The sequence below is a fragment of the Aulonocara stuartgranti genome, assembly GCF_965226115.1.
Source record: "Aulonocara stuartgranti genome assembly, chromosome: 12".
Taxonomy (NCBI): domain Eukaryota; kingdom Metazoa; phylum Chordata; class Actinopteri; order Cichliformes; family Cichlidae; genus Aulonocara; species Aulonocara stuartgranti.
The window spans coordinates 2,937,793-2,998,740 of NC_138948.1; the positions used below are offsets into that span (position 1 = coordinate 2,937,793).

Genomic DNA, 60,948 nt, shown 5'->3' on the forward strand with positions numbered 1-60,948 from the left:
AAACTATGAAAAAACTAGATCTCCACTCATGAAATAATGTAAGATAAAAATAAGAGCATATTTAGCAACAAGTGCACTCACTCGGGTGAATTTAGTATTTGACATTAACCACTGTAAAATCATATAGATTCTGCAGTCTAAAACTTCAGAATAAAGTATTTTACCTAAACTTTTTAGTTATGCAGTTTAAAGTAATCTATATTCATCTTCCACTGAGCCTTGAAGTCCCTCAGTTCATCCACTGTCTGAATATATTTTAGGTCTCTTCCTCATAAGGTTAAACAGCATGTGGGTCTGGAGTGTGGGGCCTCCCTGCTGCTGCGGAGTCGGGGTGGTCTGCCTCCCCCCACCGCAGGGAAAAGGGTAACACCACCTGGGTCTGGGTGCAGTTCCCCCTCCAGGGGCAAGGGTACCTAGACCCGGTTTGTAGAGTACGCTTGGGGAGTGTGATCGTGTGTACAACGTCTCTTTATGTCTGTCTCCACGTTGGTTGAGTGTGGAGTAAGTGCATATGAGAGCATGAGGGTGGGAATGGATGTTTGTGTCTGTGTGTGCCTGTATGTCTGTGTCTATATGTCAGGTTGGGTGTCAGACGCCACCTCTCTGGGGACATCTCAGGCCCTCCAAGGTTTGGAGGCCTATCTCCACCCACCACCACTTCCCCTGCCAGTGGCGGACTCCCTCAGACATCGGTGCGTTGGTGGTTCTTTGTGTCCGGGGATGGGCGTCCAGGTACACACCGGCTCACTCCTTGGCGGCCGCTTATCGGGGCCTGGAGCCTGGGGCTCGCTCGAGCCACTTCGGAGGTGGGGTGCCCCCGGCCTCTCGGCCTGGGGCTCGGTCACTCAGGCACAGCTGGCTGCCGGCGGAGCTCACGGGCGCGTCACTGCAACCCCCCCCTGGCTTCTGCTCCACGGCTGCTGAGTGAGCCCTCATCTGGGACTCTCCTCAGCTCTTTCTGGAACAGTGGCGCGGCTGCCCCTCTGTTGGTCTTCCATGGTCTCTTGTGTTCTGGGGGCCTCTGGATGTCTGGAGTTTTGATCTCCTCCATACCTGCTTCATGCCCTGGAGGACGGGGCTGTGGCCCCCCCCACACAAACCAGAGCCAGGTAGCAGCAGTGGGCTTCCCACTGACTCCCTCTCCTGAGCCTGGATACTTGCAAAGGTATTCAAAAATGTCAGTAGACAAATAAAAACAACAACTCTTAGTAATTGTACATTTATTAACTTGTGTTCTTAAGAATTATCTTGTTGATAACACACATACATACTTTGTATTTTTTTAAGTTATCTCATTTCTTTCTGGCCTGCGAGGTGGGTGACTTTCCCCTGCAGGCCCATCTTCTCCAGAATTGTCCTGATCACACACAAAATATAAGAGACGAGAAAAAACCACGGCAACTATGATGATCCCTAAATCCAAAAGCTTTCACAGCAGAACACCAGAGGAACACCGTCTGGACATCACATTCGAGGACTCTTCTAATTTGGACAGCCTTCGTTGCGTCGCTGTGACATCATTGCCTCCAAATATGGCATTTGAAGCATCCTTCTCCTGAATTTGGACACAGCGTGGTTTTGCTTTCCCCTTGTCTTGTGTTTGATTGCTCCCACAGCTCTCCCCCTGTGTCCCAGTCCCTCGTTATCCCTCAGTGTATTTTAGCCCTGTGTTTCTCTCTGTCAGTGTTGCGTCGTCCCCTCACCATGTTGTGTCTCCTTCCGTTCTCCCTGAGATCTCTGTCTCTAGTTTCCAGGTTTCCCAGTGTTTTTGTTATTAGTTCCCAGTTTCTAGTTTGGTTTTTGCAAGTTCATTTTTGTGAAAAGCATGCAACTGCAATAAAACAGCCTCTTTACATTTATTCCTACGTTGACTGTTTTGCGTTAGGGTCCTACATCCTGCCTGCCACACAGCTGTACCGCGACAGTTTCTATACAGATGGGATGTGGGAATACAGGGAGAAATGCTGCATTTGTATCAAATATTGATTAAAATAATACAGTAAAGTGCTTCTTTGTACAAATGGGATATGGGAATACACTACAGCTTTATGATGCTCGGGGGAGAGGCTAATGTTGCGGGACAACCCAGAAAGAGTGGACGGTCTGATTTCTTTGTAAATTTCAGATGAAATACTGCTGTTTAAACAGCTGGAAGAATCTGACACTCTGCTTGTAGAGCTCAGCTCTGAATGTCGTGGCAGAAACAAACACCCAGAGCCTGTGCGGACAGAACATGATAACAACATATTGCTTTTACTGTATTCCCCTCCTGCTGTCATTGACAGCTGTCAGGCGCTGGTGGGTAAAGCCGTCATCTGTCAGGGCTCTGTGTGCGGGCAGGAGGAGAGCAGGACTCGAACACTGAGTAGTAACTCAAAAAAAACTCAGCTTTATTTGCTGGCAGAAAACAAAACATAAACTGAGCAATGGTACTGAACACGAAAACACACAGGCAGGGTGGTAATCAGGGAACGGGTAACAGGAGGGAGTCACAGCTGGGGGTGTGTCTCCCAGCTGTGTCTCCCTGACTAACGAGACAGGGGGAGCAAAGCTGCACACACTGACATAAGACATAGACCTTCACAATAAAACAGGAAACAAGAAAACACTAAACAAAGATGCAGACCCAACACAGAGAGACAGAAAATGACACATGGAACTGAACTATACATGAAACAACAAATCCTTAAATACAGATACACAGAAACATGAAACTAATAATAATCTATCATCATCATATCCATCACCACCACCACAAGAGACTGAGAAAACAATCCATAACACCAAGATAACTGAAACACAAAGACCAGAGAAACCTAAAGAATAATCCATCATTCAAAAATAAACCAAAACGTAACAACTCAAAAAGCTGGGTCAAAATCATCGCTGGATTCTCAGTGGCACAGAATCTTTAATACTCTGAGGCAGAAGGAAGTTGTTACCGTCAGACTGTTATGGGTGATTGAAGTGTAAAAGCTCACTGCTACCCCGCCCTGGCAGGAAGCTTTTTGACATGAGGAGAAGTGGGAGGGAAAAAATCCCTGATGTGATTTAAAAAAAAAAATGAAATCATTGCTCAGCAATTTAGTTTTAGTCTCTTATGAAAACTGCCCATTAGTTTCCCAGAGGCCGATGTTTTATGTCGCCTGTATTCCCTGAAAAGCAGACACAACCCTAAAATTTCCAATCAAGGGAATATTTATCTGTGCAACTGCAAAACTCTGCTTGCTGTAATTTTGATTATGCTGCGCTGCATGAAAGGTGGATGGCAACAGAAAGCCTACAGTCTATCTGTGACGCCTACAATAACAGTAGCTGGTAGCTCTGATGAGCTGTGGGTGTCATTTCGCTGGCATGATTCAGGTCCATATTCTGTATCCTGCTGTAAAGCGTACTCTGTGGCACAGACGGAACCGCAACGCTGCGTAGGTGTAGATGATGTTACTTCTCCTCTGCAGACACAGTGTATCTGAAGAAGAGCGAGAAGTAGTTCTGAACATGTTTATGTGAAGTTTCATAAATTGAGCATTACTTTTGGACATTTCCTTCATCACACGGTGCCACAGTGAGTAGCTCAACGTGTTTGATTTGGCAGATTTGGACGCCTGATGTAATGGTATTGGTGTCTCTGCTGGGATCAAGCCAGGGATCTTCTGCTTGTTAGATGAATGTGTAAACCACTACTCTCTCTCACTAGTTAATGAGTACTTTAACAGGCTTTAGAATACACAGGAACAATGTTTCCTTAATTTTGATCCAGAAAAACTTCTCTTGCCAATTGGTGCCGGTGATCGTGGTCCTGTCCGAGATGCCCTCTCACACAGTGCAGCACTTATTGGAGTTTTCTTCATCCACTCTTTCATTCATTCAGTGATGGCTTCTCTCCTTATGCCTCCGCTTCTTTTCCCTTTCATTTTTCCCAATGTGACATCATATTACAATTAGAGATGGCACGATACCACTTTTTTATGTCCGATACCGATACCGATATCATAAATTTGGATATCTGCCGATACCGATATGAATCCGATATAGTGTTTTTTAATCAACAAAACTGTTTTTTAAAATATCTTGCTGCATTTTGTATAAGTTCATACTCAAGTTTAAAACAACAACTACACTAAAGCTATTCTGTTATACCTGTATACAAAAAAAATATTTCATAGTTCAGCAATACTGATCAATCTAATAAACTTAGACCTACACCATCCTCCCTATTCTGGTATTTTAAAGAGTACTTAGCGTAAATATTAAGCAACCTAACTAATAGGGTTCCAACTCCCAGCAACAACAAAAATAAATAAATAAAAAATAGGGAACCACCCCTCACGCTCCACCTCATGATGCTTAATCGACGTAATCAACCTTAATTTGATGCAGTGTGGAAAAAAATGCACAGACATCAATTATTTTTCAAGAAATATTAAATACATTCAACATCTTTCTTCAACAAAATTGCAGACTGCACAGATGGTACCTTCCCAAAGGAAAAAGTACTATAGCTTACTAGGGTATATATATTAGACTTAATAGTCACTATATACAGTAATTGACTTCTATTCATTTTACATCAAATTAAAACTTTGGGTGTCAGATAATTATTTATTAAAAGCTCGACATTTTAAATGAGAATAAGAAAGAAAAGTCTGTCTTTGTGCCCCCTTTTCCCTGTTCATGCCCTATCGGCCCCCCTGGCTAAACTTTGCTAGATCCGCCCCTGCACAGTTACCAGCGTCAGCTACGTAGAAAAGGATCCTGGTGTAGAAAGTAATATTAAATAAATTCTAACAACAGCTGATCGAGCTTAAACGTGCTGCTGTTGTTCAGCCGCTGGTTTCCTCTTTCTGGTGCAAAGTGGGCCAAAAACAAACAAGAGAGACTCGCGACAGAAAAGCCGATCAGCTGATCAGTTTCACGATTGAAGTAGCAGCCGGAGAGCGAGAGGCAGTCGCTCGTTAAGCTTAACGCAGGAATGCTTTACAAACATTCAGAGATGGACTTACACACTTGCTTTACTTCTCTCGGGGATAACTTTGTCGGAGATGAAATGCCAGGTTGCTAGCAAAGCTCCAAATGCTATCCAGACCACCGACAGGTCCCGCATGCCACAGCCGCTCTATCACGTGATGCATACTGCTCCGACGTGCTAATGTTCTGAGGTGAGTTACGGCGTGTTGCAAGTTTTGTGAGGTGCTTTCGTGATATTTAATGGATCGGATTACATTTTTTATTTTTCTCCGATATCCGATCCAGTCATTTAGGTCAGTATCGGACCGATACGTAATATCGGATCGGTCCATCTCTAATTACAATCCTCCTCTTCTCATAATTCATCCAAAGACTCCCTCTGATCTTTTCACATAATGATCTTTGGGTGTTTGCTCTTTTCTAAAACTCATTAGTCAGTCTGATGAACCACATTTCTGCTGCACTGATGGTTTTTACACTTTTTTAAAAAAATGTCTGCACTTCACTTCCATGCATGAGGACTGGTGTAATGTATGCATCTAGAACTCTATCTTGTCTCAGAAGAAATTTGTTGGTTATTAAAATCTTGTCAGTGAAAGCCAGCTTTGCTGCTGCAATCCGAATCTTAATTTCATGCAACGATCTAGTGTCACTGCTCACAGTCTTACCCAAAAAACTGAACTTGTTGAGTTTTTGTAGTCTGATGTTACATGTTGGGTTGTCTTTTTGGACATGACCAGTGTCTCAGTTGTCTTCACATTCGGGAACAGTCCCACTTCTTCATTCTTCTCGTTTACGATGTTTTCTGGTCACGTTTTCTTCAGATGTTGACGTTGTCTGCATACCTCAGATTATTAATGCGAAAAACAGAAACATTTAAAATGCCACTTAATGCGAAGTTTGTATTTTATACTTCTGTAAAGAAACCAAGAAAGATGTTGCACATTTGTTTTGGGGTTTTTTGGGTTGTTTTTTTTTATTTAGGGTCACATTGAAAAATAATTGAGATTAGACCAGTGGTTTGCTGTTTGACAGGCGATCTGTCTCTTATTAATGCTACGTGGAACTTCTCAAGCTGAGAGGCCAGCAAATTCAGCTAATTTGTTTTTGCATACACATTATGGATGAACTTGTGGTGGAGTGGAGTGGAGTGGAGTGGAGACTGATGGGAGATTAGCATGCCACACGAGTTGCCACTGGCTCTGCTTTCACTGCTCTGAGATGAGTTGCGCTTTGTGTGAGAACACAACTATCTTTAGTATAAGATGAGCTTCTGTGATTTATCATCACAACAGATACACTTTCCCTTACTGAGCATCTTGGCTATTTTGAGAGAAGATGGGGTGCAGAGTGAAGAAACTTTGAATAACTCTGTTAGCAGATTAGCAAAGAACGCCTTGATGATTTAGAGGAGACGCGAGTTGAACGGGTGCAGGCTCAGCAGCTCGTTCACTGTCTCTGGTTGCCTCTCTGTAAAAGTTACTGCACTCCACTTCAGGATTAAAAACTTTTATTTGTTCTTGTTTAGATTTTTGTCTGTAGCACTTTCATGAAAGCAGAAGTCCCGAATGTTCTTTTTGTTTCTTTTCTTTTTTTTTGTAATATATCCCTGGGTCTTCTGAGGCAGCAAGATGGTGTGGATAAATTCAAGGACGGGAAGAAGGCAGGCAGTAATTTTCTGGGTGGAGAAATGACCTTCTAGTGCACTCCCCTGTCTGCTAAGGAACAGCCAGTCATCCCTGCAGGGCTGCAGTAATATAGCAGTATCCCAGTGAACAGTAGTAGATGGACACCAGTGGTTCCCCATTAAAGTTGGTCTGTCTGATGATGCTCTGAGCGTTTCTGATTACAAGAATGCGTTAGTGATCCACAATAGGCTGTAAACTATTTGCACACTTAGAAATCTGCAGTACACAGTTCCTATAAAGATTTTCTTCCTACTACAGTCGATGGTGACTTCTTCTGTTCAGAGGTGGATGTGTTCTCTGAACAGCATCTCTTCATCTCTATATATTTCCCCCCACACGGTAAGCCTCACTGCTGTGAAGTCAACACACAGCCCCCGTGGGGGGCCAGCACTGAAGGACAGTCCTCCAACACTGTTGGATGCGTTGATTTTCAGGCTGTTAACAAGGAGAGGTGATGCACCAAGCACTGTTTCAAGTAGACTGAAGAAAAACGTCCAAATGTTTTGAACAATGTAGCTCAATATAATCTTGGCAATTTTTAGGTTTGTTTGTTCGCACTATTAAAAATAGGTGGCTCGTTTTGTTATGAACAAGACATTGCTGTGTTTTTTAAACTTTGAATTGTAAACTTGAACTTTTTAAAATCATCACCAATGGTGTTTCACAGAGAAAATAAAGTTTTGAATGAGTGGTCGACCTGCATCCGTCCATCTTTGAAGTTTCCTCACATGGCCGAAATTGCAGTGGCTGCTTGTGATGATCTGCAAGATTAAATTAGGTTCAGTCTGGTGTATCCTCATTTATCTAAGAAATGTTAACTAAGCAGTGCATCATCTGTGAGTATGACATCAAAATATGCATCTGTAGAGTGATTCACATTACCTCAAGAAAATGTGGCCAGTATTTTTTGTATTATATTTGTATTTTTATAGAATCTTTTGCACCTGTATAGTTTTATTGGTGATGTTAGATGTTTTTCATGGACACTGAAACCTAATGAAACCTTTAGAAGCCTTGGATACAGCACATGAAAAAAATATAAAGAGTAACTGAAGTTAAGTTAAATTATGTGTATTGACAAATTCTTCTATACTTTATTTTATTTACTAGGTGCATTTCAAAATATTGTCAATAGTGCTTAATGGTACTTGAGACAACAATTTTTTCTTCCCTGAATTAAGTTGAAGTAGTTGCAGCAACTAACCAGAGGTTGAGGAGGTTGCACGCTCAACCTCTCGGTGACCACTTGGTTGCCAAAATTCCTACATTCAATTGCAAGGGAATTGCACGGGTCACCTAGTGGGAGGCAACCTCCAAGTCATTGTGCTCCAACTCAGACTGATTGCAATCTCTCTCAACAGACATAATTGCCATCAAATATCTAAAAACTCTTTATGTTCCATCTATGCTAAAGTCATCTGCAATGCATCTCTTTGTGGTTAGACTTCACTCAGCTGGTTGTATTCTGATAACGTTCCTGACACAGATGCAGGGCCGCCAAGCATCGTTTTCATATTTGAACTCATTCCTGCAGCAACGTTGTCACTATTTGTGAAGTCATTTCTTCCAGTCTCAGGTTCCGGCTGGATAATGATAATGGGAATTTCTGAATGTGCAGCTGGCAACAGATTTGCACGAGACGTTTGTACAATATTATCTTTATTCATGACCATTTGGATGTTTTGTTGCTCACAAAAACACAGATACACCCTCACACAGTCTGGGCATGTTGAAATATCCCTTGATTTAAAGAGGAAAAAAAGACAGAAAAGAAAAAAGCAGGACAGAAAAAAAAAAGCATACAGGGAGTGCAGAATTATTAGGCAAATGAGTATTTTGTCCACATCATCCTCTTCATGCATGTTGTCTTACTCCAAGCTGTATAGGCTCGAAAGCCTACTACCAATTAAGCATATTAGTTGATGTGCATCTCTGTAATGAGAAGGGGTGTGGTCTAATGACATCAACACCCTATATCAGGTGTGCATAATTATTAGGCAACGTCCTTTCCTTTGGCAAAATGGGTCAAAAGAAGGACTTGACAGGCTCAGAAAAGTCAAAAATAGTGAGATATCTTGCAGAGGGATGCAGCAGTCTCAAAATTGCAAAGCTTCTGAAGCGTGATCATCGAACAATCAAGCGTTTCATTCAAAATAGTCAACAGGGTCGCAAGAAGCGTGTGGAAAAACCAAGGCGCAAAATAACTGCCCATGAACTGAGAAAAGTCAAGCGTGCAGCTGCCAAGATGCCACTTGCCACCAGTTTGGCCATATTTCAGAGCTGCAACATCACTGGAGTGCCCAAAAGCACAAGGTGTGCAATACTCAGAGACATGGCCAAGGTAAGAAAGGCTGAAAGACGACCACCACTGAACAAGACACACAAGCTGAAACGTCAAGACTGGGCCAAGAAATATCTCAAGACTGGTTTTTCTAAGGTTTTATGGACTGATGAAATGAGAGTGAGTCTTGATGGGCCAGATGGATGGGCCCGTGGCTGGATTGGTAAAGGGCAGAGAGCTCCAGTCCCACTCAGACGCCAGCAAGGTGGAGGTGGAGTACTGGTTTGGGCTGGTATCATCAAAGATGAGCTTGTGGGGCCTTTTCGGGTTGAGGATGGAGTCAAGCTCAACTCCCAGTCCTACTGCCAGTTTCTGGAAGACACCTTCTTCAAGCAGTGGTACAGGAAGAAGTCTGCATCCTTCAAGAAAAACATGATTTTCATGCAGGACAATGCTCCATCACACGCGTCCAAGTACTCCACAGCGTGGCTGGCAAGAAAGGCTATAAAAGAAGAAAAACTAATGACATGGCCTCCTTGTTCACCTGATCTGAACCCCATTGAGAACCTGTGGTCCATCATCAAATGTGAGATTTACAAGGAGGGAAAACAGTACACCTCTCTGAACAGTGTCTGGGAGGCTGTGGTTGCTGCTGCACGCAATGTTGATGGTGAACAGATCAAAACACTGACAGAATCCATGGATGGCAGGCTTTTGAGTGTCCTTGCAAAGAAAGGTGGCTATATTGGTCGCTGATTTGTTTTTGTTTTGTTTTTGAATGTCAGAAATGTATATTTGTGAATGTGGAGATGTTATATTGGTTTCACTGGTAAAAATAAATAATTGAAATGGGTATATATTTGTTTTTTGTTAAGTTGCCTAATAATTATGCACAGTAATAGTCACCTGCACACACAGATATCCCCCTAAAATAGCTAAAACTAAAAACAAACTAAAAACTACTTCCACAAACATTCAGCTTTGATATTAATGAGTTTTTTGGGTTCATTGAGAACATGGTTGTTGTTCAATAATAAAATTATTCCTCAAAAATACAACTTGCCTAATAATTCTGCACTCCCTGTACACACAACCACCACTTTTCCCCACTGATTCAACACTAACACAATTAGGGTCCTTAAGGGAATATACACTCAGTGATCAGAACAATGAAACTACTGGTCTGTGAAGGAAGGTGTTTTCTGTCAATGTGGAATGAGCGCTGGAGATGGAGGGCTTTCACTTGGCACAGCTTTGGTTCATCTAATCATGGAAATGATTAGCTTGAGTCATGCCCTGCAGAATTTTTGCAAAAAGCAGCAAAACATCAGAGGCACATAATAAATTAAGAAAATGGGGCATGTGCTGAACATATAAAGCTGCCTTAGTTTCAACACATTAAGCAGTTTAATGCTAAGTAGACACTGAAAAGCCACTTTATCCTGTCATTATAAGAAGATAAACAAAGAATAGTTGTAGGAATGTTCAAGGAAATTAGTTTGCCATTAGACTCGGGAGCATATTAATGTTGAACTGTACTTCTGCTTTTGTGCACAGCCAGAATACTTATTGTCTCTGAACTCCCCTCGAGCCAGTGGTGCTTCAAGGTGGTACTAAGCAGAGACTCTATTGTTCTGGTCACTGAGTATATAAAACAGAGATGGAAGGCAAGTATCAGCTTTTGAAAGTAGAACAAAAAGAAATCAGAAAAGCATTAAACAGAGATTCTGTCCAAAATCACTCACTATTCCAGACTAGCTTAAAAAGCAGGAATGAGCTTAGTTGGGAAATTGCTTTCCGATATTCACTGGACACCATTTACACATTATTCTAAGGCAGTCACATAAATGAATTCATTTTTAATCATTTAACTACAAGAAAAATTAGAAGTCGTGACCATCTATAGATTTCAGGTCATGTTAATGAGTCATTTTAACATACTTGATAATTTTTGATCACTGTACATAGACATTAATTCTCACTAGACAGCTGGACGACATTAGAGGAAAAAAAGGGAGAATAGAAATTTGTAGACTAAAAGAGAAATAATGAACAATTTTGGACAAATATGCATCTTTTCTCAAAGACACTATCAAAAAATAGACCAGAGTAATCCTGTGTTTGTTTTTATAAATAAATAGTACTGCAGCGTGTGCGTCGTACAGTGGAGCAGCGTTCACAGACCTTGAAGACACATCTAGTTCCTTTCAGGATGGGATGAATTCAGAGCATATGCTTTGCACTCACAAAGTCTCACCATCCTTCTCGTCAGCAACAACAACACAGACTGTTCGTCTCAGTCTACATAGCTAAGCATTAAGCTACAAGTACGTCATATCACAGGTAGCAAATCATATGAGAACACAAAGTGGCTGCCATAAAGTCACTAGCAACCAGTTTGAGACCACGTTCAGACTGGTCTGCGTAAGAAGATGCTTCTCTTATTCATTATCTCCAATAAGGCAGTGCATAAGTCATCATGGGTTAGATTGCCATGTGTGCCACACCAGGTCAAAAATGCCCCCCCCCCTCCCTTTTTTTTCTTTTGTAAATGATGTCACTAGGCCACTTTATTAGATACACCTTGGAGTACTAGGCTGAACCTCATTTTGCCACAGGTCGGCATGAGGTGTTTAAACAAAGGTCAGCTGGCGATAATGGCCCCAAAGTGGACCAAGGAAATATCCTTCCCATCTTAATATTATGAATCCGAGTCGGACTCTTTCCCGATGGGTGATGGACTCTGGCAGGGCTGGTCTTTGTCACCAATTCTGTTGTACTCAAGGTGCAGCCAAGTGTCAGAAGGCTTTCACTTCGGTGGCCTCAGAATCTCATCTCTGCTTTTCGCAGATGATGTGGTTCTGTTGGCTTCATCGGGTGATGGCTTTCAGCTCGCACTGGAACGGTTCACGGCCGAGTGTGAAGCGGTGGAAATGAGAATCAGCACCTCCAAATCTGAGGCCATGGTCCTCAGCTGGAAAAGGGTGGAGTGCCCACTCTGGGTCAGGGATGAGTTCAAGCTCCAAGTGGAGGACTTTAAGTATCTCGAGGTCTTGTTCACGAGTGACGGGAGAAGGGAGCGGGAGACAGACGGTGCTGCAGCTGCAGTGATGCTGGCGTTGTACTGGTCCATGGTGGTAAAGAGAGAGCTGAGTGTAAAAGCAAATCTCTCAATTTACCATTCGACCTACGTCCCTACCCTCACCTATGGCCACGAAAGAACGAGATCGCGGATACAAGCGGTGGAAATGAGCTTCCTCCGAAGGGTGGACGGCCTCTCCCTTAGAGATAGTGTAAGGAGCTCAGACATCCGGGAGGGGCTCAGATTAGAGCCGCTGCTCCGCCACATCGAAAGGAGCCAGGTGAGGTGGATCAGGTCTGATAAGGATGCCTCCTGGGCACCTCGTGGGTGAGGTGTTCTGGACATGTCCCACCTGGAGGAGTCCCTGGGGCAGACCCCCCAAGGCTGGCCTGGGAACGCCTTGGTGTTCCGCCGGACAAGGTGGGCAGGGAGAGAGAGGTCTGGGGTTCTCTGCTTAGGCTGCTACCCCCGGAGAAGCAGATGGATGGCTCAGTCAGTCAATATTGGTGAGTTTGTAGCCTGGGTTTCCTGTTCTCAGCTGACAGAAGTGGCTCTGGTCTTCTGTTTCTGTAGCCCTTCTGCTTCCAGGGGGGGGGGTTGAAAAAGACCAGCCCATCTGGCACCAACAACCTTCAGTTGGTCACTCTGAACATGTCTGCACACCTGGATGCTTAGAAATCTCTGTTAATAAGCTGAACAGGTGTACCCAATAAAGTGTCTAAGATTTGTCGCAGGTCTGTCTGTTTTAATGTCATCAGGCTTTTTCAGAGGCACATCTGTTTAAATCTGGTCATTAAACTTCTGGTCTCCCTAATATATAACAAACGTGTCAAGAAATTGTTATTTTACCACTATTGGCATGAATTAGAGGCATTAAGACATTTCATTAGAAACTTGATTATAAACCTTGCCTAAATTTTGTGCTGACAATCACAGAGGTAATAGATAATCTGATGAATAGCCCTTCACAATTTAAAATAGGACACCGTTCGCTTCCTCGCCTTCAGTAAAAACCTACAATCTCCATTCTATTAAAAAAAGTCCACATTTGTGTCCCATTAAATAAACAATATTTACGAACACAAACACAAAAGAACACACATGCTACTACACAAAATAGTCACATGCAAGCTACACAAAGGTACCAAGAGATCACAAAAAGTATTTCACAGTAATTCATTGCAATGTGATTATTTTTTTTCACCACAGGCACCAAAAAGTACAAATTCATTACATTCAAAACTGGACCTTCACACATGTTTGTGCTAAATGTGTTTGCTGGAGTGTTGTGTACCTCAGCAGTGTTGTCGTGTTTAAGTTATTGTTGACGTCTTTGGCAGTAAAATCAAAACAGCTCACTGCTTGAATCAGAGAAAAGTGTAACGGCTACATAACAAAATGAGAAACGCACCAAAATGTGGAACCAATATCTATTTTTGGCTTAACTAATGGTACAACTAGTACTTTGAAGCTGAAAAACAAAAATATGTGAGTATTGTCTGATGTCTTGGTATTAATTATCAAATGCACCATCTGGATCTTGGTTCTGTTCATTTAATATTTACAGTGTTTATTTTTCTGCAGGTATTTTTGTTTGTTTGTGTAAGAAGTTAAACCAGGAACAGGAATGATGCTATAAAATGTGTTATTTGGACGCTGTAGCGAAACTTGTTCTTTATATTAGCATTAATATTTTTTAAAAAAAACAACCTTGTTGTGGCTGTGATGTATCCATGCTGTGGCTTGCTTGGATAAGAGAGGCTGGATTTGCTACATGCACTTTGGATCCAAGTTTAGATCTCGTAACTGCCCAGATTCCCCAGTCTTAACTTAAATTTTAAGCGCTCTTGAGCCACTCTTCAGTTCTTTATTTTTGCTTCCAAGAAGCCAGATTTTCTTCTCATTCTTTTAAAGCAAACCTTCTCCAGGCTTTCTGAAGGTCTTTCAAAGTTTTTCTTTGGACATTGACTGCTTTTTCACTCATTTCAATCCTCTGATTATTTTTAGAGCAATGCTTTTGTTGTTTTTTTAAGCCACTTAAATGACTCATAGGTCAGTATTAAGTGTAAAAACTGCACTTTAATCGAGGGATGAAATATCTGCAGCAGCTGAACAGTATCTAATGTCAGGTCCTTAGAAAGAGATGCATTTCTTCAGGACCTGAGATCCATCTGGCCCTCCATCCATATACTGTTCACTAGTCTCATCACAAATGGTCTCAGTGGACACGTTGGCTGCCAGGAAGCCATTTTTGAAGGGAAACAGTGGGAAAAGGCTAAGGTTATAGAAATTACACACAAATCAGTGGCAACAGGTCTGATGGCGTGATGAACCTAAACGGTATAACTGTGACGGTTTAGGAGCGTTGTCATGTTTGGGGCTGCATTTCAAGCAGTGGTGTTGGAGATCTTCTCAGAATTGATGAATTACGAGCACGGAAAATTGAACCACCATCTGAAAAGCACGTGGATTAGCAATCGCTACATTTTTCAGCATGACAGTGATCCCAAACACAGTGCCTATGCAGTAAAAGCATACCTGGATAGAAAAACGCACACTGGAACAATATATTAAAGCAGACTGGGAACGTCTTGACGGAGACCGGAATAAAAGGCAGGAACATTCAGAGAAGAGCTTTGAATGTCTTTGCGGGAGCCTGGAGAACTATTTAAAGAAATAACAAGAATAAATAAAGCTTGCCTTATACACTGTATTTCAGTTCATGCTGTCCATAAATCAGGACAACCTCAGCAAAATATGAAGAAATGAGTGGTGGCTCAAGACTCATGTAAATTTTTATTATTATTTCATGAGAATTCATATTTGAAGTACTGATTTGATTAAAGGACCAGTGGCACCCAATGCTCTAACTTAAAAAAAACACTCAGCTATACTGAGTATATGTTTCTTTGCCCACATTCACGCTGCATTTTTTTTCTCTCTACAGTGAATTATGAATTCTTTCGGCATGTATAATCAATATGGCACAAAGTTGAATTTGAGTAGCAGTATGAAGTGAAGAAGTGAGCAGGCTGTTTGGGGTCAAATCAGGGTCTAAAGGGAGACATGCACCCTCTTCAGCAGACATGTCAAGGCCAGCGGTTATGTTGTTAGCAGTTACATTAAATGGCAGAATACGTTATGACCACAAAGACCAAGGGTGTGACTGCAGTGTAAAGGTTAGCGGGAGTTATAAAATGCCTGGAAACCATGTCTGGCACCATAATAAAACAGTGTAAAGATGGCAGTTTGTTTTTGATATTTCTAAACAAGACAGAGACTTGGTCTTCATCTAATCATTGAAAACCTAATGTTTTGGGACAATGACTCTCATATAGCAATAATTGATGACATCGAGTCCAGTACATTGTGCCCAGTGCACACAAAAAAAGTGTCGGATGGATGTCACCTCTGAGCCTTGCATTCATTCATTCATCATGCTGAGACCGCGCACCGGTCAACTGCAGGGAAGCAGCCACTTTCAGGCTAAATGTGTTTGTCTCTTGTAAGTTCAGTTAGTTTCTACGTGCACGTGGATATCCGTTTACTGAACTGGTTGATGTGGACAACTTGTCAAGCGTAAGTTTGCCTGCCTATGAGAAGTGTCCGAGTTTTTTAGCATTAGCGGATCCATTTATTTCCCTCTGGGACGGCAGTGATCACTGTGCACTTACTCACAGCAGGCAAAGAGCTACAACCTGCTGTGCTGAAAGGCTTCTGCTGATTTTGCAATAATTTGATGTTTTGACTTTTTTAAAACATGACATATTCACACTAAAGCTAAAGGTTGGAGCGATATGAAGAAATTTTAGGTTGTAGAGCTCAACTTTAAAACTGAATTGTATCACATTACATGGCATATTATCAGTGTGTATATATCTGTGCTGTAAAGACTCAGCAGTAGAAATCTGCATGAAATTAGCATCTAAAACGTGGAAATTATTGGACTGTGAACATGTTTATCTGAGAGGTAAATAATGCCTACCTTAACTGACACCACATGCCTTATCCTGGATGTAGTGGTATTCTTTTCATTTCGGGATGTAGAATTTTTTTTTTTCTTGCAGTCTCAGCAAGCATACGTGATTCAGCTGCACTGAGCTATATTAGTGATTGGGCTTAGCGGGTTCATGACTTCTTGGGTGACTGCCTTGTCCCTAAAAGCAGCTGTCCTGCACATTTCACTGCAGGCATTCATCGTTAGAGAACGCTGACAGTGTTTCCAAAATGGATCACTGACTGCAAATCATTGTAAACTCCAACTGTACGCAAACTCATTACAGCCTGATATGAAGTTGCTCTGATGCTATTTGCAGTAAATATTTGCCTGCGGTGGTTTTGCCAAAAGCAGCGACTAAAATCAGGCGAGTTTCTGGGTGATTTTATTTAGTGATGGCTGGCCTGGTTAGCCTTTGCTGCACTGTTCAGGCTTACTTGAGGGGTTTTGTAGCAGGAGAGAGATGCAAACACGAGATGTGTTGCTTACTGAAAGGGTAAACTACATAAAGCAATGTTAAATTTTAACCTTTGTATAAATCGACATATATAAAGATGTCAACAAGACCAAAGCATTAAAGTGTTGGCAATCTGAATGTGTTGTGTATTTACCGAGGTACCCCTTGAAGTTGTTCTAGTTTAGATCTCACAGCTGCCAGAGTTTATAATGTAAATAATGTAAAATCATGATGTTTTTGTTGATTACAGCTTTACTTTTTCTGTGATTTATAATCTTTTCTATGAATATTTTCAAAATTGCTTGAAAAAGGACATTTAGTACAAAAAGCGACTGAAGTCATTCATTGGATCATATTTACAGTGTGACGACAGCACAACAGGGTTCAGAGAGATTTTAAAAAATAAAATAAAATGACAGGAAAAGATTTGATGTGTTTACACGGCACATTCATAAAGGGCTCATTGAAGGTTTCTGTATAAATAATGTGCATAATTGCACGTTGACGTGTGGGTGTTTACAGAGCAGATTTTAGGGTAAAATCCTGAATGAAAATTTTGTAAATGGATAATCATAGCTTTCATCTCTTTGCCATCTATAGGGCTTTATGCCCGAATAAAAAAACCCAGTAAATGTGTCACCTGCAGAATATCTGTTGGCAAGTATCATCTTTCCTGCTTAATGTCTTTCTGTCAATAAAAAGACACAAACTGTCTTCAGTTCAAAGCAACATCTTCACAAAAAATGATTCTAATGTTTTAATGTCAACAGATCATTAGCACATTTATTATGTGACCTTATTTTAGTTATCATAAGCAAAGTACATGTTTATCATTTTTAATCCAGTCTCTATAGCAGGGCTCTCAAACCTAAGCCTCTTTGCCCATCTCCAGTGTCTCTGAGAAAAATCTTGGTGAATATCAGAACTCGCAGCAAACTCTCCTAACTACTGGTGTGTTTGCTCTGCTGCTGGACTTTAATCAAAATCAAGTGGAAACCTTCCTTTTTTAAGTTTTACAACCTTTAATTATCACTTTTGCACAAACAGGGTTTTTTCTGTCTTTGTGGTTTTGGAGTTACTCTGTTTCAAAGAAGGCCATCCATTCTCTTAGCTGCTTATCCGACTGTCATGGAGGAGGCTACCCTGGACAGGTTGATTGCAGGGCTGACACAGAAAGACAACCATCCGTAGCTACGCCTAAAGACCGTTCGTGTCTCCATATGCATGTTAGATCAAAAACTGCTTAATTATGGCTACTTTCATAACTGTTACATCCTGTGAGGCTGTGGGAGTGTGTGGGTGGGGTGTTTGCCCACTCTCCCCGCCTCCTCTCTTGCCACTCCTACCCCCTCTGTCTCTCTCACTCTCCTCTCTCCCCAGGACACAGCTGCTTTTGATTAGCCTCGTTTGCCACCTGACTCCAGTCAGCAATCACCTCTGAGGCTATTTAAAAAGGCTGATTGCTCCTGCTTTACAGTCTACTACTTCTCCTCCTTTGAGTTGATTCACACAAACTTGCCTTTCTTAGTGTAAAGATGTCACCTTTCTGCACCATTTTTATAGGAGCAGCTACAAACTGGGTTACAAAACAGCTTGTTGTAAGCCTCTAGATTAATGGCATAAAAATCATAGAAAAAGATTTCATATTTACTGAAATTACTTGTTAGTTGATCTCTGAAGTGAGTGTGACATGCTGTGGCTGTGATAGCAGAGCATAAAAACATGCCTCGCTTTAAAAAAGAACTGTTCTCATGTATTAATGCATCTGTGAATATAAAAGATCGTGATGACTAATACTTGCTAATAGTTGCTACATCAACCTCCACTTCTTTTCTCAACTCCTTTATTCCTCATTTGAGCCCTTTGACTTTTATGTCTTGTGTATGTTGTTTGACTTAATAAAGCAGTTCAAACATTAGGCGACACAAACCACACAACGTGGGATTTCTCCTCGTGATCTGAAAGTTGCCGAAGGTTTCAGCAGCAGCAGCAGTGAATAATACGAGACAGATGTTGGGAGAATTTTTGTTCGTGTAGTTTGCCACATTACAAAGACATATCTTGAAATCTTCTCTGCAAGTGTCATGCTGTCATGTTTGATGCATCTTTATACATTTATACACAGAAATTTTATATGGTGCAGATTAAAGATTAAAGGGACACTTGAGCATTACTGTGAAGGGATCTGGGGGCTCTTTTATGCTTTCGGGGACATTTATCAGATTTGTACGTCTGTTTTTGTCTCCTATAATGAAACGTTTCTGTCGTGATCAGGGCAGTTTCTTCAAGTTTGACAGGGGCTCCTTAAAAAGTTATGAATCATTAAAAGACTAGAAATGCATTTTGAAAGGATGGCGCTCATCCCTCCGTCACAGTTTTGGACCTGAAATCTTACATGGTGTTGTTGGCTGCTCTTTTTTCCCCTTTAATTTGACACCATCTGTATGTCAAGTGTGCAGCAGCCTGTTATCAAAGCAATATTGACAAGTCTAATTGACCATTCTGCAACGGACAGCAGGAATATTAAGTCCTGCCCTTGCACGTGTGTCACATGGTGTGCATCTGAAGTGATAAGATTACAACCAAAGGCTGTGTTCCCCTTAAAACTAGTCACTTAAAGATGTGTATTTATTATTTTTATTTATTTTCTTGCCTTGAAATCTTGTATTGTATTGAAATCTTGGACATTTTCCAGCTCACCATCCGCTTGTAAAATCTATTTAAGGGAGCCTCGTGGTTTTCTTAGGCACAGCACAGCATGATTTAAGATTCAAATATCTTTCCTCACCACCTACAACAAAGTGTGTGTGTGCGTCCTCAAATAGACACTGCAGTCACACCCCCACTACTGCAAGATGCCTTTTCCAGGTCCTCCATGACCAAATCCTGCTCGGTGACATGGTTGATTCGCCTGGACGTGTTCTTTTCCAAGCTGTTGAGAGAGATGGGTTCCAGGCAGGTCTGTGCATTATTCGCAGGGAGGACAGAGTTTCCCTGCAGCCTGTGCGAGTAGGTTTTCCTCCGCTGGCCGTCGGCTGTGCACAGGCTGAACTTGAACACGGCTTGAAAGCCTCTGCGGAAATTCTCATTGAAGAAACCGTAGATGATGGGGTTGACGCTGCTGTTGAAGAAGGCCAGCCAGTGGGCAAAGGGGTAGATGTAAATGTTGATGATCCTGTACTGCTGCTCAGTCAGCCTGGCGTAGTCGCTCAACATCATGAGAGTCCACAGAGGCAGCCAGGACAGGATGAAGAGCAAAGCAACTATGAGAAGCATTTTAATGACGCGTTGCTTTTTCTTGGACACCGTGTGGCGGTTCTCGTGGCCCGGCTTTCCTCCCGTTGGAACTGCTGTTTTGAAAAGCGTAATCCCAATCCGGGCGTACATGATCACAATGAGGGAAAGAGGGGCAAGATAGATGTTGGCAAACAGGACTGTGGTGTAAATCTTTCTCATGTCTTGGTTTGGCCAGTTCTCTCTGCACCAATAAAAAGGAATAGTTTTGTTATCATATCCCAGCAACACCCGGATGGTTTGCTCCTTGGTCACTTGTAGCATCACGCCAGAGGGACACATGATGGATACGGCCAGAACCCAGATGATGACTATTATCAGCGTGGCTGTGGAGATGGTCAGCTTTTGCTTGAATGGGTAGACGATGCATCTGAACCTGCAAGAGGGTACAAAAGGTGATGGTTAAGATGCATGTAGGCATTTAAAATACTTTTTCTGACTACGTGAGCATGTGCGTCTGAAAAGCTACATGGCGTTCACATCATATTGCACTAAAGGTCACCGTGCACCTGGCATGCTGTTTGAATAAATGCTGCTGATTAGCTCATTAGGACATTAAGGTTTACGAGGACTATTTTTGTGTCATTTTCCTTTGTGTTCAAAGCCTTAAGAAGCACAAATGTGTTCTTTAAGGTTCAAGGTTCTTTATTTGTCACATGCATAGTTATACAAGTACAACACACAGTGAAATGTAGCCTGACACGCTCCTCGACATGTGCAGAAATGGGGGGTGTAGAGGAAGAACATTATATATATATATGTATGTATATGTATATATATATATATATATATATATATATATATATATATATATATATATATATATATATATATATATATATATATATATATATATATATATATATATATATATATATATATATATATATATATATATGTGTGTGTGTGTGTGTGTATATATATATATATGTGTGTGTGTGTATATATATATATATATGTGTGTGTGTATATATATATATATATGTGTGTGTGTATATATATATATATATGTGTGTGTGTGTGTGTGTGTGTGTATATATATATATATATATATATATATATATATATATATATATATATATATATGTATATATATGTGTGTGTGTAGTATATATATATGTATATATATATGTGTGTGTGTGTGTGTAGTATATACATTGGGTGAATGTGCAGTAGTAGCAGCAAGCAGGTGAATTCTGTACATTAATATGAATAGACATCTGACTATTTTACAGGATAGACAATATAAACATATTTAAAATTAAAGGAATTGAAATGTACATTGTTCCTGGGTTTAGTGTCTGGAAGAGTCCTGTCTCAGTCAGTTATAGATGATGTGAGAGGGCGGGTGTGTGTGTTTAGGGCCTGGATGGCTTGGGGATAGAAGCTCCTCTTGAGTCTCTCTGTCCTTGCCCGGAAGATGCGGAACCTTCTACCAGATTGCAGAAGTTGGAACAGTTTGTTGCCAGGATGGGACGGGTCCTTCAGTATCTGCTCCAGTCCGGCATCTCCTGGTGTAGGTGTCCTGAAGCCGGGGGAGAGCAATCCTGCAGCAGCGTTCTGCTGTACGGATCACTCTCTGGAGAGCTTTTTGGTCCTTCACACAGCTGTTCCCAAACCACGATGTCATGTTCTGTGTGAGGATGCTCTCCACAGCGCCTGTATAGAAAATCCTGAGGATCTTTGGAGAGACCCTGAACTTCCTCAGTTGTCGTAGGTGATGCAGGCGCTGCCTAGCCTTTTTGGTCTGGACCTGAATGTGGGCAGCCCATGTCAGGTCTGAGGAGATGTGGACACCAAGATACTTGAAGGACTGCACCCTCTCCACTGGAGCTCCATTGATGATAATGGGCTTGTAGTCTCTGTGCTGACTCCTTCTGAAGTGAGCACTTGCCAGCTATAGTTACAGTGTACAATTCATTTAGAAATCAGCTTATATGGTCATGTTCTCACCTCTCCATGCAAACATTACACCATCACTTTCCATTTGTTTGCAGTATCTGACAGTCATGTCAGCTGCATTGTGTCTAAGCATGCAAACTGTATTTGAAAAGTTTCAGTTGGACTTATTTTGGTGTGGCTAATTTGCTTTGTGGATGTCATTGTGAAGTAAAGCCCTTTTTTCCCTTGATGCCTGTCACCGTGCAGCGCTGGATAAACGAGTGACTAAATAAGTTCCCCCGGGCCAGTCTGCTTTTTCCGTGTTTACAAATGTCACTGCCGGGTACTTCAAAAATGCTAATGCCCTCCTTCTTCTGTGCCTTTTTCTCCAGCCATTGTCTGAGATGTCTTGCCCACTGACTTCACGGTAACACAACAACATATAATCAAAAGCTTCAATCCAACTGGAGATGCTGTGCAAACATTCAACCTGCATGACTCTCGGAGTTTAAAATGAATTGCTCGTAGACTGAAAAGATATTTTGGTATTAAATTAGTCATGATGATACAGTGCTGTGTAATGTGACAGCAGTAAGGTGAAGGCACAGAAGATGAGACTGAGTGATTACTGGCTCACTGAACAATGACAGCAAAGGTGACAACGCACAGCTCTGTGTCTCCTTGTCCTTTCAAATTTAATTCTAAGTATGTAGCTGATGGATATTGAAGGTGACTTTCAATTCTGTATGTCAAAGCATTTCAAAATCTGTCCATCCCAGAGGCACAGACAGCCTCTAGTGATATCAAATAGTGATGGAGTGATATCGCTGCATGTCTAGTGTCTGAGGACAGAGAGATGATAATATACAGCGCTGTCAGTTTACACCACGCAGAGCTTTTGTCACCCTCATATTTACACCTTCTAACTCCACTTAGGATGTGGGGCTTTTTGTGGGGCTCGAGTGCTGGCGACAGACTGGATTCTAAAGCCTCTTGCTTTGGTTTGTAAAGCGATTACAGTTTTTTCTGATTGCTTAAGCACATTTTTTGTAACTATTGGCTAATTTTGCAAAACTCTTCACACAAATAAGAAAACCTGTCACCCAATCATCAAAACATTGTAGTTCTCTTGCAAAAGCAAACACAGCTAGATTAACTCTTCACACCTTCGTAAAAATGGTGTTTCCGTATCAAACAGTACACACAAGCCATCATCTACTAAGCACACAATGCGCCAACTGCACACTGATGGTATGAATACAAAACACATCTGGCTTTTGCTTTCTCTGTGCACAAGGTAGGCTATGTCAGTGTGAGCTCATACTTCTGTCATAGATCCATAAGCATAGAGGGATCCAAACTTCAAGTACTGGTGTTTATTCAAACACATCAAAACAAACACAAGTGTTTATTTCCAAGTATAGGATTATTTGCAATCGCCATAATGACTATATGGGTTACGTGGTCTGCAGTGAACATGCTTCCTCTGTCCCGAGCATCTGGTCATCTAGCAATTCTGTAAAGTAACAATTTCAGTATTTTTACATCAATGGTATTGGTGTGTTTCTCATTGGCATACGGCAGTGCTACAAATCTTTGTGCGAAGTGACTGTATTCACCGATTCTCATTTCAAGATGTCCCTATGGTGCTTGCTACAGTGTAGCGGCTCGAGTTAGGCTGGACCCGTTGGCCAGCTTCCCTCAGGGTCATTCCACGGTTGATTACATGGTCCACTATTGTAGCTCTGATGTCATCAGCAATTCTATTTCTTACTCTTCCTACCCTTCCTCTCCCCCCTCCTCATCTTCCTCTCCCCCCTCCTCATCTTCCTCTCCCCCCTCCTCATCTTCCTCTTGCTCCTCCTTGTCCTTGTCGTCCTCTTCATCCTACTTCTTCACCTCCACGTCCTCTTCCTCGGCCTCCTCTACTTCTCACTCTTTCTGCTCCCTCCATTGTACTCCGCACACACAGCTTACCTGTATTATAGTGCTTAGGCTGATTGCAAAGTGAACTAATTATCTAAAAAAGTTTTCACATGTGAAAGTGTGCCAGACAGTTGGCAAATTAGTGTTAATGATAGCCATACATGTGTATACTTTTGCTAGGAGTGTGTTGGAAATTTGGTAATTGAGTGTTGTGCAGTGAATTGTGCCTACAGTTTTGCAAAGTGTGTGTTACAAAATTGCAAACTGAGTGCAAAGCAGTTTTTGTGCTTTTAGTTTTGCAAACTCAGTGAGTGGTTTTGCTATAAGTCTGAATAGTTTTAGAGATTGTGCTACAGGAATCACAGTTAGGGTTTAAGCATTCAGAAAAAACTGTAAGCAGGATTAACATCCGACTGTTGACATCTTTGTGGACGGCAATGAAGCAATTCAAATGAAGACATGTGCCAGTTAAAGATAATAAAGCTGCACAAGCCTGTCCGGCTTATGTCTTTCTCAACAAGACATCACAAAACAGATTTCACTGACATTTGGTGAATTTGAAAAAAGGGGCAGGATAGTTGTTTTGTTTTTTAATTATTATTTTTTTTGCCACTTGAGGGAAACAAGCAGATAAAATTTTAACACAGCCGCCACTTATGGCTAAGTAAGACTGGCAGTGTTTTACAGACGTGTCTCTGTGATCTAATGCCTGCAGTCCAATATTCTCCAACTTCAAGCATTATGAAGAACCCTGCACTACAGGCAATTTTAAGGATTGTTTTTGGTCTCCTTTTGCACCCAAGAGAAAATCTTTCCTCCTTTAGCTGACAGATGCTCCGTAGCTGCGGCACATAGGTGTGCCGTGGAAGATTATCCGGTTCCACCTGATTAGTACTCTAAGTGATCGGTGTGAGTAACAACTACATTATCTTCCACTAGAGGGCAGCACAACTACCTGCTCTTATTACAGTTTTTTACAGCAGCTAGGACACATTTCTCAATACTTAGGTCACTTTTGCAAAACTCTTCACACAATCCTCCTAACTGACCGTCAGCTTGGCAAAGCAGTTCATTTCACATTCAAAATGCACTACAACTACCAAAACACTTCATTCAGGTCTCAAATAACCTCATTCTTCCAGAACACTAGCAAAGGTTGACAGCCGACAAACACACTTTGTCACCCACAAAACAATGACCTAAAAAACACTAACAACATGTAGCATTACAGTGTTTTCTTGTGTAAAACAAGGACACATCTCTGTTTATAATTTCAATATATGTTACTGGAATGAATCAGACATCATGCAGAATTCGTTAATATTTGTTTATGTATTTTTATCTTTTTTTGCACTAAGTAATCCCAAAATACAAGAATTTGTATACACACCATCCACTGATACACATACAATAGTAATGCTAATCTACTCGGTCTCCTCCATTTGGCCACAGGTTCTCATCCACATCACATCTTATGTCATCTAGGGCAACACACCTAGGAAAGAATCTTCTGGCTGCCAGAATTGAAGGAGTTGAACAATTGGAGGAGTAACACCTGTGTAGATGTTCACAATGAGAATCAGCTGTGGCTGGTTAAACTGCATTTTTAGATTTAAAATATGTTTCAATAAAATATTGCTGTTGCATTTTGCTGTCTTTTCAAGTTTTGCATTGTGTTATTGTTTTGGCCATAAGTTTAACAGTTTTGAAAACAGTATGTAAGCACATGCAAAATGTCCTGTACGTGCAAAGATTTTTGGCAGTTGTTGTGTCTGAGTGAGAAGATAATTCATGAAATTTGAGAGATGTAGTCATTGAATGCATTTTGTGCCAAAACAATGATAACTGGTCCTCAGTTTAGCCCACATAGACTTCTGTTGTGCTCACTGTGTGAGGAGTTTTGCAAAAGTGACCTAAGTATTGAGAAATGTGTCCTAGCGTCTGTAAAAAAACTGTAAATGGGTTGCCAACCGCCAGTAAAACAGAAGATAAAGAAGAAATTACATAATGTCATGCTGTGAGTGAGATAACCAGCGTGTAATAGCAATAGATACATATTTGAAAAGGAAAAGTAGTCAATCCGACCTGGTCCCGGAGAAAATTCTCACCCAGATGAAGGCAGGAGTAGTGGTCAGAAGAAAGCAAAAAAGGTATACTGGGGACAAACCGAGCCAATTCCACTGTGCCTGGTGAAAAATGATCAATATGCTTCTTGTGACACTTTTGTTTGGTGGTGTGCCGTGTGATTTTTCTAATGTGAAATATGTGCCGCGGCTCCAAAAGGTTGGGAAACACTGCCGTAGCATTTCCATTTCCTGCTGAGGCAAAAACAGCAACAGTCTGAGAATGAAAAAAAAATTATTGGTATAATAGGCTGAGAGAAGTTAGATTAAGGCGATTCTCTGGTTCGATTCAATCTTTAATTCAGTTTTATTTATACAGCGCCAAATCCCAACAACAGTCGCCTCAAGGCGCTTTATATATATTGTAAGATAGATCGTACAATAATAGATACAGAGAAAAACCCAACAATCATATGACCCCTATGAGCAAGCACTTCGGCGACAGTGGGAAGGAAAAACTCCCTTTTAACAGGAAGAAACCTCCGGCAGAACCAGGCTCAGGGAGGGGCGGGGCCATCTGCCCTGACTGGTGAGAGAAGGACGACCGGATGAAGACAAAGGTTCTCTGTTTGCTCAGTAGTTGTTCAGCCCATGCACTCTGTTACTGTAATGGTACAAATCTCCTGTAACACTCACCAAGAGGACGTAACTAACTGTGATGGCTTAGGTGCATTTCTGCACACACGAGATAACAAAAGAGGAGACAGGATCCACTGTTTCCGTCACTGACATGCGTGTAATCCTCGATTAGAGGACACAAATAGATGTATGTCAGCTATCTGTGGTGTTTGGGGCCAGCAGGGTGCCCAACTCAGGCCAGATGGGCCGCAGAAAGTATAGAAACAAGGGGATTTTATGGGAATTTTGATAATCCCCATAAAATTATCTCAGAACTCTGAAGCTGCAGTTTCCTGTTTCTTTGCATCAGAGCACTACCATTTACTTGCCTACTGTCATCAACGTCTTCTTGTTTGGGCTGCTGCTTTTAGAGTCTCACTCTTTTCCTCCTGCCTGGCAGCTTCATATTCAAAATCTTTTGTCCAGTATCTCCAGCATCCCTAAACCATCTTACCCGTGCCTCTCTACCTTTGTCTCCATACTTTTTAACCTGAGCTCAAAATTCAAATTCAAATTCAAATTCAAATTTTATTTGTCACGTACACAGTCATACACAGTACGATATGCAGTGAAATGCTTGGACAACTGCTCGTGACCTAAAGAAAACAAAAAAAAAGGAAAAGGCTATGAATAAGATAGGAAATAAATATGAAAAATTAAAAAGGGTAAATTTTACTAGGAAGGAATAAAATATAAATTAAGGTTAAAAATGAAATAACTGTACAACACAAATTAGAATGAAGGGTAAATTTAACTGGAAAAGAATAAGATAAAATATATAAATTAAAGTTGAAAATAAAATAACTGTACAACAAAATACACAATATAGAACTATATAAGAACGTATGAAGAAATATAAATAAATATATACACAATAACAGCAGCTGTACAAGTATTAACTGGAAATGAAGAATATAATGTCCAGTGTTGTGCAATCCACATTATGTCTTCTGCAGTGCAAATATGCTTAAAGTGATTTAAGTGATGAAGTGAAAACAATGTCCAGAATGTCCAGTGTGTGTGTAAGAACTCTATGTGTGGGTCAGGACTGTGTGGTGGTGTGATTGAGAGACCGTATCGCCTGCGGGAAGAAGCTCCTCCTCAGTCTCTCTGTGTTGGTCTTCAGGGAGCGGAATCGCTTTCCTGACCTCAGCAGAGAGAACAGTCTGTTGTTGGGATGGCTGAGGTCCTTCACGATCTTCCTGGCCTTGGTCCAGCACCGCCTGCTGTAGATTGAGTGCAGGTCAGGGAGCTCGGAGCGGATGGTGCGCTCAGCTGACCGCACAACCCTCTGTAGAGCTCGTCTGTCCTGCATGGTGCTGTTCCCGAACCAGGTTAAGATGTTTCCCGCTAGGATGCTCTCTATGGTGCAGGAGTAAAAGTTCCTGAGCACCTTGGAGGGCAGTTGGAAGTCTCTCAAGCGTCTGAGGTGGTAGAGACGCTGACGGGCCTTTTTCACCATGGTGTTGATGTGACAGGACCATGACAGGTCCTGCGTGATGTGAACTCCGAGGTATTTGAAGCTGTCCACTCTCTCCACTGGGCCCTCGTTGATGACGGGGGTCTGGTAGTTCCTCTCCTGCTTAGTGCTGAAGTCCACTATCAGCTCCTTTGTCTTACTGACGTTTAGAAGGAGGTTGTTCCTCTGGCACCAGTTCTCCAGATTCCTAATCTCCTTCAGGTAGGCCGTCTCGTTGTTATCAGAGATCAGGCCCACCACGACGGTGTCGTCAGCAAACTTGATGATGGTGGTGGAGCTGGTAGTGGCCACACAGTCATATGTGTACAAAGAGTACAGCAGGGGGCTCAGGACACACCCCTGGGGGGCTCCAGTGCTGAGAGTGGTGGAGGCTGAGACATGTCCGCCCATCCTTACTGCCTGTGGTCTGCCAGTTAGGAAGTTGGAGATCCACTGACACATAGATGAGCTGAGTCCCAGATGCTCCAGCTTGGTGGTGAGTGTGGAGGGAATTATGGTGTTAAATGCAGAGCTGTAGTCTATGAAGAGCATTTTAACATAATTCCCCCTTCTAGTGTCCAAGTGAGTGAGTGATGTGTGGAGGAGATGAGAGATGGCATCGTCTGTGGAACGATTTGGACGGTAAGCGAACTGTAGTGGGTCCAGTGTGTCTGGTAGTGAAGAAATGATGAAGTCTCTGACCAGGCGTTCAAAACACTTCATCACTACTGAGGTGAGCTAGCCCTCTGTCCCTCTAATCCTGTCCTTCCTGGTCTGTCCAAATTAAGTTTTACTATCTTCAGCTCGACCTCTTGTCTTTTTATCAGTGCCATCACCACAGCAGGTCTTCCTACCATTTTATAAACCTTCCCTTTCACTCTTGTGATAGAAGGACACTCATCTCCACCTGCTCCACCCTGCCTGTGCACTCTTCTTCGCCTCTCTTGTTTACTGCCCATCGCTTTGGATGCTTGACCCCAGGTATTTCATTTCATCCACCTTCAATATCTCTACTCCTTACATGTTCACCTTTGCTTCTGCGTCCCTGTCATTCACACACATGTATTCTGTTTTGCTTCTGCAGACCTTCCTTCCCCTTCTCTCCAGAGCATACCTCCCCGCTACAGATTCTCCTCCATCTGCTTCCAACTCTCACTGCAGATCTCAAAGTTGTCTGCAAACATCATAGTCCACAGAAACTCCTGCATAGCCTCACTTGTCAACCTGTCCATCACTACTACAAACGATCCCACACTCAACTTAAACTCATCTGTCACTCCTCACACTGTACCACTGTCTTTCCTATGCCCCCTCACATACCTCTGACTTCCTCATGCAGTACCACAGTTCTTCTCTCGGCACCCCATTATTATTATTATTATTATTATTATTATTATTATTATTATTATTATTACCCATCTGAGCTTTGTCATAAGCTTAATGATATCATTCACTCTAAAAGACTGTTTTAAATAAAGCTGGGGGTGGAACTGCAGGAGAACTGAGGGCTCAAATACACAAGAGGTAATCTGGGAGATGTAACGCACCGGGGAAACACAGCTGAGCTAAATCAGGGGAAGCATGACAGAGTGAAACAAAGCTACACGCAAAGCACATGAGACAAGGGACTGGCAAATTAAACAGGAACTAAGTGAACAGGTGACTGACTGATATATACAAACTTGACACGAAACAAGAAACACCGAACTGACATAGAAAAAGAAATCCAAACAGATGGGGGGACATGACTGAGGAGACAGAGGGATGACAAAGGAGGACGAGAATATAAAAATAGTACAAACAGATTCCAAACGAGAGACTCTTACAACTAAAAGGAATCACAAGCTCACAAAAAACCCAGGATCATGACAGGACTTCAAAGTACTTAATTACACAAATTCATGGAAAGCACATATTGAACAAATTGCATAAAAGACGCTGCGACCTTTATATTTTTCAAAAGCAGCTTAAAAGATAAAATACATCTACGTTACCTGTCAACAGCAATAGCGACGAGCGTGAAGACAGAAGCTGACACAGAGATGCCTTGAACCATGCCGCTCATTTTGCAGACCAAGCTTCCAAAAGGCCATCCTGTTGACAAGAGAGATGCACTCAGCTGATTTACTACTGAGACAACAAACTGTGACAGTTGGCATGATGACTGTAGCCCCAGGCTGTGACTCTCATGTAATGGCATACTTCTGGGACACAGAAGAAATATTTAACCAGTGAGTTCTGAAAAAGCCAGAAGGCCATTTAGGAAACACTTTTCAAAACAACCTTTTAATAATCCAGACCATAGTGTTAAACACTGCCGGTTAGTCTGGAAGGACTAACGTAATTATGCGACCCACATGTATGCAAAGGCCTGAGAGGCACGACTGCTCTATATGATAGTTTTCCAGTACCTATGTAAATTCTGGAGAAGAATAAGAAACGAGAAAACAAAGATTACACCCACAAACTCACCAGTGTACGCTGAAGCTGAGGGGATTTGTCTTAATGCCATAAGCAAGTGTTTTGATTGGGAACAATATGTAATCAGTGATGCTGGTAACAGTAACACCTACAGTGTTGATGTTTAATATGCCTGCAGACAATCATCAGTACAGAGTGAACAGGAAGAAGAAACACGGTACTCAAGGAAATCCTCAATCCGCCCTTTGTGCAAGAATAGTTTAGTAAAATCTGCAGAAAATGCTTTTAACCATTCAGTAAAACGTGTGAATCCTTCTCCAGTTCATTCATATATAGGAGCTTCACTGCACAAACAAGCGCCCGAGAGGCCAGCAGGCTAGAAGGATGTTGATATGAGCCATTTATCTGCACTTGCAATTAATTGTTATACCAGATGAAGGTTGAATGAGACTAACAAACCTCACGGGGTTCCTGGCAGAGCGTGTTGTTCTTATTAGTGAAGTTGAAATCTGAGTTTTAAAATATTGGCATTGAACAGTGACGAGAAAAACATTTATAGGACGAGATTTTCAGGGAACTTTATAATAGTGTTTCTATCTCCACCCACCAGCAGTATTACTACGTTTTGGGGGATCTGATGAGGGCTCTTTGAGTTTGAAAATGAACCTCACTGTAAGAAATGTACATAAAAATGACAGTTAATAACTGTAAAATGGTAAATTACCATTAAATCAAAAAGAGTAATTTATTGTAATATGGACATTACATTTCTGTAAATTGAAAAATGGTGATTTGCTTTTATTTTTACACTGCTAATATGTTGAAAATAAATTAATGTACTGTAATATGGCACATTGTCTTTGAAAACAACAGGAAAAATCTGTAACATTATTTACAATGAATCACACTACAATTTACATAATAACTCTGTATGAATGGCAATCTTTCCTGCTTTTTTCATTTGAATTTACGATTTACAACTGTATATTACCTAAAACATACCGTACTTTTAATTTTAACAAAATGTCAAAACATTGTTAGAATTATTGTCAAAATTACGGTGAAATGTTTTTAATATTAATAAGCTCAGGCTGTTTGATAAAACAGTATATGTTAACAGTACATACAAACAATTACTAATAATTAAAAAAATATGGATATTTCTTTAAGTTCTAGAGTCTCACCAAGTATAACACAGCTGTTTACAATGAAAAAAAATATTTTGTGGTATAGGGAGGTTTAAATCATGTATTTCCCACTGTTCAGTCCGTGTTCAATCTGTTCGAGTGTGATACCACCTGCTGAAATTAAAATTAATTGATCAAAATGAAATACAAAAAAATTAATGAAATAATTTTTCTTTTCGGTTTCTAATAATAACATAAGGCATATCTCTGTTACTATGGAACGCCAGGACTGCCATAATGAATTAATTACTGGTTTAAGATATTAAAATGTATATCTAGGAAACAGAATAAGGGATTTGAAAGAGGAGGGGATAGTCTTGTCTTTGAACTATGTAAATTATTTGAGGATTAAGCCTCGCACAGCTGGGAGCACAACGATCTGGAAGTTTGCTCTCTTACATGGATGATGTCAGATAAATATAATGGCAGAAATAACTGGACTGAAAGCGTATTTTTATTTCACTGTGTATATGTTTACCTCCTTGTCTTCCTTTCTTTCATTTTTTTAAGGAATAAACAGATTAACAAGCTGTCTACATAATACGCTCAGCTTCTTAATCCCTTTCAGAACAGAAAACTCTAAATAAGGCAGAGACAGACCCACTTTCATCAAATTTCTTCTGTGTAGGCAGACAATATGCTGATATCCTGAGCTGCCATCCATCCGCATACTGGATTTAGAACCAGCAGACACGGTCTAGTGTCATTATTAATTACGGTTTCCATAATAAAAAATATCCTCAAACACCAATTCCTTCTTGCTGGAGGTCTGCAGTTACTGTTTTTTACAATAATTTCTATTCACAAAATTATATTATACAGTGCGATAGTGCACTTCTGTTACACACAATATGTTATTAACCAAAATTACACAGCATCTGCCAAATCTGCTCACAGTGCTGAGCAGACGAGCAGGCAGATTTTGGGCGTCTTTAATCTTCTTGCGATGCCTCTTTCATATAATTTGAATTGCCAGTAAGCACTGATGCAGATTCAATACCATCAATCACGGTGAACTAGAGCATCATCACATGGGCTGTAGATGAAAGCTTTCTTAGAAACTACCATCCTTCACGGTGAACTAGAGCATCATCACATGGGCTGTAGATGAAAGCTTTCTTAGAAACCGCGGCAGATTGCGAGTAGTCCAGTCTTTTCAGAGCACTCATGGGCTAAACAAGAGCCTCTTATCACTATAGCTGAAAGAAGATGACTGTAACCGTCATCGCACTGCTTTTCGTTGGTGTTGGGAAGCTTCACAGTCTCATTGTCAAATGGAGAGCTGTACATTTTATTTATTGCTTCACTTCATTGTGTTAAAGCCCTGACCCCTGACCTCCATTAACATTGAGTCCAGTCTCGTTTCCAAAAAAGCTGAAAAAATGTGAATTAAAAATGCAGAAACACATTTTAGTATGTTCATTTTTAAATTCATGCCAGCAACATGTCTCAGAAAGGTGAGATGAGGGGCAAGTTACCTCTGGTTGCATCACCTCTCCTTTTAACAACATTTCTAGGTGTTTTCAGCCACTGAGGGCTTAGCTGTAGTTTCATAGCTCACATAGATTTGAGTGCTGAGCACCCAGGAGATATCAGCATTTCGAAAATGTGCATTATGCATCTGTTTGTTTGCATTTTAGAGTTTTTACTTGTTTTCCTGATCGCAGAGAGAGTGCTCCTGAGAGGCCGAACCTCACATTTACTTGTTTATGTACCAAAAATTCTTCATAATTGTGAGACGTTTGCACACGCAGTCCTTCAGAGTGGTGATCCTCTTCTAGTCTCTATTAAATTTGCAACCTCTCAGGAAATGTCTGTTTATTCCAAATAATGCTACTAATTAACATCTTAGTTATCAGATGTTCCACTGTGTGTTTTTTAAAATGTATTATTATCACTTTTCATGTTTTTGTCGCCCCTGTCCTAACTTTTAATTATTGCCTACAAAATTAAGTTGTGCTTTTCTCCTTTTGTCCACAATCTCTCATCAACACATTTTTTCACAGAAATATATCTTTTTGGTATTTGTGAAATTTTAAATATAAATCAAACACCCAGAGTTTTCATTGACAACCGAAACTAACATACAAAAAAGGATATGCATCACATCCCTGAGCCTTTACAGGTGTGAGCAGCACACGAGCGCAGTATCAGCAGCAGCGGCTCCCATACTCTGTCTGTGCCTGAATGCATCGTGCATTATCACTCAGCTGTAGGTCGCCCATGCTTGGCTGCACTCGAAGCTCGGTGCACGATCACTGTAAACACATGACTATTACGCTACAAGGAGAAAAAATTATGCATAAGGTCATGTTTTCATACATGCAGCCTGAGTAACATGCAAACTGCAGACAGACAGATTACAATGGCATCTAATCTGTTCTGACGCAATAATGGAAAGCAGAGCTGAATTGAGATGTCGGAGTGATTTATTGGCCAAATGCCACTGAATTTCTCTGTATCCTACTCCTAACACTGAAAGAACTGAAAGATGGAGTGCAGGCAGACAGGTGATGAGCTCTGCCCACTTTATGATTGACACAGCCCTTTACGTTCCAGCTGAGTGAGCTCAATTTTCATCTCTGTGCCAAAAGCTCTTTGGCCTGCTGGCGTCTGAATGAATCTTTCATTTTGTCCTCATACAAACTGCAGCTTGACTCACCTTGAACCTTTTTTTTTGTCTGCTGCATCACATTTACCATTATGTCCACTGATATTTTACTCAAATCTCAACAGTCGATCAGCAAACATAGAGGGCCATCTTTTTTCGCCTGATCATCACTTTGGGCTCCCTTCTTGCTCAAATGTTTGGATCTTCAGTGGCATGAAAAATCTGCTGGAGACGCCGACGGTAATCTTTCTTGCCCTGTTAACACGGCCTCTCCACTAGGTCATGCAACATAACACACTAAAGAAACTGCAGAGAATTTACTGGAGTATATTCTTCTAAAACATCTTGTGTTATCCTATCTTGTGTAACATGAAATGTGACAAGCTGACTCATGAATTCTCAGAACAGACCCAAAAAATAAAAGTGTTGCAACAGGCATCTAGTGGTCGGGGTCATCAGCCACTTGTTCCTCCCTTTATTGAACCAGGCCTTCATTTTGATGTCTCCTATCCCGCTTTATCATTTCATGATTGCATGAAATTGTGTGGCCATGACACCTTAATGTTGACAGAATCTTCACATAATCACCTTCTGGAGCGATCAAAAACAGTTATGGCTGCAGGTGGCGTCACATAATAAGATGGTATATCCACATTTCATTTTTTCTATAATCTTGCTGATAAGAGAGTCAGGTAATGTAAAGCTCTCGGGTGGTACATCCTTTGCAAAGGCTAATGCATTCTGGAAAGCAATCAGGATCCCCGCTTAATTATGACCTATAAGCATGCACCTCCCACCAAAGTGTAATCCTTTTAAAATCCATATCTGATGAAGCCTAATCAAATATTTTAGATTTCTGTATGGAGACGTGCTCTGCAGATGACCTGAGTTTGGTCAATACTTGACCTCAACCAGAGACAGCCCCATAGGCCAGCCCTGCCAATCACCCTTCCTACTGGCTGGGGGGTCCACTGGTGTCTGATGCAATATGAATGGGGAAGCAGTCGGGGGGGAGGTCTGGGCAGTCAGATCCAAACTGGTTCTTGGCACTTCGAACAGCAGCAGCTGGAGCTATTGCACCAGGCTGAGAGATGCCAGTTGTATATAGTCATGCTTTCTTCAACGCACAGCTCGGGTTTTGAAGCCTATGTCCTAAAGACGGTCTGTAAAGTCGTCCTCAGTGAGAGGTGGCGAGCAGGGGTCGGTATACTTGTATCTCCTGGGTTCAGTGTTTACACATTAGGCTTCTTCTGTGCAAGACGTTTGTTCCCCTGCAGATATGGATATATCCAAGTTGCACAAGTGCAAAAATCTTGCTATTATTAGCCAAATGTAATCATCATTCTCTCCAATAAGCTACATCACAAAATAATTTTTACTGATGTTTTTTCTATTATTACTATTATCCTGTTATTTCTATTATTTTGTGCTCGGCAGGTGTTGATTCCAGAGCTCAATTCCTACTCCGTTGACATGTCTCTCCTCTAGGTTTCTTTTATTAATGGATGACACTGGGATTGCATACACGCTTTATTTTATTAAATGCTTTTGTTATTTTTAGCTGTTCCAGTGCCATTCATAGTGCAGCAAATGCTTACCCACTGGTGTATTCTTGAACTGTTGAGGTTAGAGGTTCGCACTGAAAGAGATTTTTCTAAAACTCTGCATAATTTTTAATGCGATAATCTACTGGAAAGCTAATCTGGAATATGCTTCCTGCTGGTGGGTGCAAGCCGTCCCTTACATTTCTGGATTAAATTCATTGTTATGTCATCGCAGCAGGAATTTAATCACACAAAGAATTCCAGCCAGCTGTACGTTCACATGTCTGGTTTGGCTCTTGATTCAGACTATAATGGGTTTTTTTTCATACCAAATATCTGCTCTTACAAAGAGGAAAGATGTGGATAATTGGTCTGTAACTGTAATCACTAATTGCAGATTCCGCTCTCGTTATACATCCAAAATTGTTGCTCTAAATGAGTAAAGCAATTTCGTTGTCACTCAGTTGACATTCTTATTGTTAGCAAAATACAGAAGCTCGTGGGCTTTAGTTTGAAACTGTCATTTCATATCAGAATCAAAGGAATTTGAAAACACTTTCCAAGAGTAAATTATCATAAAATCATTGTCAGGAAAATTTTAGTCATTTAATTTCAATGTGTAACTGTAGACAGTATCTGAACCCCCAGCTACTATCACTTGCCTTAAAAATTGCTCATGTGTGATTTAGTCATCAGCAACCAACTGTCAAACGGAATTGGAGCACAATGTGGAAAAAGCCCCGGTTTCTCCATCTCAGCTCACAATTTCAACTCTGCCGAGCCTCTTCTGTTTCTCACCACCACAGGCGATAAGAAAGCGGTGGGTCATGTCTCAGTGCTCACAAGGTTCAGATGGCTCTACAGAAAACTTGGGTAGTCCACATTAATACAACTCAAAGCCAGCAGCTCTGACGCTGTGATTTCACAGTAGAAAGCTAAATGGCTGGTTGAACTCTGGAAAAGATGGTGAGAACACTTGTATTCATACAGCATTTTCTTTGCGATCACTGAAATGTGAAGCAAGTCTTGGTAAAACAGGGCAAAAGTGAAGACGACAGAAAAACCTTAACCCTTCTGCTCGGTGGCCGTTTCAGGATACCAGGAATCAGATCTGGTTCCACTGCAGTGACTCAGCTGTTGCTGGTCAGGCTGGATTTTACCATACTCCGGCTGCCTTAACATTCATTTGTAATTTAGGTTTATGTGTGCAGTGGGTATACCAAATCTTTCTAAGATGTTCTATCGCTACCAAAAAGTGGTTATTTTCTGCTTCAGAACCTGGTAAGTAGCTGGTTATGATTCTGTTCATTAGTATTTGCTGAGTTCTGCAGATAATCTGCAAAACTTTCATCAAGGAAATTAGATTTTAACTTTCATGTTGGCAACCTTTTATTTTGTTGTCCATTATTGCTGTTCGGTCTACACACTGAAGCTTAAATACGCCTTTCGGGATGTTAATCACAATAGAAGTTTGTCCTCTATCTGGGTTATCAGGAAGCAAGAAGCAATAAATCATCTAATTTATAAGAATCCACATGCAGAAATTCCTCTGTGCTAAAAGGTAATAGTTTCTTCCCTACTCCATGCTCAACCTCTCAAATTTGATGCAATTTCACCAGGTAGTTTTGGGGTAGTGTTGCCACTGATAGCACAAAAGAGCAACACACCTCTATTACTGTCTGCTCACCTGTAATTATGTTGTCAAGAAGCGTTGTTGGCATGCAGAAAATCCCCACCAGCAGGTCACTCACGGCAAGGTTTAGGATGAACAAATTGGTAACAGTCCGCATATTTTTGCTCCTCAGCACGATGAAGCACACCACTCCATTTCCCACCATGCACACGAGGAAAATCAGCAGGTAGGACACGATGAAGATGGCTGCCGTGGATGGCTGATGCAGGTAAAATCCAACATAAGTGATGTTGCTCCTGGGTATGACAGACTCCAGGGAGGAGTTGTACAACGTCCAGTTGTCATTCAGTTGAGTCAAGTTGTTTTCAAATCCTTCGTTCATTTTAACCCTGTAATATGAAAAGTCGTTAGAAAAGTGCAATGAGAAGGTACTGGAGTATTTATTTATTTATTTTAAGATTAGTTTTGTATTAAGTAAAATCCTGCAATCGAAGGTTTGTTAAAGGATTTTTGGTGAAAACATGTTTGTTGACCACGGCTGAATCCCTCTCTAGTGTTGTAAATCATTTCAGTTTTATTCACATGGCACCAAATCACAGTCACAGTCACCTGAATGTGCATCATACTGTAAGAGCCTACAATACTGGAAAGAAAACCCCAACAATTAGATGACCCTATGAGGAAGCACTTGGTGACAGTGGGAAGGAAAAACAAGAAGAACCAGGCTCAGAGAGGGACAGCCATCTGCTTGGGGGTTAGGGAGGAAGAAAGGAAAAAGACGCACTGTGGAAGTGAGCCAGAGATTAATAGTATTTAAAAAAACAAACAAACAAAAAAGATGTGAGTGAAGAAGAATCCCCCAGCAGACTAGACCTACTGCAGCATCACTAAGGGAGGATTCAGGTCACCTGATCCAGCCTTAACTATAAGCTTAATCAAAAAGTTTTAATCCCAATCTTTTAAAAAAGCACCCATTAAGGAGTACAAAAATACCTTAAAAACATATCATCCTGTCAGATTATAATGTGTAATGTTACACAAGAACGGGAAGAAATCAAAATGAAGAAAGATAATGCTCCTCTAAAAGTAAAAGAAATACCCTCACCTCTTCAAAGAGAAGTTTTCTGCCTTTGTAGCTGAATGATAAAGTTCAGAGAAATCTGTGATGAAACCTTGTTCCTTTCACTCTCACATCAGTGCAGCGTGTTGGGTTTTTATTGTGTTACAACAATGCTGCGATTTTTGCATGATACCAGATGTTGAGTGTGGGCAGATACATTTTGATTTTGATCATTTCTTATCAAAAAAGCTCGAGTCGGCTGATGTATCTGATGGTTATCTGATCACCCACTGTGTTTTATTTGTCTGTTATTTTAATGGAGGTGATGATAAATTATTTTTTAAAAGCTCCATTTTGAGCAGCGTTGTTGTAACTGCTTGTACTTTATCCCCTGAGGTTTTCCAGGCTGGAGTAAGTCTGATTTTAAAATATAAATGCATTTGTATAACGCTTTACTCAGTCCCTAAGGACCCCAAAGCGCTTTACACTACATCCAGTCATCCACACATCCACACACTGGTGATGGCAGCTACATTGTAGCCACAGCCATCCTGGGGCGCACTGACAGAGGCGAGGCTGCCGGACACTGGCGCCACCGGGCCCTCTGACCACCACCAGTAGGCAACGGGTGAAGTGTCTTGCCCAAGGACACAACGACCGAAACTGTCGGAGCCGGGGCTCGAACCAGCAACCTTCCCATTACAAGACAAACTGCCAACTCTTGTCCAACTTTTACCTACTGGGTGTTTATTGGCCATTATTCAAACGTAGTTTAGTATAGTCAGCATTCAGTACATCCGTACATTATGAAGTACAAAATGAAAATATTAAAGTGTCCAATAAGACTTTGAAACTTGCAACTCAAACTCGTTATTGGAAAAGCTGATGGATTAAGTTTTCCCAGTCGTCCTCTTAACAGCTGCACTTGGTTTTACAACCACTTGTTTCACTTTACAGATCCCAAGCTGTGTCCATCTTTTCAGTCTCTGGTATAAATGAGATTATCAAACTTTTCCTCAACATTTTGTTTAAGCCTTTTTAATAAAATAAATAAATCAGCATCTCTTTCAATACATGTCAAACCGGCCCCGTGCCAGCAGCAGCGCGCTACTTCACTGTCCTATTTTCCATCTGTGTTGCTACTTGAAAAGAGCACTTCTTCCCCCTTCACTTTTTCAACCCGAGCATTGCCACACTGGAGCAGCTCTTGTTGTGGGATCCTGCTGTCGCTGTCTAATTGTGTTTTATAAAACGAGATGAGATGGTTGTTGAGGGAAAAAGAAAATGCCAAAGAAAAAATTACCCACCAAGTCAACAAACTCGCAATTGTGAATTTATGTTCGTATGCTGTCGAAAACATTTCAAAGGTGAACGTGTTGTAAGTACAGGCTAATCATTTCTACTCTGACATCCTTCTGCATTCAGTTTTTTCTTCAGTAATTGAAAACCTGCTCTGCTGGGTTGAAGCCATTTCTTTGCTGTGAGAAACTCTTGGGTTGCTTTTGAGTCTACTTTGGATCAGTATCCATTTGTGCTGTGAGCACTATCTGATGCACTCTTCTGCAGCACTTGTCTAAGTCTGTCTAAGAATATAGTCCTGTACACTTCACACTTCATCCTGTTACCTTTATCAGCAGTTAAAACATCCGTTCTTAGTTCCGCTGGCAACCATACATACTTATGCCATAACACCTCCACCATTTTTGACAGGTATGCTTGGATCACGAGCCAGTTCAACTCCTCCGCCATAATTTTCTCCATCCTGGTTTCATCTGTCCAGAGAATTTTCTTTGTCTGAACTGTGAAGGCTCTTTTAGAGCGTTTCAAGCAATCTTCCTCTTTTTCAGTGAAACCAGTGGTTTATGCTTTGTAATAAACCCTGAATGTGTTTCTATTCATTAAGCCAACTTTGGTTTGTAAATGTTGACAGTGACACGCTTACCCCCTCAAAAAGGGTCTTGCCTTGGTTAGATGTCATCCACTCTAGTTGGCCTCTATTTAATTCAGTTTTATTTAATCACAACAACAGTCTCCTCGAGGCGCTTTCTGCAGTCTTTCAGCTTTTTTTTTTTTTTTCTCTCTCTGACAGGCTTATTCAGTCTCTTAAACCTTTCTGACAGCCTCCCTCCCTTGTACTGGTATCTCATATCATGTTTGATGTTAGAATGAAAAGCTATGAATTTAACACTTTCATTTTTTACTCTCTGCTCGTACAGAACTTAATCTGTTTTCTAAGAGTAGGTCCACCTGAATTTGACACACGTGAAGAAAAGTAAAATAACTATTGATTATATGTGAACAACAAAATGGGCCAATGAAAAAGTCAGCCTCCTCTCAGCTGTCTGAGTGTCACACTCGTGTGCCTTCAAGCAGACAGCAAATTAACAGCTGTGATAGCGTCTACTCAAGAAATTATATAGAAGAGATTTGGATCAGATAAGGGTAGCTGCTGAGAATCATTAAGTCTGATTTGAACTGTCTGGTCATGATTGGATGTTACTTACATGGAGTAATATGAAAGTCTAGATGGAAGAAAACACAATATTACTTTGGAGCTGACTTCCTGTGCTTTGCTGATGTCTTAAATTGATTCCTTCAATCACCGTCATCCTCCCATCACATTTTCTGAGTCTCCTTTATGATGCATCACAGTTTTTACAATTTCATCATTGAACCCAAGATCAACAATTCCCCTTCAGTTAAGTGTATCACATTTGGTGTTGTTGACAGATGGTTTCTGTAACACCTTTTTGATAGAAGTATCGAGCTCTTCTTCATCCGTCTCTGCATTTCTGTGATTTGATATAAGATATTATTTTCAAAAAAGTGTAGGATTTAATAGCCTGCAAATAAATTATAATTCTAATGTAATAGTCATTAATCTGCCAGTGTAGCCACATCCTGATTTCTGTTTCTCACAGTTCCAATGCATGTATATACTCTGTCGATTCTAACCCTTTTTTTATGTTAAGTCTTATTCAACATTTAATCAGTCCAACAGCAGGTGGATCACCTCAGTGTTAGCTGCCATTGTTTGAAATGCACAAAAAAGCCCAGCTCCGCATAGAAAGCCCAGTGCAAACTAAACTGCAACATAGTTACAGACTCATGCAAGCTGGCTACACTTTCAGTTAGATCAATCAACAAAAGTTAACCTAAGTCCAGTAACCTGAGGTTTTTCTGAGGTTTGATTCCAGGTTCTAATAGCTGCTGCAGATTGTTATAAAAATTCTTAGGTATGCTGTGAATTATAGTTCTCAGAAAATCAAAAACCTCAAAAAATTGTAATAAGCAGATGTAACTTTTAAAAAGCAAAATGTAATCAGCCAAGAAAGTTAAAAAAGGGGCCGTCTCTTACTTCCTCTCACAGGTATAACAAAATCAGATTTACACAGCACAATTAAAATTGAGCTTTTGAATTGCTGTGCAAAGAATACAGTTGCATTAAATGTAATTACATTAAAAATACATACAAATACAGTGGAACCCCGACTTACGAATACCCCGTTAAACAAAAAATTCAAGTTACGAAGGCGCTGAACGGCAATATTTCTGCCCGAGTTACGAAATCCGCTGGCTCTGATTGGCTGAGCCCACAATGCCTTCCGAATCATGTGACAACCCCTTGGCTTTCGTAATTGCGCTTCGCTGTTCCACTTGAACAACGTGTTGTTGTTCTAGTTAGCAATTAGCCTATCGTTCAGCATCGCCTCACTCAAAAGGCGCGACGGGTGCTTCGACTTACGAAAATTTTCAACTTACGAAAGACCCTCAGGAACAAATTAATTTCGTAAGTCGGGGTTCCACTGTACAATGTAAAGTAAACAGTGGAGATGCAGAATACAGAATTAAGTGGCCTTCAGTAGCAGGTACATAACTACTACTACATCAACCAGAAGACAGCAGGGTTACAGATATAACAACAAATGAGAGGTTAGTGGGTTGGAAAGGCCAGAGAGTAAAGGTGGTTTTGAGCCTAGACTCTCCTTTTATCTCAAGCATTAAGTGATTCCATAGCTGTGGAGCAGTGACTGCAAAGATGGTTACCTTGTTACTCCAAATGTGATATTGGAAATGTAAGAAATCAGCAATAAAATCTAGCTGCTGAACTCTGTTAACGTGTTTAAAGACACAGGTGACACCAAGGTACAGGAATCTCCAAAAAAGCAGACATAAAGTAATAAAGGAATGGATGAACTTCCAGATCACGAAAAGCCAAAAAAAGATTTGCGTTTAAAGATGATTTTTAACAAGAGAACAAATGGGTTTAAAAAATTGCATCGGTATCAACAGCACCACTAAGCTCCAGCGTAATCAGGGCTGGTCTATCACCTGTAAACCCTTAGAAAAGGTAGCACCTTTGGTTGCCTTGTGCATGTTACACACTGTGGACTTGTGCACTGGTCTGCACAAATCTCCTAAATCTCTCACATACTGGCTCCAAGCACCACAGTTACCCCAGGACTGATATTACAAGGACATCACTTGCTCTAAGGAACCTTTGGGAAGAAAGTCGCCGAAAAGGGCAAAAGAGCTTTTCCCCACTCAGCCGGCTAGTGTTTGTGAGGAGGAGGCAACAATGCTTGTTACAGGCTCCAAGCTATGGTAGACTTGGATGCTAATTTCCATATGAGAAGCAAAATTTGACCCAGAAACACTCAAGGACTTCAGTGTCACTGTCCTAATGTGCTAACCCACAGCAGCTGAGCCTTCAGTATAATTGGTGGGGACATACTAATGCACACTACATCTGTTAGTGTATGAGTGTTTTTCTGTGTTTGATGCCGCTGGTACACTGTGTGACACTTCACTAGGGAACTGTAAAATAAAGTGCAACTGAAGTGTCTTCCTCCTTCAGTGAATTACTTCCACAGCAGATATACTGCAGGTAAAAGAAAGCACCACTATATGAAATTTCAGTCAGAAACATTGTTGGATTTCAAAGGAAATCATTTGTAAGCTGGAAATATCTAAACATGGTTTTAGAATCAGAATCAGAAAGGGTTTTATTGCCAAATGTTGAGCGGGTTTACAACATTAGCACATTAGGTGGACCTCAGGAATCACATGATAACTTCTCAGTTTGTGTTCTGGTTTGTGCTAAAAGCTTTTGAACTTCAACATAAAAGTGTATCAATCCTTCTATCTGGGTAATTCTCTGTATTTCAACAGCACAAGTATGAAAGGGGAAGAGCTGACCAGCAAAACGAGCCTCGTCTCAGTCATCTGACTAAGATCTGCGTTAAAATAAGGCTTTATAAAATAAGGTTTTTTACTAATTACATTACTGCACTGGGGAGGTACTGTGTTAAGTGGTCCACAGCAGCCCAACAATACATGTTATCATGTTAAAACATTTACATTTTGTGAAAAAACAAATTTACATCTTAATGTTAAAAAACCCTCTAAAATTCAATCGACTGATCGTGACCTCTTAATTAAACACTAATCTCACTATCCAACCATAACTGCTTCTCCTTTAGCAGGCAGAAGACCACGTTCAGAGCAGCTTCCTCCTCTCACTCATGTTCACTAAACAATAAAGTTATTACAATAAACAGTGGAGGTTCTGCTGTCATTAAACATGCTCTTCACATGATACTGCATATGAGCTGGGAGCCGCAAGGGAATTCCAGACTGTGTTCATGTCCCTAATATGCCACTGATCATTTTTTGGTGAACTTGCGATCACAGTGCATTTATCCAGGGTGTAACTGGAAATGTAGCTCAAAAACGAATAAGATCCTTTTGCCTTCTCTAATGTTTGTCAAACATGCAGCTTAAAATAAACTTAAATGTCAGATCCAGTCCTTCATCATCTTTCACCAACCCCAGATTTTGCATTTCTCATCATTCTTTAAGCATGTATTAAAAGCAGCCATTGTAATGGCATTAATAGAGCTGCATTGTGCACGTTTGTATTCAGATTTTAATGCTCCACCTTCGTCTGCATGAGACAAGAGGAGCTCATTACGTGTTTAGAAGTTAATTAATTAGAGTCAAACCCAGTTAAATTTTATATTTTAATGAAAAAGGTGAAAAGAAGTTACGTTTTTTTATTAACTAATCAAACAATTCAAATGTAATTCTAATGGAGCTCCAAAAGTCCCCAGTGATGACTGTGCATGATCCTCTTTCCCACTAATGATAATGATAACACGTACACAGGAGCTCGTTAAGTTCGCGTCCATCCAGCAGCATTCTGCCTGATGCATCGAGGCGAGCAGACAGCTCCATGAACACACTGTGCAACCATTATGCGCACATCACTTAATGAAACATTAAAGTTAATCAGGACATAATATCGCTTCTTCAGATTCCCAGTAAATCTCACAGGAGAGGAATTGGATGCAGACTTCAGGAGCTGAATGACTGAGCGCTCCTGGACAAAGAGCGTCCTGTCAGGCAGTGGACAAAAACGCGGTGATAATGGTTTGGATGGATGCGCACTTGTTCCCTGCCTCTACACGCCCCAACGAGCTTTAAACGCTGTCCAGTTTTAACTATTCAGCTTGAAGATAAGTAAAAGTTACTGAAAATTAATTCTACAGATTCACGTCGCCCTGCCAAACACTGAAATGTTCACCATTGCCTTATTTATGATGTTGTCCTACCTTGTTTGCTTTCACCTCAACGGGCAGCGTTCATTTAAAGAAAATGTCCAAATTTCTACTTTTCTCCGAATGAGACAAATTTATATGAAACCGAAGAAAAAACAGAAAGAAGCCAGTCTCTCTCTCACTCAGCTCCGTACCAATCCACGTTCAAGCGCGTCGCCTGAAAGCGCGCTTCTCGTGGCACATGGTGCGCTCTGCCGGCCGCTCAGAGCGCAAGTGTGGGATTTGTGCAGATCCAGCCGTGTTTGATGCTGTGACGTCGGGGGCGCAGGGGTGGGATTAGAGGATGAGGATGAACGGGCTAATGGTTGAGTGATATCGCCACGATCTCGCCCAGCTGCTGACTCTTAAATGTCATTGTCTGTGATGGTGGAAGTGTGGGGGGGCAGAACACAGATGGTCTGCGCAGTAAAACATAGCCTCAGGAACCGTCATACAACACCCCATATAGTCATGTGGATGTTTTCTAAAAATGTTCAAAGCCACGGTCAACAAATTTATGGAAGCCCTGAGAATTTATTAAGTCTGCACTCCCCTGGCAACCACTGGTCGCTAGGAAAATTGGCTATTCCCCAACCAGTTGGAGAGCGGTTGCTGTCTGTTGCTGAATGGTGCTAGCTAAAATCAGTCCTTAAATCAGGGTGCTGCACAACAAAACCTTGCAATTGCTTTGGGTGCCAGCAGTTTGCTTGGTTGCCCATAGTTTGCACTGAAGACAGAAACTTGTCTGCCCCCACCAACTAATCAACGAGCAATAGTGAAACTAGAAAAAGTGTGACGCACACTTGTTTCAAAGTAAAAGTGCCTCAATGCTGCAGCCAACGTGTTTTGAAAGGTGAAACTTGCCACCCAATTTTTTGTTGTCATCTAATCTTTAGACCTGTGTGACTGAGGCCGAACTTCCCTGCAGAGAAATGAATAATAACCTCAGATTTTATCAATAAAATGCCTTTCCAGTGGAAATCCATGTACATACAGCATTTCATTTGTTGTTTTGGATTATTAAGAACTAACAAATTATGATTTTTATGTGTTGTTATGCTTTTTTTAAAGGTCTATTTGTGAACCATATAATTGAATGCAAATGTAATGAGAGAAGATTAAGTGTGTAACGATGAAAAGTAGCATTTATTGCTTTTGTATATCTATAGATGGATTTATTTATAATTTACTGGTGTGGCTCACTTGAGATCAAATTGGACCAAATGCGGTCGGCTTGATAGCCCAACATTAAAAACCTGTATTTCTGCTTTGGTAGCTGCTGTGCTGCATTAAAACCACCACCACCCGCCTGCTTGCGCTGCTTCAGCTCCCACAGCTTGACTGTTGCCTCATCAAGGGATTGGTCTAACAGGGTCACTTCTCTTATCTGGGTTTCTTTGTGGTTTGTGGGTTTAATGTGTTGGTCAAATAATTGAACTATGAAGTTACTGGTTTGAATCTTGCTGTGGACCTTTCCTGCATGTGTTCCTTTCATTGCGCTAATATGTTAAGAAAGTATTAATCTGTCTCTAAATCAGCTTCTATTAATGCAAATTCCCACTTTGTATTTTATTTCTTTTTTGTTCTTTGGACTCTGATGATGAAACGTGTGTGCAGCACACAGTATGCTCCCCTGTAGATGGCAGATGGAAGAGAGTGCTGTTTTGCTGCGTACACACTGAGAAAGCGTTGCAGTTAAAAGCCCAAACTTTCTTCCCCAGGCTCTGGCATGTTTGATTCGGCTCGAGTCTGAATCATTGAGAAAAAGTTATTGAGCAACAAGATCTAACCTGCAGAAGCATCGTTAATGGCGGCCTTCCTGGCTGCCTTACCCTTAGATGCTTTATCTTTGAAGCCTAAAGCGACCAATTAAGTGAGATAAACGTTATCATGATTTTGTGACGATTGTCGTAGTCAGTCACAGTTATTGCTGCGTCTTTTATTGATATGTGAGGATTCATCATGAAACACGTTTGTTTTTAAACCATATCTCCTGTGTTTCCCTCCCTGTTGTCTGTGTGAGCTTTGTGTCGCTCGTTGTTCTTATTTACTGTTTATTTTGTTTGCTACGTGCTCGTGTGTCTCAGTTGGTTCTGCTTCCTGTAAACTTGCCTGTGACTTGTTAGCCAATCATAGTTCTGCACCTCCCTGTCGGTCTCCTCGTGTCTCTGTTTTGCCCCTTGTGATTTTTCTTCCTGCTGCTTTGCTACAACTTTGCTGTACTTTCTAAAACTTTTGCTTTTATGCTGCTTGTATTTTCTGGACTCTTTCCTTTTCCTGTTTTGTCTTGATCTCAAATCTACTTGTCAGCTGTTTTGTTTTGTTTTTTCACTTTTTTCTCACGAAAGTATTAGCAGATGTTGCCTCATCTTAATATCATAGTATTTCTTTTAAAATTGATTTAGGCTTGTGCGGCGTTTGTGGAGGACTGTGATTGCCATCTTGTGGTGTTTTCATTTTTCCATGTTACCTGCTGAGCAACAAAAAAACCCTTTAGATTTGACAGTCACGCTTTTCTCTTTCTAAAAGAAATGTCTTTTCTTTTTTGTCTTTAAATAAAATTTAGTTACCAACCCTGAATCTAAAAGTGTGCCGACTCTCTCTTGAGACAGTTTCTCTGCTTGCAGTGATTGCAGCCTGAAGTCTTAGTTTACCAGTCGGTCTGCTGGATTATTTGGCTTCAGGCTCTCAGGCTGGTGTGTATTAACGGGATAACCTGCTGAACATCTTCTCTATTTCTCAGAATAAATGTGAGACCTCGGCGAGTTTAAAACTGTAGAAAAAAATAGAAAAGCAGAAGATATTTTTAAAAATCTTAACCTGTAATGTAAATAAAACTCTTTATCTTTTTATTTCTGTGCAGACGAGTGCTGATATTCTGACCTTGCCTCTGAGCACATTGCACAAAAGTTGTGAGATTTTAGATTCACCTCAGCTGCACATGAAGAATGTTTTTTCTCACTCTCAAATGTGAACAACTGGTGGTGAACAGTGCAGCCAAGTGCACTTACACACACAAATCACAGGAACATAGACTCTGAGTTCAGTTCTCAGCACGCCAGGAGCAAATTGTCTCATTGCAGACAGGACTCAGAAGGCATTATGCAGATGTTTATATGGATTTCTTGCTCTCTTATCCCCTTCAGTTATTAACTGAATTCCTCCCATTATATATTTTGTTATATATATTTGCTCATTGCTGCCTTCAGTTTGTGTTATTTTGAAAACATCTCACTTTTTCTTTTTGTTTGCGCAGATATGCAATGAAACACTATTTTTGGAGAAAAGCACTTACATGTTTGGTTAACTCCAATTTGGTTTACCCACCCAATGATTTAATTGTAGTAACATGATCCACATTTAGGTTTTTTAGAACCAGAGATGAAGCGATGCAGATCTTGCTGGCAGACATGTTTAAAGTAGCCTTTTAAACCTTCTCCACCTATTGAAGGGCATGCATGTGCATGTATTTGCTTCCCTGCTCCTTTTGTCTCCCAGTATTAAGATGGGTCATTCCCACAAAGAGCTGATTTAGGTATGACTGGCGTTCCCAGTTTTACACTTGGCTTCTTCTTAATTAATTTATTCACTGTGATGTTTTATTTTCATTCTTAAATTTTGCCACATTTGCTCTTCATTTTAAATCTTTTTCTTTTTTTACAGACTTTTAGGACCGAGCTTTGATTTGATGGTCCAACTTCATACCAAGTAATGAATGTGTCACTGAACCATGTTAATCTATAATTAAACTTAAATTGTGGGTGACCGGTGGAGCGAGTGGCACAGGGTCGAACATATCAGATTAGTGGGTGCTTCAAATAGGCTGCCCTTCTATTAAAGAAGCAATGTTGTGCATTGTACTTCGGTTTTTTGTGGTAAGAAATCGTGCAGTAGTAACTGCACCCCCCCCTGTGGGAGTTGCAGTATGGCAACACAGCTGTTTTAGCAAGGGGGTTTTGTCATTTGAAATAAAGTGATGCCAAACACTTTTTGCACTAATAAAATCCAAAAATGACACCAGTTTAAAACTTGAACTTGCTGCAACTTTTGGGTCATCCCTCAGGACACCTCAAACAATTGGATTACTCTCTGGGAATCCTGTGTGTGTGTGTGTGTGTGTGTGTGTGTGTGTGTGTGTGTGTGTGTGTGTGTGTGTGTGTGTGTGTGTGTGTGTGTGTGCGCTGATGAAAGTCACCATGGTAACAAGAAGGCAGTTTGTGGACGACAGGCATCCTACAGCTGCTGTGCATATAAAACAATGTTATTCTCAAGGCTAACATTGTTTTATATGCACAGCAGCTGTAGAGAGTGCAGAGAGCTGGCCTCATGTGGAAGGATAGATAGGATTGCATTATTTTTTCAAACTTTACAAACACTGCAGCTCCCTGACCCTGTGCTTTGTTTACTGAACTTGCCTGCAGTGGAGTGTTTACTGACATGTCTCCCCAATGTGATGTTTGTGTAAAGTTGGTCAGAAGGTTCCTTTGTGAGTGCGCATGCGCCATTAGCGTGCTGCCTGCTGTAACCCCTAATTTCCCTCGGGATGAATAAAGTATTCTGATTCTGATTATTTTACGGGCTGGTTGAGTTATGTGTGATTAGGTCTTTTCAGTTTCCTCATCATTATCAGAACTTTACATAGAGACCTAAAATCCAAATCATCAATCCAATGTTTGTCAAATGTCTGTCCAAATCTGTTTGGCTCTTTACTAAAGCCGTAATAATTTAAATTGAACAAAATCGAAAACAGAAAGTAAGATTGCGCCGTATATTAAAACTGAGGCAAATTTACAGTTTTACGCATGTCTCTGTCTAAACCACAGCATTTTTAAGCTTTGTTAGAGCTATATAGCTACACATCTGGCAGCGTATTTAAATGTTATTTTACTCCATGTACATTTGTGCATTATCTTTAGACAAAGGACAAGACATCTGGAAGCAAAATGCTTTCTGTTTTTTTTCCTGGTTAAACCAGCTTTGGCTTCATGCGGTTGGACTGTGCATTTGGTGAAGTTCAGTCTCAGAACCACTTTGATAAAAACTGGCAAACAGAACAGGAAGTCTACATGGAAAGCCTGCCTTTAGCAAGGTTAACTCCAGGAACACAGCACGACGTTTGGAGCTGATCACAGCCTCCAGTCGGCCTAGACTGGGTCACTTAATGCTAAAGATTGTATAACATTTAACATTTTTATTGTAAGTATGTATATATTGTATATTGGTACACATATAAAAATAAAATCATCAGTTCATTCTGCTTTACAATATGAAAACCTGTACAAAAATAAACTCTGCCTCCAGAAGAAAGGCTGCATAGATGGCTTAGTGCCTGGTCTTTGAAATGATTTATATTGTTTCCATGGTAATTTGAAACATTTTCATAAAGGCTTTGATAAAGAAATGTTACTGCAGCTCTGTCATTGTATATTACATACATATGCGCTTACTTGCAGCAAAGCTGTTTGATCAATTGCAAATAAGTGCATACATCATTCTCCAGCTGCTTAGCCAAACTGTAGGGCTCTTCTTTGTTTTCTGTCTCGGTATGTTCGCCCGTTTTACTACTGAAAATAAAATAAAAGATTATTATTTGGATTCTCAAGTTGATAAATAAATATGAGATTCATACATTTGTTTACCCTGATCTACACAGACGACAAATAAAAAAGGATAAGCACCACCTACCTGCAGCTCCAAGCCATAACCAAACCCCGCAGGAATGAATGTGCATGCTGGATCTAAGAGTCACTGGACATTTGGCTTTAGTGCGAGGCCAGATCTTTATTCAGTTAGTTTTATTCAGCTTATGATTTATGCATAATTTGGCTAAGACAAGTGTGAATAAAGAAGAACAGCGGGAACTACTTTATGTAGCTGGCCTTTCTACGGACGATGATTTCTTCTTGGTCAGACTGAAAGAAGTATCAGCTTCAGAAAATAATCTTTTCATGCTGTTTTTCTTTCAAATGATAAAAAAGGGGGAAAGAAATGTCAAATGACCTATCTCAAGTTTCTAAGCAGTGCATTTGAAGATAAAAATCCGACTTTTCAGTGAGTCATGACATGTAATGTCTGTGTCTTACGTGACCATAATGCTGTTGATTTAAAGGTGCCTCTGGCAGGAAGTGTCTCATCTCACCTTGTACTCACCTGCATCATCAGTAAATGACATCTAGTGTCAGGCAGGTGCTTTCAGACTGAACAAGGAGCTGATTTTTATCTTACTTTTCATCTCATGACTCAGAAATGTTGTTGCCTGGAGACTTTTCCTACACTCTGATTTTAAAACATGTTTAACATGCAGGACTTTGCTTCAAACTTTCCATCCTTTTCCTCATGTGTTCCAGATAAATATTTTACTACACGAGAATATCTTCTTGTTCTGTTTGCTCAGATGCTGTTTTCAGAGTAAGGCTGATAGAATGCAGCTTGGTGTGTTGGCTGATCTCCTTGGAGCTTCGGAGCTTATCCGAACAAAGGTGCTGGACTTTTCTGCTCTTCACATCATCATTTGTCCCACCTTCTTATCCATCGTGCTGCTAAGGCACATGAAAGCTGCGCAGCATCAAGCCAAACAGGTTCTTTGTTGCTGGTGTTGAGTAGGTATAATTACAGGAGCTCAAGGTCATCCACAAAGTGTCCACTGGATCCCTCTTACTGCTGGCAGTAGACTTCATGATCCGGTCATTAACCAGAACAATCTAAATGGATTGTCTCACTCCTCTGTCTCACGTGCACTGTGAATCACTCTGCACGGCATCCCTTTGTTGTGGATGAGGCAGACAGGCTTCTGGGGATGCCTGAGCAGCTTCAGCCAGTCCAAACTCGTAGTTTACAAAATGACTGTAGAGCAGTGTGTTCCAGAGAACATCGTAAAGCTTTAGAAATATCAGACAGCATGAACTCTGTAGATGTCAGAAGATCTTTCCATCCAGTCTTCTGTCAAACCCACAAACCTTTAATGACAAATATTAAAGGCCTGAAAATGCAGAAGCAAACACGGCTGTGTTGAAGGTGTTTCAAACTTGGGACGACTGGATGTTAATGAGGTTTTTTTCCATTGACGTTTGGTCTAGGGCTGAACGATATATCGCATTTGCGATAATATCGCGACATGATCAAGTGCAATTTTCTAACCGCAAAGGCTGCGATTATACTGCGATTATAAGGCTGTCCAAATTACTACCATATCCCAGAATTCATAGCGCGGCCCAGCCAAACTCCAGTTTCCAGCAATGGCGGCCGCTACTAAGTTTTAAAATTACTCATACTAATCTTTCTGGGTCACAAAATAAACTTTTAACATATTTTCAGGCGAGAAAGTAGTTGTGTAAACATCAAATATCTGCTCGGTTTATCAAGATATCCCATATTTGCAAAAGTGCTTCGACGTTTTCAGAGGCGTCTGCTACCCACCAGCTCGACAGCTAGCCGGGAGCTCGAGGGTTACTGATGCGGCCGAGAACGGCACAACTCCCGGCACATCATTTTCAGATCACCGCGGAGTTTCGCTGCTCGGGTTAAACGTAATATATAAGTCACTTAGACAACCTAAAAATGTTATTGTTGGGCTTTTTTCAGTGTTTTGTTTGTTCGTGAGTAAATCGGTTTGGCTGAGATTAAAGTTATTAGATTAGATAAAATAAAACTTTATTAATCCCCCGGGTGGGTTCCTCCTTGGTTTTCACACAGCTGACTAAACGTCAAACAGAAAACTTATTAAACAGAAGTATGAGACAGTCGAGAATTTACACCAGTGTCTGGTTATATTTTAGATAGCAAGAAGCAGACGGCCGAGTTTATTAAACTCCACCGAGACAGCGGTGACGCTAATCAGAACTAGACCGTCCAATTTCACGCCTTTAAACTTTAAAGGCGTGTTTGTGTGTGTGTTTATACAATTGCTATTATGTTTGCACTTTATGTGTAATGTTACTGACTGCAGAGATCAGTAAGATGTGTGTATTTTTTATTTATTAGTTTTATTTATTTAATATTATTTTTTAATTGAATGACTGTCTAGTAGTTCACAGATGTCGAAAAACTGAGTGTGGTAAAGCCACTGATTTTTTTTATGTATATTTCTGCAATCTGCACATTGTACTGACTTTCATTTTAATGTTTACACCAGGGTTCCTTGTCAGCACTTTATGCTCAGATGTTTGTAAGCTAAAAATAAACTATTGTGTATGTTCAAATATACTGTTGTGATTGAAGAAGTTAAATAAAAATGTCAGTCATCAATTCATGCATCACCTCATGTCATCATAACAGAGGTCTGTCTTCCAGGAAAGAACAGTTTAAAATTAATGTAATATAGTATTGGCCATACTATATGATGTATTGCTTGTCTTTGTTTAATAATACAGAAGACAAAGACCTTAAAAAATAATCGCATATCGCATCGCAATCGCAATATTGGGGCAAAAAATCGCAATTAGATTATTTTCCATAATCGTTCAGCCCTAGTTTGGTCCCAAATATAATTTAATATGCCATTAAAAGGGTCACAAAGTTACAGACTTAATGTGTGTATACCTGCAGACAACAAGTCCACAGTAGACTAAGTCGACTGAGGCTAAAGCTATGAATAAAATTAATCATGCATCTGTGGATCCCTGCAGAAGAGAAAAATGAGACCTTCTCTTTGCATGTTTAGAGCTAAGCAGACTGAAGTATCCAGAGGAATGTGAAAACGGCATGCATTTTCCTTTTTATAGAAATCTATGTGAACGTTCACAGTTCATATTTGGACACGCAGGAGTGATTTCACATTCACTTTATTGCAACAGTTTTTACCCAACAAGTGAAAAGAAGATGAAGTCATGGGTTAACTCTCTGAAGTCTGATATGTTTAAAATGCAGAACACGTGTTATTCTTTGTTTAAATTCTGTCTTATCTCACAGCAACAATGAGGGAATTCAGGGAAACATCTCTTTTTTCCCCCCTGGAGTGGTCGTGGGAAGCATCTGTCAGCCGTTTTTTCTTCTGAAGTATTGTACATGCAGCAGGCTGTTTGTCTCCAGTGACGGTGAAGGCAGGATGCTAATCAGAGCGACTGCTTTACCTCTGGCCCACTTCAGACATTTATACAGGTTTTTTGGCACTGGTTGGGGAGTGAATGAAAAATGTGTTACTGTCAGAAGTCCTCTGAGCTAATGGATTCCCCAAACACCGAGGAACAAAAGTACACACAGAGGAAAGAGGAAGAACTCCTGGTCCAACATGGATTTAACTGCTGTGTGTGTGTGTGTGTGTGTGTGTGTGTGTGTGTGTGTGTGTGTGTGTGTGTGTGTGTGTGTGTGTGTGTGTGTTGTTTTATTTTTTGTTTTTTGCATTTTAGCTTAAATGATCAGGTTATAAACTGTTACGAATAGGGATGGGTACCAGTATCTGATGCCATGATGGCACCGGTTCTGACATAAACGGTAGTAACCAGACCGAAAAGCAGAGCACATTTCGGTGCTTTTTTCCCCCTGAGATGTGATACGCTTTAGATTCTAGCCAATCATTTTACGTTTCCGAGGATAGTAGGCGGGGCCAGGTACATACGTTCTTTTAGAGCAGAGCTACAGATTTAAAAAGCGGTCAAAAGTCTGGCTGTACTTCACAGCAAAAGATGCAAACTCAGCAGCCTGCAACAACACCTGGCGACGCATAGCGTTTTGTTAAAAGCCGAGAAATGTGCTGTATTTGATAGCTTGCTGCGAGACCTCACACCGAGCACATCTACTGCGGTGTGGTGCCTGTTATCGGACCCGGAGTTAGCAACATCCCCCAAAAACCCGAAGAGGAGAGTCCTGGCCCCTAGCCCTGCCAGTGTAGCAGAAATGATGAGGATGATGATGCAGCAGCAGCCGTTCTTCTCTGCGTGAGTAGCTTCATGTTGTTCGTGTGTAATTTACGTTGAGTACTCTAACCACTTTATTATATTAATGCATGTAAGGTAAACTAGCAAACACCATCATAGCTACATGCAGCTGTCCTCTTGTTTGATGGCAGATGCTCCCTTCACCCTGGACAAAAAGGCTAAAATGACCAAAGAAAAAGTGGGAAACAGTTAAACATGAGAGGTTTTTGGACAAAGTTTGTGTTTTTTCCATTGTTTAAGCACTGCTTCCAGCCAAGAGTGATACCATATATGCCCCATAGCTGCAGAAAAGGCTAACATTGTTATCTTTTTACAAAAAAACAGCTGAACATGAGAGGTTTTTGGACAAAGTGTGTGTTCTCCATTCTTTAAGCACCGGCAGCGATAAAACCTAAACGATACCCATCCCTAGTTACGAATATGTTTGAAGACACACATCCCAACAGTCAAGTCTTTCCTGGTGCCCAGTTATCACCACGTTCCTGAACCGCTTAATTTGTCAGCTTTGATGTTGTATCAGTCTGACTTTCCTTTATACGCTTTTTGCAGCATAAAATCATTTGCAACTTTTCTTGTTCATTCACTTTTTTCCTTTTGCTTATTTTACACCCTTAAACAAACCTATCAGCCCGTCTACGATCAACCAGCAGCCGCACTGTGTTCAAACATTTTTCAGCACTTCTGTGTTGCCACCACTATTCATAAAGGCTAAAAGCAGATAAACCGGGGAGATTTCTCCATACTCTTTCTGCTACAAATTATATTTTCTGACATGTATACAGAAAATACAAAGTAATTCTGGCATATTTAAAAACATTAACATTATAAATGAGTTATTTAATTAGTTAATTAAGGATTGGTCATGCTCTCTTTCATCATTAATATGATCAGTCACCATGGTAATAGCCCTTTAAAGAACTGAAAAACTATCAGACTCAAGATTAGATAAGAGTCCTGGTTACGACTTTAATATATAGTTTCTTAAAATGCGCTTGGTTGTTAAAGACACTAGTAGCTGCTAAGTCTCTGAGGATGTTAATCAAATGACGTCTTGTCCTGCACTTATATGTCTTGCGCATGTGTGTTACAGTCTTTCCTCTTTCAAATTCCCTGCATCCACCCACAGTTGGTTTGACTAAACTGTGGTGTCAGGTGACGTGACTCTGGGGGAAAAGAGTGCTAAGACAGAAAAGTGTAGAGCAGCTGAGGGTGAGATGCACTGCAGGGTTATAAAAGTGCACCCCAGGGACGACCCTTAGATCCTGATTATTACAGACAGGAGGGTTGATACAGCTGGAACGTCTACCTCTGCACACCTGACAGGCCTCAGGGCAACAGGTTCATCAGCATCACAAATTTTCTTTCTATCGGCTCATGAATTTGAAACATGCAAACTAGCTCCAACCACAGCCTGTAATATACATCTTGAATGTAGCTCAGTGCCCTTTCAGTTTTCACTAAATAAGGAAGTTGGTGATCGATTTCCCTTTTTTTCTTTATTGGAATAAACTATATGATAAAAACCCAAAAAAAACCAACAGTCTGGAAAAAAAGTCTGGAAACTTGTCGGCTGTTCTGCCGGTTCACAGTTTTTCATTGAATTTGTCACCAGCACATTTTCTTTTGTTTCTTTTGTCACTAAAGTCCACCTGACAGATCACAACGAACAATGTGCCAATTTTCAGCACTTTGACGTCCCTCCACAGACATCCATCACTCGCGAGGCTTTCTTTAGTTGAATCTAATAAAAATGTTAAAGGTAACCGTTTCACAGACATGAAATAAGATTTTAGCATCAACAAGGCGATTCCAAAAGAGCTGTTAGCTGAAAATGTGGCACATCTCTGCATGCTGTGCAGCGTTCCCTTAAAAATCTGAGGAAGTGGAGGGCAAACAAAGAAACGGCAGGCATAAAAACTATCTACAGCAGATGAACAGCATGTGAAAGTCACGTGCTTAACAAATACGAAAAGAAAATCCAGCAAAGACCTGATACGGAGCCTGAGAGATGCATCGGAGCCTTCAGTTCATCCTTCAGCCGAGTGGCTGTCAGGAAGACAGGATCAGGGAGGATCAGGGAGAAAAGACTGAGGTATACCAAATTACACAGAACTGGACTGACAGTCAATGGCACGGAGTGATGAACCCAAATGAGAAATTTCAGTTTTCTCGAAGCAGTTTTTGATAACTTTAACAAAGATCGGAACAAAAGATATTTCCACAGTACTGTCCTTTTTTTCTTTTAACAAGCTTGGAAATCATTGGGGAGTCTGTCCTCTCAGACACGCTGCCATCTGCCAGAAGGGGTTTTCCTGCGAGGCAGAGCTCGTTCTTTTTTAAACACACACCCACACAAACCAAGAGAGAATTACACTTTCTGCATACTGTATATATTAACTCATACATATCTCAGGGTTGGAGCCTATATCTATATATATAGCACATAGTAGAAAGTGCTTTATATGTCTATATTTTTAACAAAGTGCAGAAAGATCAAAGCAGTGCTGTCTACGGATTGAACATTTTTCCAACTTGATGTTTTTGTGGATATATTTATAGCAGAAATCTGAAAGCTGAAGTACTGTGATGTTTACAGATTGTTAGGAACTAAGAAACAAGAAAGGGATTTTTGGCTTGACAGAGACATTGACAGACATTGAGCTGGAAAGGAGAGCGATGAGTGAGATGAAAAGATGGAAGGAGTACTTTTAGGACTTCATGAATGAGGAAAATGAGAGAAGAGGACAGATGGAGGAAAGTGAATTAGTAAAAAGGAAGCGAGGGAAGCTTTGAAGAGGATGAAGAACGGTAGCTGGTCCAGCTGAATCTCTGTACTTCCACAGGTGTGAGGATGTCTAGGAGAGTGGTTGTTTAATGCAATATTGAAGAATGACAGGATTTCTGAGGAATGGAGAAGAAGTGTGTTGATACTGAGTTTCAGGAATAAGAGAGCTGTGGTAACTGCACAAAGCTGATCAGCCACACCGCGAAGATCCAGAAAAGAGTCCTGGAAGAAAACAAGTATTGAGAAGGTCAGACAGCACTTCACTCTGTCTTTGTGAAAAAAGGACATAACAGGGAGAAGAACTGAGGTAGACACGAGTGGCAGAGAAGTATGTGAGTGTGGTGGACATGGATGAGGACAGGAAGACAGTGGTGAGGTGTACAGTAGGAGTGACAGATGGAGGTTGGCTCACATCAGAGATCAGCTCTGAGCTCATTCTTTGTTTGCAGCAGTGATGGACAGGCTGACCGGCAGGAGTGTCTGCAGACGATGACATTGTGACCTGTAGTGAGAGTAGGGAGCAGGTGGTAGAGACGCATTAGAGGTGGAGGTATGAAAAGAAAGCACACCTCCAATACATGAGTTTGAATAAGAGAGAAAGTTTAAATACCTGGGCACAGGAGAGGTGAAGAAGAGAGCAGGCAGACAAAGTTAGAGAGGTGAGGTTTAGATGTTTTGGACATGTGCAGAGGGCAGATAGTGAATATACTGGACAAAATAAGTGAAATAGTGAGCTGCCAGGCATCTTGGAACATAATAAGAAACATCCGGCTCACTCGTGATGGTGATATTTGGATCTCACAGCTGCCCAGCTTCCTGCCCAGGTGATATTACAGCTTATGTGGCAGGAATCCACTGCAGGGTATCTTTTGAAATGGAAATATCAAAAAACATCCAAGAGACTAATTAATAATTTCACAAGAGGCACCTCAGTCTCGCAGGAAGCCAATTAGACAAGCTCATGTGCAGAACATAACAAGACAGGCGTATTTCTGCTAATACAAACCCTGTTTATAAAATAAGAACGCTGTCAGTCAGAATAAAGCTGGTTACATAATAACAGGCAAAAACAGAATGATGCAGCACCGTGTCAATTTTGAAAACAAAAGTCAGAAATACATTTAATGACTTAAGGTGGTGCCACTTAAAACACACATTTCAAGTAGGATGAAAAGCACTGTCGTGTTTTGATCTCCGGTCTAGACTTTTGGGACAGCCGTCCTTGCCTGAGGATTTAAGAGTCTCTGTTTGTTTGTTATGCATGTTCTTGGGCAGTAAGCAGTTACCTCAGGATGTTTGCATTTAGATGAGACAAATCCAGGGACAAGAAGTTGCAAAAAGGCAGACTGTGATGCGGACCGCAGCGGTTCAATGTCGACCAAAACTACCAAAAGAAAAGGACAAAAGCTGTAACATGGAAAACACTTTAAGCTGTTCTAGAGTCATCATTTCAACCTTTACAGACTCAAATTTAATTTCATCCCAGCTTTGATCACCTTACCACAACAAATTAGCTTAGGGCTTTTTTTCCTACAGGCATTCATCTTATCCTTTCAGATAAAGCTGGCAGAAAATACACTGACTGTTTGCAAAAAGAGTAGAAGAAGAAGTAAAATTAGTATGCTGTCTGTGTTCCTGCCTTTGTTGTTCTCCTGGGCCTTGTTGTGTGTGATGGCAACATTTCTTCCAAAAATACTGATTTTAGTTAATAAACTTTAACAGCTGTGACAATGAGAAAAACACATAATGAACATCTGAGGATGCTGAAGCTTTGCTGAAAACAAACAACTGATTAGACCTGCAAGGAATCGATTTGATTACTTCTTCCAAGGAAGTTACGTTTTTTTGTGTGCATGCGTGCATGTCGTTCGCTCTGTAAACACGATAGCTCGAAAAGTTTTCAGCAAATTCTGATGAGACTTTGTGGTGGTGTAGCAGGAGGACGTGTTAACGGTTAACGTGTTAAACTACCAAGTTTGTAAAGGTCAACTTCACAATTTGTTGGTTGAAAACAGACAAAAACTATGCTTCTTATAAGTGTGGTGTATGTTAGCAACATTTGGAAAGTATTGTATAACTAATTAAAATATGTCCCATTTGACCTCTGACCTCTCAGTAGATTGATCTGAATCTGATCTGGTCAAAATGATAATAATCCTATGAAGCTATTTAAAACTATATTTCTTACTGTCATTGTCTGCATTGGCATTACAGAGGCATACAGGGAATGATATATGGAGATTCAAAATATCACATGACCTTGGACCTCTGACCTCTTTTTCAAGGTCAAATAAGATCAAATTTTCTTAAAATGTGTTTGATCTTTAAAACTTAAAATTCCTTTGGTTGTATCGCTGACAGTTAGGAAATGATACTGCTACAAGAGGATTCTAAATATCACATTATGCTTTGTATCCAAATATCATTCCACATTTGACCTCTGACCCCTGATCTGCCTTTTATATTTCACACCTGTCAGGTATGTCAAGTATAATAAAATGGATACTCCAGCTTCCTGCCACAGTTCAAAGACACTCGGTTAGTGGAGTTGAGTTAACTGGCGATTATAAATTTCCCAGAGGTGTAGCTGTCTGTCTCTCTGTGTCAGATTGGAAACCTGTCCAGGGTGCATCCTGCTTCTCGCCCTGTGGTAGCTGTACTATAGTTGTGTCTACTGAAAATCTCAGATGAGTTCAAATCCCAGTGACTTTGGCCTGAAGGTCAGATCACTGATTCGTAGCACTAGTGGCAGACAGTCATTTTTTCCACATTAGCCTCCACTAGAAGCAGCACCATGAACGCTCCTATAAAAGGGCTACAAGCATCACAAAGGTCATAAACTGTTAATTTACTTCCTCTTGCTTCCTTTCGGCGTGAGCTTTGTCTCCTTGTCGTTCAGCGGCTCCAGCAATCTACAGTAAAAATTACCCACGTCGTAGAGTCGCTTTCACGCCGCGGAAAGCTGCTCGCTATTGATAGATGATAAAGACCGAGCCGTCCTTCCTGCTCCTTGGTTCTCTCCCCTCCGTCTCACCCTGAGTAATATTCCAGCTGCAGAGTGAGAAGTGCAGACTCTTAATGAGTTATTATAGTTTGATTAAAACACAGCTGTTAAATCTGCCTCCTGGCCAGACTGTCAATGAACGACCTCAATAACAGCATCGATCTTTGATCTCAATCGAAGAAGTCACCGTGTCTGCAGAGCTGCTGGTTGTGTGAAACCTTTTGTAAGACCAAAGACTGCTGGTTAAAGGATTGCACTGAAAGTGAAGTTTTCTGTATCATCCTGTGTATCAGTTTTCAGTGCTACTGCACCAACATTGTTTTTACCTATTTCACAGTTTGGGGAGTGTAGGAGTTGAATTTGATGAACAGTCCTGCTTCTGTTTATGCTTTCAGTAAAATGCTTTAATGACCGATCGATTCTTTGGTCATCTTGATCATCTTTTTTGTATTAATGAG

The 60,948-nt window shown here is 40.8% G+C and overlaps 1 protein-coding gene across 1 annotated transcript; it reads right to left on the bottom strand.

Annotated features, from left to right (window-relative positions):
• Positions 1 to 9,895: 9,895 nt before the first annotated feature.
• npffr2a (neuropeptide FF receptor 2a) lies at positions 9,896 to 45,402 on the bottom strand. The gene is made up of 4 exons (XM_082555057.1): positions 44,845 to 45,402; positions 37,225 to 37,559; positions 29,769 to 29,868; positions 9,896 to 20,143 (listed from the first exon to the last, which is right to left on the bottom strand). The coding sequence occupies exons 2-4, from the start codon at positions 37,550 to 37,552 to the stop codon at positions 19,291 to 19,293; spliced, it is 1,281 nt and encodes a 426-aa protein (XP_082411183.1). The 5' UTR covers positions 37,553 to 37,559; positions 44,845 to 45,402; the 3' UTR covers positions 9,896 to 19,290.
• Positions 45,403 to 60,948: the final 15,546 nt, after the last annotated feature.

Coding starts and splice junctions, on each gene's coding strand:
- npffr2a (XM_082555057.1), bottom strand. CDS start 37,552: ATGAACGAAGGATTTGAAAACAACTTGACTCAACTGAATGACAACTGG. Junction 29,869..37,224: donor TCTTGACAACATAATTACAG/GTGAGCAGACAG, acceptor TCTTGTCAACAG/GATGGCCTTTTGGAAGCTTG. Junction 20,144..29,768: donor GTCGCTATTGCTGTTGACAG/GTAACGTAGATG, acceptor ACCCTCTTGCAG/GTTCAGATGCATCGTCTACC.